The sequence below is a fragment of the Phoenix dactylifera genome, chromosome 13, assembly GCF_051530095.1.
Source record: "Phoenix dactylifera cultivar Ajwa chromosome 13, Ajwa_hap1_PhDact_Kaust_v1.1, whole genome shotgun sequence".
Classification (NCBI taxonomy): domain Eukaryota; kingdom Viridiplantae; phylum Streptophyta; class Magnoliopsida; order Arecales; family Arecaceae; genus Phoenix; species Phoenix dactylifera.
The window spans coordinates 11,353,841-11,425,688 of NC_143202.1; the positions used below are offsets into that span (position 1 = coordinate 11,353,841).

The 71,848-nt window shown below is 38.6% G+C and overlaps 4 protein-coding genes and 1 non-coding gene across 7 annotated transcripts; 1 reads left to right on the plus strand and 4 right to left on the minus strand.

Moving 5' to 3' along the window:
* The first annotated feature begins 8,239 nt into the window (after nt 1–8,239).
* Nucleotides 8,240–14,579, plus strand: LOC103697436 (Sodium Bile acid symporter family). 2 transcript variants are annotated; one of them, XM_088710198.1, is made up of 6 exons: nt 8,240–8,720; nt 10,372–10,467; nt 10,555–10,861; nt 11,949–11,999; nt 12,704–12,951; nt 14,094–14,579. In XM_088710198.1, exons 1-6 carry the CDS (start codon nt 8,353–8,355, stop codon nt 14,311–14,313), a joined length of 1,290 nt encoding a protein of 429 aa, XP_088566324.1. In that variant the 5' UTR covers nt 8,240–8,352; the 3' UTR covers nt 14,314–14,579. The 2 variants fall into 2 exon arrangements, with proteins under 2 accessions (XP_088566324.1, XP_008777510.3); XM_008779288.6 differs by lacking the exon at nt 11,949–11,999 and having other exon boundaries at nt 8,244–8,720.
* An 8,051-nt stretch (nt 14,580–22,630) lies between these two features.
* On the minus strand, nt 22,631–40,789 carry LOC103697435 (Alpha-L RNA-binding motif/Ribosomal protein S4 family protein). Of its 2 annotated transcripts, none has more exons than XM_088710199.2 (5): nt 39,176–40,789; nt 38,207–38,345; nt 37,947–38,054; nt 23,874–23,948; nt 22,631–23,017 (listed from the first exon to the last, which is right to left on the minus strand). In XM_088710199.2, the coding sequence occupies exons 2-5, from the start codon at nt 38,338–38,340 to the stop codon at nt 22,783–22,785; spliced, it is 552 nt and encodes a 183-aa protein (XP_088566325.1). In that variant the 5' UTR covers nt 38,341–38,345; nt 39,176–40,789; the 3' UTR covers nt 22,631–22,782. The 2 variants fall into 2 exon arrangements, with proteins under 2 accessions (XP_088566325.1, XP_038973377.2); XM_039117449.2 differs by having other exon boundaries at nt 40,579–40,744.
* On the minus strand, nt 28,120–28,225 carry LOC120105203 (small nucleolar RNA R71). The gene has a single exon (XR_005507570.1). It is a non-coding gene; the product is annotated as a small nucleolar RNA R71 (small nucleolar RNA).
* Nucleotides 40,790–46,886: 6,097 nt separating the features above from the next.
* On the minus strand, nt 46,887–49,211 carry LOC149751442 (uncharacterized). The gene is made up of 8 exons (XM_089927082.1): nt 49,138–49,211; nt 48,614–48,796; nt 48,276–48,520; nt 47,955–48,158; nt 47,784–47,876; nt 47,582–47,683; nt 47,166–47,495; nt 46,887–47,062 (listed from the first exon to the last, which is right to left on the minus strand). The coding sequence occupies exons 2-8, from the start codon at nt 48,786–48,788 to the stop codon at nt 47,012–47,014; spliced, it is 1,200 nt and encodes a 399-aa protein (XP_089783208.1). The 5' UTR covers nt 48,789–48,796; nt 49,138–49,211; the 3' UTR covers nt 46,887–47,011.
* A 497-nt stretch (nt 49,212–49,708) lies between these two features.
* Nucleotides 49,709–51,436, minus strand: LOC149751443 (uncharacterized). The gene is made up of 2 exons (XM_089927039.1): nt 50,396–51,436; nt 49,709–50,275 (listed from the first exon to the last, which is right to left on the minus strand). The coding sequence occupies exons 1-2, from the start codon at nt 51,434–51,436 to the stop codon at nt 49,709–49,711; spliced, it is 1,608 nt and encodes a 535-aa protein (XP_089783165.1).
* Nucleotides 51,437–71,848: the final 20,412 nt, after the last annotated feature.

Below are 71,848 nucleotides of genomic sequence, written 5' to 3' on the forward strand. Positions count from 1 at the left end.
AGTTTGTTTTTTTACTTCATTACGATATAATTTGAACATTTCAAATGATTCAGATTTATGTCTCATTAAATAGACATAACCATACCTAGAAAGATCGTCTGTAAACGTAATGAAATATGAATACCCACCTCTAGCATCTGTGCTCATTAGCCCACATACATCAGAATGTACAAGGGTCCATAAATCACTGGCTCGTTCACCTTTTCCGGTAAAAGGTGATTTGGTCATTTTACCAAGAAGACATGATTCACAGGTTGTCAATGATTCACAATCATTAACATCAAGGATTCCCTCTTTACTTAACTTGTTCATCCTGTTCTTGTTAATATGACCTAGCCTATGATGCTAAAGGTAGACATCCGTGATATTATCTATTCTAGGACGCTTATTGGATTTATACATTACATGAACAGGCTATGACAAAATGTAAATACCATTACTCAGAATTCCATTCATTACAACAACACCATTCCAAATGACATTGCAATAATCTTTTTTTATTGATATTTCATAACCATTTTTAGCTAAAAGGCCTACAGAAATGATATTCAATAGAAAACTTGGACAATAGTGACAATCACTAAGGACATTTACATAAGAGCTGAATTCAAGTTTAAGAATTCCTAAAGCTAGAACTGGAACTGGTCTTCCATCTCCAACATTCAGGAACCTTTCTCCTTCTTCAAACCTCTTACTGACTTGTAGCCCCAGCAACGAATTGCAAATATTAAAAGGACTACCGGTATCCAATACCTAGGTCGAATTATCACAAATAGAAAAATTGCAAAGTGTTATCATATAAGTACCTTAATTGGCAACTGATTGCCCACTTTTCTTAGGCCGGTTCGGATCGAGGGATGCAATGTAAAGAGGACAGTTCCTCTTCCAATATCCTTACTTCTTGCAGAAGAAGCACTCCGCCTTGCTCTGATCAGCCTTTTTATTCTTTTTCTGACTAGGCTGAGCATGGTGCACCTGTTTCTTTTGGATTTTATTTTTCTTTATTCCTTTCTTAAAGGAGCGACCCTTGGATGAACCTCCCACTAAGTTCACCGTCTTCTTAAGAAGTTGGTGATCATTCTCAAACGTCTGTAGTAATCCCAACAATTGGTGATAATTCACTACAGGTTTCATCAAACGAAAATGAGTGAGAAAAGGACGGTATGATCCAGGCAATGAGTTTAGTATGGCATCCTTCCCCAATTGATCATGAAGGAGAAAGCTAAGAGAGCTTAGACGCTCGATCAACTCAATCATGTACAGTACATGATCAGTTACCGAGGTCCCATCTTTCATTCGGGCGCTGAAGATGGCACAACTAGTTTTGTGCCTCTCAACGTCGTCAGGAACGCCGAATGATTCATTCAATACTTGAATGATATCTTCCGGCTGCGTATTCTCAAAACGCCTACTAAACTCATCACTCATTACTGCCAACATGATGCATCGAATAGTGATCCGGTCACTGAGCCACTTCTGATAAGTGTCTCTGGCCGATCTTGATGCATTAGCAGCGGGCTGCTCAGGTGCTTGATCCGTTATCACATAAAGGATCCTCTCATGCTCTAGCACTATTTTCAGTTTTCTATGCCAATTATTGAAATTTGGACCAGTCAACTTGTCATTGTCCAACAATGAGCGAAGTAACAAATTAGTGGCCATTTCTGCATAAAAAAAAATTTGGCTATTAGTATATGAATTGACTAAACTCAATAGATTTGGACTTTAGTCTAAAGGTATTCCCACTATTTTATACAAATTGGTAGCCTCTACCTCTAATTCGAAAAATTACTCCTAATTCTTTAGTAGGCACTAGAACCCAATAGATCACATATAGGCCCGAGTGTGGCTCGGCCAACCCATATGCACCTATTGGTAGGTTCTTAACCAATTGCTTCACCAAGCAACTTCTAGTGATGATTTTTACCCTAGGCTTTCCGGCAGGCGTGTGGCACCTCCACCGAATACCCTAGTCAGGTCCAACCATTAAATGATAGGGTTAAGTCTAATCAACTAATAGACGACCAAGCCCGAGTGTGGCTCGGCTCACCTGACCGCCTATTGAAAGTACACTTAACTCATCATATATTGAATGACAATTCCAAAGCTTGATAAGTACCAGGCGTGTGGCGCCTCCAATAATTATCAAAATATTGGACCCATTATCACCCAACTTAATGGGAGGCTATGACCTAGTTATCCCCATAACTATTTCATTTTAAGGACCTAATAATTTTAGAGGATTTCATAATTAGGATAGATGAGAAGATCCGGTTAGTCTAATTTCTCCCACTGACTTCACCAAATCAGATTAGACTCAAACCGGTTAAGGAGACACCTAAATCAGTCATACTGATTTTCCTTAAGGCATGGGCTAACTCGAATCATTAAGTGATCCAATTAAAATGTGATTGACCATGTCGGCCAGGTAAGTGAGATCGGTGGAAGGGATATGCCATTAACTCGACAAAGACGAATCAGTGCGAGTAGCTCCCAATTAAAAACCACCAGTCAAAACTGCCAAACTTACCTTAGACACCGACTGGTTAATCAATTTCGATTTGATTACTCAAATGACTCGGGCTACACCTCTGAGCCTAAATCAAGTTCCATCTTGGTCTAATCAAAGACATGGAATTGATCAATCTACAACTATTGTATTTAACCTAGAGTTTCCTTGACCTAATCTAGTTACTACTTAATTAGATTTGATCAATTAACTCTAATTAGACCATGTTTGATTCTAACCTTAGGTCTAACCCAATCCTAAGAACTTGATTCAAGCTAACCCATATGCCCAAAGAATTATGCAATGTCAATTAATTGAGTTACAATTCTATTTCATAACACTTAATTCTCAATTAAGTTTAGACTTATGAAAGTTTTGATCATTGCATATTTTTTTTAATTACATATTAATTACAATCTTTCAGTTCTTAAAACACATTTTCAGATCTGAGTTTTTGTAATTAATCACATGTAATCAGATTTAATTCATGTTTAAGTCATTATGTTTTATGTTCATGCATCACATATACATAACAACATAAATTAATACAAACAACATACATCTTATATATTTGTTTTTTCACTTTTATTTTCAGATCTGATTTGTTCATTAAAATCAGAGATCATATGAATCATAAACTTTATTTAGATCTAATCTAAACAATATTATGATTTCAGATTTATTCATGTTACTAATCCTAGCACAAACATGCATCATATGCATCCAAAATTTCAGATCTACTTAATCATGCATAATCAGCAATTAAATCAATCATAAAAAGCACTTTAGATCTAATCTAAACATGTTAATGATTTCAGATTTAATTGCAAGAATTAAAACATAAAAGTTTAAACATAAACTTGGCTCTGATACCACTGAAAGTTATTCCTAGGTTCTTCAGTGTTTAGCATGCTGAATTTTTTTTTTTTGAAAACCATGGCTGAACCTGATCGGGTTGCCTACGTACCCCTTCACAAGGGGAATCACGCCACACGTAGTTCTTTTAAAGTTTCAAAAATACAGCGGAAAAATGAATCAAACAATTTAATTCATGCATGCTTACAAGATCAAATCTAGAAATCAGCACATTAAGAACACATAGGATTATGCCGAAATCGTTTAAACAATTATGCTAAAACTTTTATGCATGATTAACTATCAGATCTAAAACTTAAGAACTCTATTCCAATTAATCTCCGAATATCCATCGAATGGATTCTGGAGATATCTCCGTGAGGAGCCCCAAAAGAGGGTAAAACCTCGGGAAATCGGACCTAGACCTTGACACCATAATAAATGATTAATGCTAGATTAATACCTTTTATGATGGATGAAAGTTGTGAATCTGATTCTTGACTTCACAGCCACACACACGAATGGCCTCTACGAGAAGTATACGCGAAGTCCTGAAGGATCTTCTTCCGCAACAGTGCTAGCAGCTGCAGAACATTTGAAAGCTGAAATCTGCCCGTCGGGATTCAATCAACTCTTGATCAATCGTCTTGAAGCAGATAGAGATGAGGTTTGTAAGAAAAGTAGAGAACTCAGATCTGATCTTGAATCTTCTAGATATTCACCCTGAAAACCCTATCTAAAATGGAGAAAAAGAGGAGGAGGAGGCGGATGAGGAAGAAGGCTGCAATGGATGTATTTTCGGTGCTCATGTTTGACCCCTTTTAATGGCCTCCAAATTTTCATTCAAAATTCGAAATTTATTTTCAGAAAACCTTCTTTAGTTGGAACATGTAAAGAAATAGGAACAACCCAAATCAGATCTCAACCAAATCTGATTTAAATTCAAATTTTAAACACATGTGCAAGAGGGGAGGAATTTGAAATCCATGCAGCAGAATTTTCCTACCTCTTGTCGCATATATTTCATTTGAATTTCGAATTTAAATGATTCAGAGGTTCACACGCCAGCTAGGAAAGTTATTTGATGTATGAAATCATTTAATATATTGCTTAATGTTTGAATTCAAATTCAAACAACAAACAATGTCGCCATGTGTCAAGCAATGGGTCCATGCGCCATGCAATAATTTTGGTTTATTTAAAATTCATGAAATCCAATTCCATGTCACCACTAATTGCCACATCATCTGAGCCTAATCCTTTTGGGTTGCACCTAATCAAATTTGGTCAAATCCGAATTAAAACAAAGCAATTTGGTTGAACCCAATCTAATCAGGTCAGACCCTGATTGAGCTCAAATTGAATCCAATTCAATTTTTGGCTCATCCAAACTCAATCAAATTGAATTAATTACTTTGTGTTGGACCTAATCCAATTAGGTCAATCCCCAATTAAGAACAAATTAATTTAAAATTAATTTGATCAGCTTAAGTCCTTTTTGGTTCTGACCTAATCCAATCAGGTCAAAACCTAGGTCAAAACCCTGATTGAGCCCAAACTTGAATCCAATTCAATTTGGCTCATCCTTAGCACAATTACTCAATCAAATTGAGTTTATTAGTAATTTAATTACTAATTAATCCTTCAATAATTACTTTAATTATTTTATAAGATAATTTGCCAATCAAATTGATCAAATTACCCCTGAATGATTCTTAATCATTCATCAGCTTTCTTGATCAATCAGGAATCTTCTATGCGTGTGACCTCATAGATTCGAACCTAAACCGCTAGTATAGGAACAATTTCCTACACTAATCGATGTGACCATCTAGCAATGGTACCCGACGTCCGGATAGGCCGAATATATGCGAAGCAAATATTCTGGAACCCTGAACTATGGTTACTGTATAATTCAATCCCTTTGACTCCTAATGCCAGGATGACTTAGAGCTCACTGTCAACCCTATAATTAGTACATCCATTATGTGATTAACTTTAGATATCCCGTGACTCCTCACTAGGATTACCCTGGCCAAAGTTTTGCTAAATTAATCCAAGACATTATCTTCTGTTTTCAGGAGGGGTCAATTCCATCTTGACTCATAACTGACTACGCAAGTACTTGACTGCACCCAGTGACCTTCCGTCACTGAATTAGAAATTCAGGTAGTCCGGTACCAAAGTACAGTGAGTTGCTTGCTAGTCACAGGTTGCGGTCTCAGGTCAGAGGGCCAAACTTATACCCATATCCACTCGGAATATCTCTCGACAGTAGAGCGTTCCGAAATTGGTCACGTTCAGTGAAATGTACTCCTACACTTCACCTGTGTGGCATACCAGTGTCTCCACACTCCTTGGTTAAGAGGACAACCAACGTATATGTCACACAATGACCTAATCTCGATAATGCTGTCGTCCTAGTAACAACATATCATTTGGTCGCGAACAAGTTTAAGGACTTAAAGATAAATCCTCCTTTATCATAACATAAGTCCTAAGGACTTCATCATATAAGAGTTCATTTGAAGATGAAATGATGAATAATGCCAATAACACTTTATTAATTTGTCAATTCATTTACAAAATTCAATCATCAATATGCTGACGATTGACATTTAGGATACAAATCCCAACAGAGACAGCGGGTCAATCTGACTAAGTCAGCTATTACTTTCAGCCCGAAGACCAAAGTGGCGGTGAGGCAGTCTATATTGGAGATCCTGGGGGTGGGAGAGCAGGAGAGCACGATGACATACTTGGGGGTCCCTCTCTTGGGCTAGCGGCTGCGGCGTAGGGACTGTACATACTTGGAGCTCAGTATCAGACGCAGATTAGAGGGGTGGCAGATGCATACACTTTTTATCATGAGTAGGATCGCTCTGGTTCGATCAGTTCTTACCTAGGTCCCTATCTACCTACTTTCCAACACCATCATTCCAGTTACAGTCTTGAGGTCCTTTGAGCAGCTATTCAGGAACTTTATTTAGGGGAGGAGCAGTGACAGAGGTGGAGTCCATTTGCTGGCATGGGATGTTGTGTGCCAGCCGACTAGCTATGGAGGTTAGGGGTGCAGTCCCTAGTGGCGAGGCGGGAGGCCCTAGCGGCTAGACACGCGGTTAGATTTGTGCTCGAGCCCGAGAGTATGTGGTCCTCGCTGATGAGGGACATGTATGGCGCCTTGGCTCCCGGGGTGCGAGCTGGTCGTCACCACTCACCGATCTGGAGGGAGATGTGCACTAGAGCAGTGGTGGTGCTTCCGGAGATCAGATGGATCATAGGTGATGGTCGGTCTGTTGATGTGCTGAAGGATAGCTGGATGACCGAGCTGTCGATCTGTCGCATGCCGACCATGGTGGATTCGACGAGATTAGCAGGCTGCAGAGTTAGCGAGCTGCTAACTTTAGAGGGGGGTTGATGGAGGGAGGAGATGATCCGGGAGGTTTTGGGGGAGCAGCTAGCGGAGTCGGTTCTGTCTCTTCCGGTTCCCTTCGGGGGGGGGGGGGCTGATAGGCTAGTTTGGGTTCCAACGAGACGGTCGTGGGTTCGTGCTAGAGATCTTCATGCCTTGATCAGTAGGGAGCCAGCTCGTCAGATTGAGGGTGGTTGGATATGGAGGTTACGGATTCACTCGCATGTAGCGTTATTCATCTGGAAGGTGGCCTAGGGCTACCTTCCTACGAGGAGCTTGTTAGTCCGGCGTGGCATAGCGGTCTCTCAGTGCTATGAAGAGTGTGCAGATATTGAGGAGACGACCGAGCATGTCCTTCTGCAGTGCCCCAGAGCCCGAGAGATATGGAGGAGGTCACCGTTCCTACTACCCGACTCGGTAGTCTCTGTGCAGAATATGATTCAGATGCTGAGAGCATCCACGCAGAGTCCCCGATCTGCTGAGGCAGGAATTTTGGTGGCATACTTGTCCTACCACATCTGGTTGGACGCCGGCCTATTTGAGGGGAGGAGGTCGCCCCCGAGGATGGTGGTGGACAGAGCGACGCTATATGCGAGGAAGGTTCTTGCGGCTACCGTTGGATTTTCTTCTGGGATAGTCAGGGACATCTGGAGTACTCTCCACGCTGCTTCAGTGCCCCGGTTTGCCCTTGTTTCTTAGGTACCCCCACCCATTGGTTATCTCAAAGTAAATTTCGACGGCAGTCGGTCAGTGGATGGTATGACTGGAGGGTTGGATTTGTGATCAGGGACCACCTTGGTAGGATGATAGCAGCAGGAGGGCGGCGCACATCAGAATTTACAGGGGTCGAGGCAGAGCTGCGGGCAGCTTGGGAGGGTATATCCTATGCGTGGCAGGTACTTGGTGTGGAGTAGGTCTGCCACGAGGGAGACTCATCTGTGGTCATCGACTGGCTCCGAAGGACGGATCAGTTTGGGGATGGTCATTCTCTCATTCGGGAGACCTGTAGGATGGCGCGGTTGATGGATGATGTTCAGATAGGACACGTGTTCAGGAAGGCGAATGGGGCTGCAGACTGGGTCGCCTTCTTTGTTGCTCGGCACTTCGGAGATTTTCTTTGGACGTCTGTATCAGACGATCATTCTCCTTTGCACCTTTTACTTTTCCGCAATTTAGCAGGTTGTACTCATATTAGAGTTATATGAAATGAGTAGCCTTTTTTTAAAAAAAAACAAACAAATGACACCTACTACGTGGCACTCGTTCGAAACCATTAAAAACTGAATTCAAAACGTAATTCTGCCACGACAGCGAAGCATTTGACTTTAAGATGTCTAAAAACTGAATTCAAAACGAAATTCTGCCACGACAGCGAAGCATTTGACTTTAAGATGTCCCTCGGACTACCCAACAGCGAACCATTTTTATGGACCCCTTATCTTTCTCTCGAAGCTCCCTCTTTCGCTGCTTCGGCCTCTTGTTTTATTTTTAGAATTTAAAATTAGATTTTAAACTAAAATATCTAATACATCTTTTTTCCAAAAAAAATCCCAGCCTCTCTTCGGCCATCAGCCGGATGGCCGCGCTTCCACAGACCTGCTCCGCCGCGAGGCTCGCGTCTGCCTGCGCCGGGCTCCGGAAACCGCCCGGAAGGACGCCGCTCGTGTCCCTGGCGGTGACCAGACCGCGTGGGGTCCGTACTCTGAGGACCGCGGGGTGGGGGGCGTCGGCGTGCTCGACCTCGTTCCCAAGCGTGGGGAGGGTGGGGTGGCCGCGGCGGGAGGGCAACGCTTCGCTCCTCTCCTTTGGGGAGGATCCCCCCGGGGGGTACGCCGGCGGCGAGAGGGCTGGCGGCGACCCGTCGCAGGCCATCTCAGCCATGCTTCCCTTTGTCGTCGCGGCCACTGCCGTCGCCGCTCTGGCGAACCCGTCGACCTTCTCCTGGTGCCTTGCTTCTTCTTTCCGAGCTTTTTTCTGGTTTTAATTGAGTTATTTTGACAGTATTTTTTGGGGGGTTTTAATGTTTTAAGTGGAGTATACGAGGAATTGTGGGTCGATGAAGTGAGGATTTCAAAGAAGTTAGTAGCTTGGAATTGCATGGAGTTTGAGTTTTTGTATGATGATATTGAAGTCTAGAGGACTTTGGGCTGTGTTCTAGAAATTGGTGTTGATGAAGATTGAAGGGGAGGTAGAATTTAAAGTGGAATGGGGAGGAGATGAGGAAATTTGGTTTACTCAAGCGAGAAGGGTACAAAAGCTGATAATTTGGAGTTTTGTGCATGGTATGAACATTTGTGTGGCGGAATTGAAGTTCAAAGAACTTTTGGATTGTGAAGTAGAGAACGAGGGAACATGTGGTATATGGGAAATACTTAGAATTTCGGGTCATCAATTAAAGATTGAAGAAAAGAGTTTGTAGCTTGGTCTTGTATGCATTACTTGTGATCTAGAGGCTGAATTGGCTTTTGTCTCTCTTGGGAGTAGATTGGAAATTATGTATCATAAAGCAAATATTCAGGGAAATTTAGTAATATAAAGTTTGATGAATTGCTTGTTTTTTTTTTTATTATTATGTAATCAAAGAAAGAAAGAGTTGCAGGTCATGATGCAAAATCTGAGAGCTATCGTTGTAGTGACTCCAGGTCACAAAGGGTGAAGATTGAACGGAAGTTATTTGAAGTTTTATGGACTGATGGAGCGTTTCTGAGATAACATTGATGTAAATACGGTGTGGGTTCTGAAGCCTGAATTCAATAGAGAATTTTTTGGAGTTGTATGGACTTTTCTTTTGTTTGTGCGATGAATGGGAAATCAAAAGACTGGCTCAGGCTGCATATGTTTTCATATGATGAAATTTAATTAAGGAAGCTACCAGCCATGCAGGAAACATTTCTAATGTAAACCTGCAGGAGTAATATTGTGGGTTGTGCAGTGGAGAGTTTCTGAACTTAGTGTGGTGAAGCTTCATGCAGTGATTAAATGTTTTGCAGTGAAAATTGAAACAAAGAAGTTGCATTGTGGGTCATGAAGTAAAAAAAAAAGATATTCCTATATTTCACATGCATGGAGTTAATTTGAACTGTGATGAATTTTAAGTAATGGAATTATCATTCTGGAAGTAAAGATTAGGAGATTTTAAGTGCATAACTTTCCACTTATTACTGGTTTGGTTTATTATGGCATTTGTTTCTTTAATAAAAAGGACTATAGGTTATGAAATAAATGTAAAAAGAATCTTATTGCTGCAAAGTTTCATATACAGCTTTTGGTTTTTTTTATTTCTATGATGATCTTAGAGTAATGGAAGTATATGAGGTGTTAAGTGCAACCTAAAGAAAGCTCTGTTTTTCAAACTAACTGATGGCATGTTTTTACAATAGAAATAAATATATATATTTGTGGGTCATAAGCTAAAAATACAATCACACCTCTATTTAGAAATGTGCAAAGTAATTTTGTATTTTTGTTTTGGATCTTCAGTAAAACTGTTATGATACATAAGTGAATAAATTATGGTTCTCAAGCAACACTGTGCTTTACAATTATTCAAATATGTGGCTAGGAATTCAAATGTTTTCTTTCTGACTTTTGCTAGGGTTTCAAAAGAATATTATGCTCCTTCCCTTGGAGGGATCATGCTATCAATTGGCATCAGGCTATCCTTTGATGATTTTGCCCTTGCCTTTCGAAGGTTCTTGTCTCTTCCCTTTCTTTGTTACAGACCACCCATTGATCCGAGCTTTTAAATTCCTGTTCTAATATGGCTTATCTGCTGCAGACCTTTACCACTATCTGTTGGATATATTGCACAATATGTGCTTAAGCCACTATTGGGCCTGTTGATTGCAAGGTTATTTAGAATGCCTTCAATGTTCTTCGCTGGTTTTCTTCTTACTTCTTGTGTTGCGGGTGCACAGCTCTCAAGTTATGCTAGTTTCTTGAGCAAAGGAGATGTTGCTTTGAGTATTCTACTAACCAGCTCAACGACAATCTCTTCAGTTCTTGTCACACCTCTACTTACTGGTCTTCTGATTGGCTCAGTGGTCCCTGTCGATGGAGTAGCAATGTCCAAGTCTATTTTGCAGGTGAAGTGATGAAATTGTAAAACATGAGGATAGATTTAATCATTGTGTTTTACCATGTAAGGAGTTGAACTTACAAACCATATGAGATAGTTAGGTTGTGTATTGTCGTTTTCAAAAGAAATTTTTTCAGCATTTCAAAAAGATGAACTTTTAAGAAAGCAATATTGGACCTTTTTGCTCATACTTGAAATCAAACTAAAATTTTTCTTTTGTAATTGTAATTGGCAGATCAGTGAACAAAAAAGGAACTTAGCTAACTTTATAATACATATTTATTTCATTCCCTGATAATTGATGTATATAGTGTTCAAAATGATAACTGAATGGAACAAATTTGACTCACTAGACAAATACTATCAATTTGTTCTATCTTAAAGTCAAAACCATCTTTCATCATTTGCCTTTTCACCTTAGCTGAGTTAATAAGTATTTGGAGTGTTCAAGGAATGAGCAATGGATTGTGGATGCGTCCAACATGAATGGAGGTTCTGGCGAATCTGGATGGAAAAGGACAACATGAATGAGCTTGGAGTGTTAGGTTGATTGGACATGATAGACAGAATTGAAGAACTTATATGTTGCTTAATGTTGTAGGGCGTCTGAAGATATTATAAGACTATCATTCAGCCCAGAAGGTTGGAAGAGAGATATGAAGTAGTTTCTCTGTCCTGGAATTTCATTTTGTGCTTCTGTTGGACAAAAGTGAGTTCAGGAAAGAACTAGAGAAAAATATAAAGCTTATGTTTTGTCTAAATAGTATAAAATCCTGTGTACCTAAGTGCAATTCCCATCAGAATCCCCAAAAGCAGACAATTAAAAGAAAAAAAATCTTATCTTTGTTATTAATTTAAAATCAGTTAAAATCATGGTATATATGGCATTGTGTTGTGAATAAATGCACCCTTAGAAAGCATCTTCATTTATTTGAAATGGTTGTCCCTTTCAGAAGGTCAACTGATCCTGTCAGTTTTCAACTTTATCCATTGATACGGTTTCAATTAGTTGATGTGTTTATTCTTTATACTTTACCATTTATGCCTCCATCATGTAGTAATGCCTTTTTTCTATTCTCCACATTGGATTGAAGGTATATTGGTGCATTTGGAACAAGGAATGCGGAACCGTTCCGAACAGGACGGTAAGAGTTTCGAGCCGTACCGGTACGGTTCCAGCATAGAAAATGGTTCACCGCCGGAGACGGAGAAGAAGAAGAGAAAAAAAGAGCGAGCAGGGGAGGGAGGGAGAAGAAGCAGCGGCGGACACCGGCGGAGGCTGCGGGGGGCGGCAGAAGCCGAGGCGGCCGCGTTTCCTGTTTCAAAAGTTTATGTCTCCCTCCCTCTCCTGCTCGCTCTCTCTTTCTCCTCTCCTTCTCCGGCTCTGGCAGGTTTCCTCTCTCGGTACATGCCCGGCACGGTCTATACCGATTTATGCTGCCAAGCAACTGGTATGGTGCCTGGTACTGGCACAGTAGACCTCGATTTGGAATCTCTAAAACCAATGAACTTGTCTTACTCTTGAGGCATAAACTTTTCCTCTTATTGCATAATTAATCATATCTTTGATCAATTGTGTTCAATAATCCATTTTTTCTCTCTCTTTCTTTGGTTTATTTGATGTTCCCTTTGGTGGTCTTGCTTCTTGTCTTACTGTATTTTGCATGTATTAATTATCTGAGAGATAATGCACAAATAAAAGCTTCTGGCATTGAATTTTAACCTGCATGAAAATGTTGAATTGTAGATCTGTTGTCATCCATTTGATAACCTCTTAAGACCATATATTTTCATTATTAGTCTTGATATATTGCCTTCCTGTTGGATTAATGAATTTAAACTTCGTTAGGTGGTGCTTCTTCCTGTAGCATTGGGTCTTTTTCTCAACACTTACGCAAAAGCTGTGGTGAATGTTGTACAACCAATAATGCCCTTTGTTGCTATGATCTGTACGTCACTGTGTATTGGAAGCCCTCTTGCTATTAACCAGAACCAGATACTATCCTCAGGGGGTCTCCTGTTGCTTTTTCCCATATTAACATTTCATCTTGTTGCCTTCATATTGGGCTACTGGTTTCCCAAATTGCCACTTCTGAGGTAATTCAGAAATATTCAGATATTATCTTGACTCTTTACTTTTTTGCTTTTCATGTTTCTGCACAATAACTCCATATTACTGCTTCTAGCCTTCCCTTCTCACTGTCTCATTGTTTTCCAAGATAACTCTAATTTGACTTTTTTATTAAATTAGTTAGAATTTTGGCATGGTTTAATCCACATAAATATGGTCTTCAGTATCTTTCCACAGAGACCTGGTATTTCCTAACATACAAAATTTCAAATGGTTAAGTTTTCCTTCCTAATACTTATATATCTAAACTGAGAACATGCACAAAGCAAGTTAAGTATAGAGATTTCTTTTTCTGTTTCAGCAACCATCATTAAAATTAGGAGTTCCAAATTCCCCAATATGTTTTTCTTTTAATAACTAGCTTATACTTTTTGTCCACAGTTTTTTTCCCTCTTGTTTAGAAAATCTATTGCAATTTGGTTCATTGTTTTCCATTGTTCTCCAGAAGCCACAGGCAATTCCAAATTGTATTTAGAATTCAAAGATGGTCTTGCTTGGATTGTTGCATGATCCATGCTTGGCAAACCACTGTTCTCTGTCATGTCCTCAATTAGATTGATTTTTTTTTTCTCGTCCGTTCACAAGGCAAATTATTTCTCAGAAAGTAGTTAAAAGCATTCTTATGGAGTTAAGATTGGAGGAGAAGGGATTATCATGTTGTAGTGTTAATCAAGACTGGTACTTAAAAAATAACAACCTTCTTCACAATGCTCTGAACTGCAACCAACAAGAAGTTGATCATACTTTTGGTACCCTCTCATTCTTCTTTGCTTGAATTCTCTCTGGACTTGCTTATTAGATTCATTTGACATATCATAGTACGATGGAACCTTTAGTTGACAAATTGAAAAAAAAAATGATTAATATTTTTGGTGGTTGTCTCATTTTGGGGCGGTTTGTAGCGAGACAACTGCTGGTACATTTAATTGTTGTAATCTTAGCGGGTTCATGTACCTTTTGGAACTTCATTAGTTCATGCAGATTTACCAATTTTTTATCTTCATACTGCCAAGCTAACTACCGGTGTGTTCATGCATTGAGCTTTTCTTCAATGGTCAGTATGTTTGGTTCAACTGTCACCAAGCTAATCTTTTCAGTGTTTTCCCAGGCAAGAGGAGCCAGTTTGTAGGACAATTTCACTTTGCACGGGGATGCAGAGCTCTACCCTAGCTGGGCTTCTAGCTACACAGTTTCTGGGAAGCAGCCAAGCAGTTCCTGCAGCACTATCGGTTGTTGTGATGGCCATTATGGGTTTATGTCTTGCATCCTTCTGGGGTAATGGATCACGGATCAGAGACATTGGCCTAGCCCAACCGGGCTTTAGATAAAATAGAGATTTATATTAAATTATTTGTAAGTAGGGCTACAAACAGGTTGGATCGGAGTTACCAAAAAAAAGAACAGGTTGGGTCAGACCGAGGCATGCTTGACCCTAAACCGACCCGTGTCAAGTTCAGGTTTGGATGTTGGACTTTGATCCAACCCAATAGATGATTGGGTCAGATCAGGTCCAAAAAAATAAAATATATAGACCTACTGGGTCATTCAGGCCGGGTAGGTGTCATGAATGATATCGTCTGAAGGTTTGGGTCTATATTTATTTACTAACAGGAATTCATCATGCTGGCCTTGCACTCATAAGGTTCCACAACATAACATGGCAATTATTTTAAATAATTGTGACTAGTTATTGAAAGAAGGGGCCAGCGGCAGAATGAGAACTCAAGAAGTCATCCCTCGAATCTTGGGCCAGTGCTTCTGGTACCATTTGAATGGTCAGTAACATCGCAAAATTTTCTGAGATGATGATTGGAGAGAGAAACTAAAGAAGGGATTGATAGCATATGTATAAACTGATGCACCATATGTATAAAAAGAATGTCGGAGGACAACATAATAGAATGCAAGTTCCAATATGCACACTAACAGTTTAATGAAATAATTATAAGATCAGAAAGCAAATTCTTATTCTAATACACAACAAATAAGCAACTATCGAAGTAAATGTAACTCCCCATAATCAAAATCCAGGAAAAATCATATGTTGCAAGCTTGCAACCAAATGTAGCTAAAGATTCAGAAACTTCATAAAAAGAAAAAAAAAATTATATTGAGAATAAACATCTAGAATTTTTCCATATTTTATGCATACTAAACTAGTACAACTAAATAAAGTAATGAAGTCATATGCATATCTTGCCAGCAATATGTCAAATATTTACCAACAATTCAGAGAAGAAGAGGAACATACGATTAGAATTAAGATCACATGGAGCAATACCTGAATTATAGAGAAGAGAACAGAGAGGAGGTAGCTATTCTGATAGTAATAACTTATGACATATAACAATGCAGAGAAAATCTGATAGCAATGCTTGATAGACCATTTATTAACATCTGAGATACCAGTGACCATGCTATAGTAGGTGGTCAGGAAAAATGTAACTTTATCCAATGTTTGCATTCATGTCATCCTCCCATGTTTTTTTACTTTTAGGCCATTTACAGTCACAAGATAAATCTCAGTAATAGCAAAACTGATCGGAGTTTAATTTTCAAATAGAACTGGTCAGGAAAAATGTAACTTTATCCAATGTTTGCATTCATGTCATCCTCCCATGTTTTTTACTTTTAGGCCATTTACAGTCACAAGATAAATCTCAGTAATAGCAAAACTGATCAGAGTTTAATTTTCAAATAGAACTACAAATTAACTTTCTTGATCTCAAAGTGATCATCCACTTTAGTGCTTTAACCTTCTGTGCGTCTAGCGGATGGAGGAAAGCATGGAGACAGAGCACCAGCCCTCAATTACTCTTTAGCTCTTGCCCGGAAAACATTAGATTTCTGAACTAGTGACATTCAACCGCAAAATTTATGAAACAAGAGGACAACTATGATTGACAATATTCAGTGAGAAGGGAGTAGATTGATGGGACATCCTTCGTATGACTTGCTGGAAAGAAAAGTAAAAAAGAAATCAGAAGCAGCTTAGTTGTTCTCATGGAAGTTGAAGAGACCACTTGCATGTATCAGATATAAGTCCTGGGGTATGTTGAGAGAAGGCTTCACACCTGGAGTAACATTACAAAGATGCAGATTAGATTTACATAAAACAAAACATCAAGAATATTTCAAAGAAATTACCCATCAATATGCTTCAAAGAGTAAGTGAAATTGACACATGTAGAGAATGCGCTTCACAGCTCACCTGACTTGTAGCATATAACAAAAGTAAATTTTGACATTCTGAATTTTTAACTATAAATTTTGACATTCTGAATTTTTAACTATCTCAAGATGAATTTTTTACTCCATGAGTGGTAACTTATAGCATGTAATATGAAAAATAAAGTAATAGAAGGGAATCTATAGGAATTGTTAAATCATAAGACTATTTTCAATATGCATACCGCGATCTAGATATTGAAACCAATCAAATTAAAGAAAATAGTACCATTTCAAAATTTAAAACAACCTTCAACAAAAGTTAAAGTATTTCAGTCCCTAAATAAACTTTACAGTCTACACTCTACATATCTAGAAGAAGAAAATATCCAAGTATCTCCCTAAATTAGCAAAGTAGCACCACAACCCAATCAGGTCCTCAAAAGAAAATAGCTGTGAAAAAAATTGCTAATTAACTCAAATGGGTAGTTAACTATAAATAAAAATTGTATAGCCGTTAACACATAAACATAACAATGAAGATGATTGTCACCGGCATAAGTTAATCATCAAAATTGTTACAGATAGTTGTTTCGTAATCCTGAACATTGTATTTTGTATGAGAAAATAAGGCTTGTACATACAAGAAACTACATAATTAAAAGTTGTAAAGTTTTGATGCAATTATATGAGCTAAAGTCTATGGATGTTTTAGAAACTGAACTTGAGGCAAAATATCTCGAAGCCAATCTTTTGAGCATATCAGTGCCTCAACTATGTTCATGGATAAGATACTACGAAAATCATCCAAAATGCTACTAGCAGTGCCTAATACTGACTCGGAAGCAATGATGAAGATAGGAATTGCCAAGATATCATGAACCGTCCTAGATAGTATTGGATATTTTGTTTCATAAAATCTCTAGTAGCCTAGAATGCCAAATTTTGATCCCCAAGTGGATGAACCTACTTAAAAAAATGCATCACATCTTTATTAGAAGTACTCAATTATATTTTAATAAAGACTTCTATAAATTTAAAGATCATGAAATAACTTCTTTTCCAAATAGTTATTTAATTCTGACTTGGATGGAAGAGCAACTTCAACTTCTTAAATAAATTCTTCATAATCTTGTACAAAAAGACTTTCATGCCTCTAACTTAAGATGTAAACACCATCTCCTCAACTTGAACTTGATAACCATGCATACCATATACAATTGCATAATCATCACCAAGATTTTGAAGGACATCATGTACTTTCTTGATTTCAATAGATGCATGATCATCATTACCATTTTCTTTTGGAAATAACATTTAATTAGTTTCATCTTATATCTTGGATCAAGAATAACACCTAAAGCAAGAATGTGAGAGCATTTTTTGCAAAGACCATCATCAATACAACTGCAATTGATCTGATTAGAGAAAAGGAGGAATACCTCAATATACTTAACTCGAATCTCTCTCAAAAAAAAAGAAAAGATGGAAAAATTGGTAAAGTAAGGTATACATCCTATTTTTTATTGATGATCCATTGATGAATAATAAACTAAAATACATAGTCTCTATTTATTATAGGGAGGTTCTCCCTTGCACAATTAGGATAAAATTCTTCTCCTAATTCAAACGAGACTAGCTTTCCAAAATAGATATGTTTAGTGGAAAATAAATATAAAAAAGATAAAATTCTACATGAGGTAGATCTAGATTTTTTTTATTAATTTTTTATTTTGTTACTTCCCCTAAATCTTCCTGGATTGGAAGATATGTCTTGTCAAATTCTTACCTGAAAAAAATCGATTTGATCGGCTTATTTGGAGCCCAAATGATGGAATTTGTGCTTGATCGCTAGCTGAGCAGCCTCTTTTAGAGGAGGTGTCATATCGTAGATCTCCAAAAAAAATTCAATTTTAAAAAAACATTGCAATCGGGCATTGGTGGTAACATGAAACCTTTTAATATAGGGGTCTACACTACTTATAGGGTCCCAATGGCTTTACCACGTACTTCAATCCCATGCTAATGATCTAACTTTTCTTCTATTTATTTTATTTTTATTTTTAGTAGTGAAAATTTTAAAACTTATTTTTGAAATTAACTACATATTATTTTTTAAAAGGTTCTGTGATCCCATAGATGACTTACTTTACTTGGAAACCACCACCTCCTAATTTCCTTAAAGTCAACTTTGATAGCAACGTTCAGAATTGTAGAGATTCAAATGGATTAAGTTTTTTCATTAGAAATACGAGTGGTACATTGATTGCAATAGGTGGCATATTGATGCATCTTAGATTCTTTGATACTATTGTTCCTGTGGCGGAATTGCATGCTGCATGAGAAAGCTTGTCATATGCTACAAAAATTCTGAAGACTTCTCACATCATACTTGAGGTAGACTCTATGATGGTTATTAGGTGGCTATCTAACTCACCATCTTTAGAGACTATTGCCCATCCTTTGAGACAAAATTATTGGAGAATGGGGACAACTCTATAGTCTTACGAAGTGACATATGCCTATAAAGATGCTAAAAGTGCTACTGACCGAAGGACATGTGTACCCAATCACACTAGAACTACTTTATTAATGGCTATGACAGATATTCTTTTCGAACTGTTGGTTTTTTATTTCCAATTCCATTGATGTATTTATTATAGACTGGTTCAATAAATATGATTTACCAAAAAACAATTTGCCATATATTGTTATAATACACCTAAAATGATTAAGGGACAACGGGGTGGCGGTTAGGGCTATCATAGTAAATGGAGCAATGAAAGAAGAGGATGTGCTCCATCACATGGTGGGAGTTGATGGAATGTGGTTTTGTGGAGCATTATTACTTTTTGTTATGCAAGAATTAGAACCCTGTTTCATGCATCTGGGCTAGGAGATATGATGATGGACTCTGTTGGTCCCTGATTCGGTTTCAATGGCGAAAGTCCTTCAAGTTTGTGTTATTTTCCCGCATTTGGTTAGGAGATGCTTGTAGGACTCACCTCCTTGCAAGCGATTGATTGTATTGTGTCTATGTAATTCTCTAATTGCACTGCATACAAAATACAGAAGATTGGAGACTTGGGTTTGATCCTTTTGAAGGGACCGACGGCAAGAATGCCTATAAACATGGTTAAGGTTTCCACACAGATGATCAATGAGTGAATTTTACCGAGTCCTGTTATATTTATAAAGTTTCTTGGTGGTTCACAATCTTAAAAGAAAGAAAGCAATTCAAGTCGATGGCATACGATCGCAGTATTGTATCTCATTGCTCTTCCATAGTGATTCTCTTTGGTAATACCGGTCAGTTAGATGAAGCAGAAAATTTCATATGAGGAAAGTGGATATGAATTGAACCATGCCCACCCGTCAGGCTAGTAGAGCATATAGACTTCATTATCATGCAGAGCGTGAGAAGGAACCTGATAATGCTAGAAAATATATCACCGATGAAATGAACTCAGCAGCTACTCCATATAGAGTTCGCTGGTTCAATTCGTAATAAAAGAATAAATATTTATTCCCAACAAAAGAGACACGAGCCCAAAAGGCTAAAGCTTACAGAGAATAGGCTAATAATGTATTCAGACTTAATACTCTCTCAGGTGCAGTGGGCAAGCAAAGTAAAGCTGATCATGGACCGAGATTAGGCACAGAAAATATCAAATTTTACATAGGTCCAGCCAAAGCCTGATTAAAAATGAATAAAGTTTAGATTCGAGGCATGGATTAGCTCTAAAGCGAAGAGACACTAATGATTTAAATGAGTCAAGATAACAATAATAATGCTTACTGTTGGGGGTTGAGGGGGGTCATACCCTTTAGTCCCATATTGCTTGAGTAGTGAAAAGAATTGTGCTTATAAGGATCTTTATCCCCTTTTTCCTCGCAAAGGGCCTTTTGGACAAAGCCGTAAGCTATCCCAAAGCGAACAATACTTTGTGCAGGGACACAATTCCTTTTTCTGCTCTAACAGATAAGGCGCCCCGAAGGTGCGTGGACCTTCTCACCATGATCCCGCACGAATCCTTCCCACTAGGGGAGCTAGCTTTGGGGGTGGAGGGGGGTCATACCCTTTAGTCCTATACTGCTTGAGTAGTGGAAAGGATTGTACTTATAAGGGGTCTCCATCCCCTTTTCCCTCGTGAGATGCCTTTTGGACAAAGCCGTGAAGGGGGCTTGAAACCATCCCAAAGCGGACAATACGTTGCACAGGAACATAACCCCTTTTTCTGCTCTAACACTTACAATGAGTCAAGATAATAATAGGGTTGGTTAAATAAATCAATTACATGGAGGAGTTTCAAACTGATGACCTTCGGAATCTGAGCTCAGACAAAATGCTAACAAACCATGCAAAATGTTAAAATCTTCAAGTCATAGGGAATGGATCAATAATATTTATCAGTCTAAACAGTCATGTAAAGAGATACTAAAAAAAAATAAAAAGATTTACCCCCTTCCCTTGGACTCGATGATACTAGAAAATACTTGTGGGTAGTAGTTACTTATCTCACTTTTTCTTTGCTCTTTTATTATACTTCCATGCATTTTGTCTGGAAATATCGATATGAGAAGTTCGAAACATCTGTCATTATCGGAGGGGGAAATGAAGTCACATTTTGTATACCATAAATCTTTCTTCTTCTTCTTCAGGTTGTGCGTATGAATCTGCATAAAATGTGCACTGCAAATTCAATCCACAAGCAAGATAACATTTGAAACAGATTACATTTATGAAGCTACATACGTTTCTGAACTCAATTGATACGTTTATGAAGCAACACCAATTGCTTGCAGAACTGGGTTTTGGAAGAACCACACAATTTTTAGCTCCTTCAGAACTCTCTGAATTGTGGTCCACTCCCTGCTGCTGCCATTTCCTCCTACACCTATGATGATAACAGGTATCCACCTGTTTAACCTCAAGAACACATAAATCAACCTCATGATCACTCTCAGGGTGCATTAACCGAGCAGCACAAGACGCAAAAGTAGATACTCGAAGAAAAAATTAATCTGCCCGCCGTTGTTTCATAAGGGAAGCACCTTCCAAAGAGAAATTCGGTTAATTTCGAAATAAATATTTGGTTTCTTTCTGCTTATGGATAGTCTGACTGATAGAATTACAAGTTGCATGTGGTTATCCACCTGCTTGCCTCATCATACATCAGTCTTCTAGAGTTATGTACGTGTCTGTTGTCTCCATATTGATGATTGTATATCTTTGCAAGAAGAAAGATGGTTGGTTAGAACATCTCAGTGAAACAAGATTTAGGAATCATGAGTTTGTTAAAACTTCTACCATAAAACTTGGCTGATGGCTGAAGGAATCAGCGTTCATTACTGTAAACTTTAGTTATCTTTAATTCACTAGGGATGTTTCGAATCACATAACTTGCTTTTGATCCATCAACTTGATACTGATGTCATTTCAATATAGCCTCATCGACATTATCTATAATGGTTTGAACAACAAAAGTCAAAATTTACAGAGCATCCACAAGGAACCTAAAGGTAGTTTTTTAACAGAGGTCTATATTTTGCCTAGCCGGGGATGGCATTAGGCTTCCAAGAAGTCATAGATGATCATTAAGGAGAGGTGATATTTTAGGCATTTTGGCTGGTTCCAAATTCGGTTGCAACACTTCCACTAAACAAAAAAATTGTTTTAAGAATCATGTATAATATCCAAGAACATCAATCAAGTTGCAGATATTATTCAACCCAAACTGCCTTGCACAGGCAAATTTTTCGAATTCGAGCTTTTTCCTCATAGCAACCTTGGCCGCTCTACAAGGCAGCCATGGCCAAGCGGAAAAGCAAACTGCCCACCCTCCTTCCGCTATGCGAGGGAAGTGAGTGCAAATCCTGACAGTGCAAATTATACATTAGCCCTTCGAATTGAAGGCATCAGCACTAAAGCATCCTCACAATTAAAATATTACTCTAGCTCAAGGATGTTTTCCATACAGACTCTAGTGTGGACTTCCATTTGAACCCCACATTGCTTAAACCAATGATTTCTCAATTTATAAGCATAGTCATGAACAAAGTATTTAGTGAATAGGACCTTTAGACAAACCCAGACCACCATGAGACAGTTTGGGTCATAGCATCTAAGCCCATGAGTTTCTAATGCAGTCGGGCTACCTCATCACATTCATCAGGAGGTGCCTAGATTTAAATCTATGGTGGAGTTCAGATCATCATCATCACAGTTTTAACACTAGCCCCATCACTTCTGATAGCAAGGGGCAACTCGCAGCAGTCTATAACCAACACCAATTACTTTTTCTTCTGAATTAACAATCTCAATCCATCTGATCTCAAATAAAGCCGAGCCTATCTAGTGGTCAGGCAATCATGAGTCAGGAAAGGAAAATAAGTATGAATCCTACTTATGAATCCTACTTATCATATTGCTCTGCTCCAAGACTCATTATCCATAACAAGAGCAGACAACAGAAATAACTATATCAAAAGATGTTAGAATTCACTACCATGATTCACAACATGATATTGGCAAGTTTACAAGAACCTTGGCTCCACCCACAAAAAGTACAGCTACTTTCATGACTAGCCTCTCAAAAAAGAGAATTTAATTAGAAAAGAACCTTACATTATGCATTCAGTGCATCGTAGTCATCCAATCTCTCATTATACGCCATCACCTTTCTTCTGATCTTCGAAGAATCCACCCAGGTCACAAAGTCTTCCATGTTCCTTGTCACAAGGAATGCAGGATCAGTGATCGTCTCTGGTCCTACCCGTACATGCCCCTGCTCAATGTATGTCACAGCCTCCTTTAGATGCTCAGCAAACTTCAGGTTCACCAGAACAGATGCCAACCTACGTCTGAAACACAGCATCCCAGAGAGAAAGACAGTCAGTTCTTCCCTGGGGCCCTTTTCCTATCTTGATTAGACATAGTAATACAGCAGCAATATCTAACATTGGAAAAATAGATTAGTTCGGATGCGGGTCACAGCTCTTTCAAAAAAGATACAAAAAACTGACAAACAAGACTAGTTAATAATTTGAACTAATAAGTACCAACTGAGGGGGAAATATGGGGCTCTTGCATAACTACGAGTTATGGTTGTTGCTACTTACTAGCTAACAATTAGTTATGGTTGTTACTACTTGCTAACCATCATTAAGTATGTGCGTTATTTGAGCCCAGATTGAAATTAAAAGCTTGCAAAGCAAAAAAGAAGACGAAAGACCGTCTCAATTAGCAAATCTAGTCAGATCAGAAAGACATCAAAGATTATAAATAAGAATTTCAAGAGTGTGTGCCGCTAAAGTAGAAGCATAGGTAACAGAAGTAGAATACAGACAAACATATGCTATAACTAGAGGTACTGGAGAAGTATTATGCCGACTCAATGATTTTGGTCCGTTAGATGCAAGCTGCATTAACAATGGATAGCCAAAGAGGTCAACATTGGATTATTTGCTATGGTTTTTTTCCGATACATCACCTGCTCTGTTGCTGATGTTGCCCATGGACTAGGAAGTCTCTATGATGGTGTCCTATGAAGTATTAAATCAGTAATGAGCAACCACAATAAGTAAACAAAGATATCTCAATCCCTTGTCACAATTGCCTCTCTCTTTATGAATCTAACAGGGACAATTAGGAAAGGAGAATCTGACAGCAGCATGAAAAGTCTCTATTCATTCTCTTTAAGATAAGAAATGTATTTACCTGCAGAATGAACTCACTGATAATTTTTCACACTTTGCCAAGCTCTTTTTTGTTGAGCTCACACCCATATTGTAACTGAAATACATGGAAAGGTATCAGAAGCAAAAAATATCTAATCGTGACTAACATAACATATTGCTCTCCGAGTATTTGAAAAACATGAAGAGTAAAACATTTTTTATAAAGAAGATTCTTGCATAAAAGGAAAACCAACAACCACATTTTTCCAGTTAAATAACTGAAGTTGAAATCAAAGTATAAATATTGATGCTTGAACCTCATAAAAGATCTCTACATCCACAGCTTAATGCTAGTCATTCTTATCATTAGACAACAGAAATATGTCTTAGATACCTCAAATTTCTAAAACGAACAAATAGGGCTACATATATTGTCAGTTCCCTCCTTATGAAAAAAGAGAAATGAGCATCTGTTGACTTTCAAGAGTTGTGCAAAATCATAGCAGGTAGAATGCTTAAATGGAGAAAACATCATGTAGAAACTGTTATGGTATCCCCAAATAATTTAACAACTAAGTATAGATCAATAAAGGGCCTTAGGAAGCCCAGTCACCATGAAGGATGGGAAAAAAGAAATGCACTAAGAAAAAATAAGAAGTCAAATATGTAAACCATCTTTTCACTCTATGGAGTTTTATTTTTTTTGTCCGTTCACACAACATGAGTGGGCACAGGAGTTGTAAAACATGATAAGTTGATAAGTGCTAAATAATGTATAAATTTATCTATTTTACATAGCACTTATTATTATTGTTATTCACATATTTTAAATTTAAACATAAGAAAATGTGTTTCCCCTCTTCATTGCATTTTAATAAATTATTAGAGGTAATTCAAGTTTGGTTTAATTTTCTATATTGATTTAGTTTAATGTGTGTGCAGGTCGAGTCATCCCATTCACGAACTAGTCCCAATCTGTTTCATGTGTGGACTACTTTCTCCCCCATGTGCATGAAGCTATCCATTCCTTTGTCCATGTCATATTTCCCCGTCTACACCAAGCTTCCCAACCTAGCAAAATAGAGGCCTCTCCCATTTTCTCCACGTGTCCAAACTTCCTTTATTTTAGATTCAGAACAAAACCCTTCCAACCTACCCGAGTGGACCCCAACCACTTTTCTAAAAAAAGAAGAAATATAAATAATAAAAAAATTCACATATCCTCCCTCATTCCCGTATTCATCTTCCACATTATTTTATTTTATTTTTTTCTCTTCCCCTGTTTCAGAACAAGCCGCATGATCCTCCGCATCCTCCCCCGCTTCCGCGTTCAAAGAACTCCTCCCAGCCGATTCTGAATCTCAACATCTTCATCTCCTTCCCCGAATAAATCCCAGCTCACGACTTAAAAACCACATGTTTTCCCCCTGCTCCAAAACAGAGCCCATCTCCCAGCTCAGCCGTATCCATTCCTTCTGCTTCCTCCCGTTCGCATTCAATCGCATCTAAGCCTTCTCCGCGTCCCTCCCGCGATGCAATCCTCCCAAAATCGGCAAATCATCAATCTTCCAGTCCTCCCCAGCATCCCGCGATCTGCCCAGCAAGTCTTCCGCATCAGCCCGCGTCCCCGCCTCCTCACGGCTGCCTACTTTCCCAGCAAAACAGAGCAAGAAAAAGAACGTTCTTCCCCTCCAATCCAGCGCCCGAAGCAGGGAATTTCTCTTCCCAAAAATCGGCAGATCATCCAACCCAATCCTCCACTCCTTCCGCGCCAAAAGGTTTCCTCCCAGCTGATTCACAAATCCAACGCCATTCCCTCCAGATCACGGCCAAAAAAATCCCCTGTTTCAAGATCAGATCGCATCCCAGCACGTCCGCAGCCTTCTTCTCGTCCGCATCCTCTGTGCATCTCAGCGTGATCGATCATTATTCACCTTCCACCAAATCCAGATCATCTTCCGCGTTGAAGAAGCATCGGATCACGCCCACTGCCCGCAAGGATCCAGCCTTCGCTTCCAACTCTTCTCCGCGATCAACACTTCAGCTTCCGGATTCCTCCCCTCCGCAAAGCCAAGATCCAGCTTTTCCCCATATGAATTAACTTCAAATCCCCCGGATCCAGTCATCCAGCTGGAGCAAATCAGCTCTGCGGAGAATTGAATTTAAATTTTGAATGAAACCGTGAGAAGAAGGGGGGGCTATAAAAGAGGAGATTACTCTGCGAACAGGGGGGGAGGACCGGGAAGGATAGAGGAGTTTTGAAGGGACGCTGGGATGCCAGGGAAGAGTTTTTTTTATTTTATTATGAAGATGGGAGGACGTCCGGAAGCCATGCTCGGCTAAACGTCCAATCTAGGGCTGGATGAAGCCCTAGCAATGTATCAGGGCAATTGTAGTTCTTACTTTTTTATTATTTTAGAGCTTGTTTAAATTCTTATTTTCAATGAAATATTCCTTTATGATATTTAAACTTTGAGCATGCTAGTTACTAATCATGTTTGCTAAAGTAGTCTAAGATGATCCATGCCTAGGAAGATGAAGCGCGCTCCATCCTAGATTAGCATACTTAGGTAGACACTTCATGCTATACCGAAGATGGATCTTCCTAAAACTCTTTATGTTTTTATTTTAAAAGGCTTGTAGCCAATTTGCATGCCTCTCCAAAAGATAAAAATTAAGAACACAGTCCCTAATGCAATGCTACGCGGTGAATTCCAAACCCTAGATCCATCTACTTTGATAAATTTCAATTCGTACTCATAGATTAATTCAGTATAATTAAGTTAGCAAACTCTTCTTTTTGATTTATTATTAAAGAAAAATAACTTGTCTCCAATCCCTATGGACCGACACCCGTAATCACTATCCTACAGGATACGTGCTATTGCGTGGTTTACTTTTGAAATTAAAAGAACCGATCAATTTTTGGCGCCGTTGCCGGGGATTGCTAGCATAGTTATTTTCCTATCATTAAAAAAAAATTACAAAAAAAAAACTTTTTTTAAAAATATATATATCTAAAATAAAAATATTTTCTATTGTTGTTACTTTTCTTATCTTTTTTTTCTCTCTTACTAATTTTTAATTTTTTTTTTATATTATTTGTTCAGGAATCGAGCAAAAAAATCTGGGAAGATCAAAAAGAGAATTGCTGGAAAAGGAATGCTGTAGAGGTTTGCCTAAAAAAAATTTTAAATTGCTGGGGAAATTCCCTTTGGTAACCTCTAAACCTTTCTTATTTAAATTAATTATTAGCTTGAAATTTTGTAGTGATTGTTTGATTTTAATTTCAGCAAAAGTGTGAATGCATGCTTGATACACATACACAAATTAATCCGCACATAGTAAGGGCAATCACCCCAACAAGATAAGAGCCGGATTTCATCACCGGATTCTTGCCCAACTTAGGTGAACTCAATCTCACATAGTGTCACTTTAATTAAAATCAATTAGACGTTGGCTCCTAGGGACATTCGAGCTCAATAGGACGAAGATCACCGAAAGTTGCACCAATTTCGCTCTGTGGCTTAGTTGATGTCTAGGCAAACTTTGTCCCTATAAGGGAGACAGTTCATCTGTTCGAGGCAAGTGGGTTTTAAGTGGGACCTTTGCGAACGCATCGTGACCCCTCCACTTACCTGGAAGCTTACCTGGTCAACTCGGTTCATTAGACCGGATTGAAGGCTTAGGTGCCCTCTTCAAACCAGTTAGGAGCTGTCTAGTGATTTTAGGACAAATACAAGGATTGATGTGTTTATCTTTTATTGAATGCTTGACTGATCAAGTACTAGTGTATGCAAGGGAGTCGTTTAGAGTACGTGACCTATTACCTTTTGACCCTGAAATAGAACGGACCCTTAGGAATATTTAAGCTGAGATCAGAACATTAGAATCATCCCCACCTCCTGAGATGGCTGAAGAACAACCCAAACTCCTGAGGGAGTACTTTACTCCCACCATTTACAGTTCCCCATCTTGCATTCGATTACCTGAAGTAGCAGCTGTACAATATGAAATAAAGTCTAGTGTGATCCAAATGCTCCCATCTTTTTATGGGCTCACCAACGAAGACCCATATAAACACTTAGATGAATTTCTTGAGATTTGCACTACTGTCAAGATTCAGAATTTCACTGATGATGCTTTGAAACTTAGATTATTCCCCTTCTCCCTTAAAGATAGAGCCAAACAATGGCTGAATTCTTTAGAAGCCAACTCGATTCGTTCTTGGGATCAAATGCAACAAGAATTCCTAAAAAAATACTTTTCCATAGGAAGAACGAACCAGTTTAGACGTGCCATTACAAGCTTCTCCCAAACTGAGGGAGAAGAATTTCATGAAACTTGGGAGAGATTTCGGGACCTAATCCGTAAATGCCCTCATCATCAAATACCTAAGTGGCAGCTAATGCAATGTTTCTATGACGGATTGACTGAACGAAACCGTCAGATGATCGATGCTGCATGCGGGGGGGACATTCATGCTTCAAAATGAGCATGAAGCATGGCAATTATTTGAAAATCTAAATGAAAACTCCCTCCACTATGCTTCCTGTTCTCGTCAAGCACCCCTGAGTTCTCAAAGAAAAGGGACCATTTATGAAATAAGTCATTCTATGGACCTGTCTAGCAAGGTAGATGCATTGTTCCATAAGATTGACCAACTGATGATAGGTGGGCATTACATGAACTCTTTCCAAGCACAAGTGTGTACTATCTGTTCTAGCCCATCCCACCCTATTCATGAGTGCCCTTCAGCGCCCCAATTTTTCGAACTCGTGCAAGAACACATCAATGCTGCTCAAACACAGCCTAGACCGGGTAATGACCCATTTTCCAATACATATAACCCGGGATGGCGAAATCATCCAAACTTTTCTTGGAAGCAGCAAGCTTCGAATACAGCCCAACCCTATTCCCAAAATTTTCAAAATCCTCATAATTTTCAAACCCCACAAAATATTCATCCCTACCGTCCCTCGATTCAATTTCAACACACTCCTCCATCCCAAAGAAACACAGCCTTTGAGGAGAAAGTGTTGAACGCCCTTCAAGGTTTGGAAACCATTACACAATTGGTGCACTCTCACACGCAATCCATCGCCAAGCTAGAATCCCAAATGGGGCAACTAGCTAATGCACTGAACAAGCGAGAGGAAGAAAAGCTTCCAAGCCAACCATTAAGTAATCCTAGGGGACAATACATGGCTCAAGAAAATCAACTAAATGCAATTCATCATGAACAAGCCAATGCTTTAACTACCCTAAGGAGTGGACATGTAGTAGACAATAAGATTGAGGAAGATAACAATAAGGAAGATAAAGAAGAGGATAGACATGTGTCAAATAAAAATCTAAAACCTTCTTCTTCTTCAGCTAGTCCACCTTCTGCCAAAACTCACATCCCAAAGGCCCCATTTCCTGAAGCTCTTAATTCACCCTCTCCCTTTGACAGAAAGGGAACTTCACTAGAGGAAATAATGGAGGATTTCAAACAAGTGAAAATCAACCTTCCGCTTCTTGATGCTATTAAACAAGTTTCCTCCTATGCTAAATTTCTCAAAGACCTTTGTACCCAAAAGCGAAAATCTAAGACATATGCCTAGAAAGGTCTTCCTAACTAAGCAAGTGTGTTCTATTCTCCAACACAACACCCCTCCGAAATTCAAAGATCCTGGTGCTCCCACCATCTCCTGTGTCTTAGGAAATAATTTCATTGATCGAGCACTCTTAGATCTAGGGGCAAGTGTCAACCTTTTACCTTATTCAGTTTATGAGAAACTTGGGTTAGGTGAGTTAAAACCAACCTCGGTATCCCTTCAATTGGCTGATCGATCTGTAAAAACACCACGTGGGATAATTGAAGATGTTCTTGTCAAGGTAGACAAATTCTATTTTCCAGTAGATTTCGTTGTCCTTGATATGGAACATGAACCTAATCCTAAGAAACAAATCCCCGTGATCCTTGGGCGGCCCTTTTTAGCAACAGCCAATGCATGCATCAATTGTAGAACAGGGATAATGAACATATCATTTGGGAACATGAAGGTAAAATTAAATGTGTTCAATGCGGACGACCAACCCGCGAGGAAAGTTGAGTGTTTTATGATAAACAAAATAGATGAACTCATAGAAAGAGATGCAAAAACTACCTCACTATGTCTGGCTGAAGACAATAAACTTAGCGCTTGTTGGGAGGCAACCCAATTCTCTTAGATTTTTTTTAACATTGAGGATAATGTTAGGTTTAGGTTTGGGGGTATTCATCTTGATTTTCATCCCAAAAAAAAATAAGAAAAAAATGTGTGTTCATTTCATTTTTTATAAAATAATAATAAATAATAAAAAAATTAAATTAAAAAAAGTTTTTGTTTTTAAAAACCTAATTTCTATACATGAATGCGAGAATGATAAATACACAAGGTATATAAAATCTAAAAAGCCCAATGACTAGTCGGAAGTAATATAAATTTAAGTTCTTTTTATTAAGTCTCTCTTAGGGAGTTGTAAGCTAATTAATACTTTGGAATTTCACTACACACTGGCCGACCCTTCTAAAGTCTAGGCTCGACAATATGTTGATAGTATAGTAGCAACCTTGGACCCTGATGAATCATACTTATCTAATTCAAAAAAAAAAATCATCAATAAAAATGGATTTAGTCAGAAACATCGAAAAGGGCTACCTATTGTCAAAGGTCAAGTGGGCTTGTGATGAGAACTCCGAGCATAAGTCCGTAGGGGAGTTTTGATGCCCGACACCTTATGCCAACTGGTGTGAGAGTTATCGACTGACTGCTCGTTACACGGAGAAATCACCACAAGAGTAAAAGTGCACAATTTATATATCTTTTATAAAAAATAATTAAAAAAACAAAAAAAAAACTCTGTATTGACCTTGAAAAAGACAATAGTGTGAAAGCCGTCGTTGTAAAAATTTGAGTAAACTGGAATATTACAGATAAAGCCCGTGAGGTACTAAAGTAAACATCCACAACTCTCGAAATCCTGCAGATAAGATGATTTTGAATCAGTGAGCAGGTCCTTTCGACCAATCCTTGGAAACTACTAGTATTAGCAATATTTTGGAGATCCGAACTCTTAGCTTGTGTGCGGTCCAGATTTCACCGAGCACTCCAGTATAAATAAGTCTTACAACTCCCTAAACGGAAACTTAATGACTTTAACTTAGATTGCATACTAACCTAGAATTTGGGCTGATTTAGTAAATAAAACCGTGTGTGCTTTGAAATTCTTATCATTTATGTATCTTAAATTAGATTTTAATTTAAAAAAAGGAGTTTTTGAAATTCTTAGCTAGTACGCATTTGGAATTTGATTTTCACTTCATAGATCAATCGATAAAAAAAATAAAATAAAATAAAATAAAATAAAATAAAATAAAATAATCATAACAATAAATGATTTATTTTAATATTGAAGTTTGTGGGTATCATCACTGGAAACCCTCACGAGACAAAACTCGTCCACTAGGGCCACCTAGGGGTTTAAAGCCTTATTGCATACGGTAAATGCAATCGCGATTCCTGCGAAAGTGAGTTAATTTCTTTTCTATTTTGCTCGAGGACTAGCAAAATGTAGGTTTGGGGTGTGATAAGTGCTAAATAATGTATAAATTTATCTATTTTACATAGCACTTATTATTATTGTTATTCACATATTTTAAATTTAAACATAAGAAAATGTGTTTCCCCTCTTCATTGCATTTTAATAAATTATTAGAGGTAATTCAAGTTTGGTTTAATTTTCTATATTGATTTAGTTTAATGTGTGTGCAGGTCGAGTCATCCCATTCACGAACTAGTCCCAATCTGTTTTATGTGTGGACTACTTTCTCCCACATGTGCATGAAGCTATCCATTCCTTTGTCCATGTCATATTTCCCCGTCTACACCAAGCTTCCCAACCTAGCAAAATAGAGGCCTCTCCCATTTTCTCCACGTGTCCAAACTTCCTTTATTTTAGATTCAGAACAAAACCCTTCCAACCTACCCGAGTGGACCCCAACCACTTTTCTAAAAAAAAGAAATATAAATAATAAAAAAATTCACATATCTCCCTCATTCCCGTATTCATCTTCCACATTATTTTATTTTATTTTTTTCTCTTCCCCTGTTTCAGAACAAGCCGCATGATCCTCCGCATCCTCCCCCGCTTCCGCGTTCAAAGAACTCCCAGCCGATTCTGAATCTCAGCATCTTCATCTCCTTCCCCGAATAAATCCCAGCTCACGACTTAAAAACCACATGTTTTCCCCCTTCTCCAAAACAGAGCCCATCTCCCAGCTCAGCCGTATCCATTCCTTCCGCTTCCTCCCGTTCGCATTCAATCGCATCTGAGCCTTCTCCGCGTCCCTCCCGCGATGCAATCCTCCCAAAATCGGCAAATCATCAATCTTCCAGTCCTCCCCAGCATCCCGCGATCTGCCCAGCAAGTCTTCCGCATCAGCCCGCGTCCCCGCCTCCTCACGGCTGCCTACTTTCCCAGCAAAACAGAGCAAGAAAAAGAACGTTCTTCCCCTCCAATCCAGCGCCCGAAGCAGGGAATTTCTCTTCCCAAAAATCGGCAGATCATCCAACCCAATCCTCCACTCCTTCCGCGCCCAAAGGTTTCCTCCCAGCTGATTCACAAATCCAACGCCATTCCCTCCGGATCAAGGCCAAAAAAATCCCCTGTTTCAAGATCAGATCGCATCCCAGCACGTCCACAGCCTTCTTCTCGTCCACATCCTCTGTGCATCTCAGCGTGATCGATCGTTATTCACCTTCCACCAAATCCAGATCATCTTCCGCGTTGAAGAAGCATCGGATCACGCCCACTGCCCGCAAGGATCCAGCCTTCGCTTCCAACTCTTCTCCGCGATCAACACTTCAGCTTCCGGATTCCTCCCCTCCGCAAAGCCAAGATCCAGCTTTTCCCCATATGAATTAACTTCAACTCCCCCGGATCCAGTCATCCAGCTGGAGCAAATCAGCTCTGCGGAGAATTGAATTTAAATTTTGAATGAAACCGTGAGAAGAAGGGGGGGCTATAAAAGAGGAGATTACTCTGCGAACAAGAGGGAGGACCGGGAAGGATAGAGGAGTTTTGAAGGGACGCTGGGATGCCAGGGAAGAGTTTTTTTAATTTTATTATGAAGATGGGAGGACGTCCGGAAGCCATGCGCGGCTAAACGTCCAATCTAGGGCTGGATGAAGCCTTAGCAATGTATCAGGGTAATTGTAGTTCTTACTTTTTTATTATTTTGGAGCTTGTTTAAATTCTTATTTTTAATGAAATATTCCTTTATGATATTTAAACTTTGAGCATGCTAGTTACTAATCATGTTTGCTAAAGTAGTCTAAGATGATCCATGCCTAGGAAGATGAAGTGTGCTGCATCCTAGATTAGCATACTTAGGTAGACACTTCATGCTATACCGAAGATGGATCTTCCTAGAACTCTTTATGTTTTTATTTTAAAAGGCTTGTAGCCAATTTGCATGTCTCTCCAAAAGATAAAAATTAAGAACACAGTCCCTAATGCAATGCTACGCAGTGGATTCCAAACCCTAGATCCATCTACTTTGATAAATTTCAATTCGTACTCATAGATTAATTCAGTATAATTAAGTTAGCAAACTCTTCTTTTTGATTTATTATTAAAGAAAAATAACTTGTCTCCAATCCCTGTGGACCGACACCCGTAATCACTATCCTACAGGATACATGCTATTGCGTGGTTTACTTTTGAAATTGAAAGAACCGATCATAAGTTTATAAGTAATCCTCTAATTTTTAATCCAATAATAAAATTTACATCCACATATATAATGATATCTAACTAGAAATGATTCTAGAACTTCCTGAATTGAACCTATAATCAACCTAAAATGCACCAGAAAAATTCTTACTAACATGCTGCTTTTCTATAAAAAGAAAAGTGACATATACCTGTCTTGATTTCTTTCACAATAAAGTCTAGATCTAAATGCTTGTTTGGATCTAGATTTTCAATAATTTCAGATTATATGGATAATTCTGATTGGCAATTGAATTCATGAACTTGAAGAGAGAGAGAGAGAGAGCAATGTTTCTTTTATATAGAATTGATAAAACTAAAAGGAAAATTAAAGGGAAACACTGAATTTTATCTTACAGCCGAAAATCATGACTATCATGAGTTGAGATTGAGTTTTTGGATAAGAGAGATTTTCTCAAATTTAATCAACAGAGCTGATGCCCCAAATGGATAGCCACCTCTTGTCATTCCTATATTTCCTTATTTCTCATTCATACTACTTCCTCTCCTCTTTTTTCCTCATAAGGTTAGCCTATCAATTGCCCTATTCTATTGTCATTATATACACACTTTCATGCGGCCAAATAAATTTTTGACAACTTAAGAAGCGGCAGAGCCTTTCTCATTGCCCATAACATATATAACCGTCTCATTAACAAGCGGTTCATTTAACCCAATCTCTACATTAAGTCCATAATTTTCTCTAATCAATTAGAAAATACAACCTAAATTAGCAAAGGATTCCTTAGGCTTCGTTTGGCAGAGCTTTTGGAGGGCCAGAAAGCATTTTCTATTCCTATAAAAGCACTTTTAGGCCTCGTCGGAAAGTTATTTTAAGTTATACAAATTTTTCTTTTTGGATCAAAATACCTATAATAAAATATAATAATTACAAAAAATAATAATGATAATATATAATTATAATAATTATAATATTTTATACCTTTATTATTGTATTATACTATAAATATAATATTATATTACATTATATCATAATACATTGATATATTATGTTATATAATATCAAATTATGTTATATTATTATGCGATAGTATACAATATTATATTACTATTTATAATAATATTATATTACATTATAGTAATATTATGCTATATTATATATTTATGTATTAATATATATTATATTTTATTATAATCAGTTGTATAATACCATGCAATGTCTTTTATAGTCATTTTGTTATACCAAAAGTACTTTCTTAGTTTGTTTACCAAACACATATTAAAGTCTCTCAGCACTTTAGAAATGTAGTTATCAGCAAATAGCTTTTTATAAAAACTCTATTTCAAAAAACTCTACTTCCGAAAGCTCTACTACCAACAACCCTACCAACCGACGCCTTAATCTCTTAAAAATGGCTCCCAAGACACAACCCCTTCCAAACAATAAAAGGCGACAACCAAAGTAATGTAAAAACCCTCCTACATCTATACAATGTAACAAGTTCAAACTAAACCCCCTGTACAACCAACTCTTTTCCATTTCGCCATAGCCCTCTAATCCTCCATGATTACATTAGAAAAGATTTCAAACTAAAAACTAGTATTTCTATTTGTGGGGTTCTATACCCCTGAAAACCTTTCTAATTTTCAATTTTCATCCCATGATTCATTCTAAGAAATCGCTTTGCTTAGCTGTCAAGTGTAGAAACTTCACTTTGGGACAAATGTTTTTTTAATCTCATTAAAATAACATATTTTCAAATTTCTTGCATCAGTTAAATCTTCATCACATAGAGTGTGTCATGAATAGCAACTTTTTTCCAACTACTCAAATTTCCATAAATACCAAATTGATGTAAAACGAATTTAATCATGGGGTTAAGGTAAATCTGGAAAAATAATAAAAGACTAAATAAAAAAGAATAAAGAGAAGAAGATTGAGCTAATGGAAGGGGAAGGAATAATTAAGAAAAGAATGAAAGAAGGGCTAGGTTTTCAAGAAAGAGAAGTGAGAGAAAGGGGGGGAGAGTTTAGATGATAGACAGATAGAAGAGGAAAAAAAAGGGGAGAAGAAATCAAAAGAAAGCAAAGGATCAGAAACAAATATATGGGTGGCACTAATTAAGCTAAACAAGGGAGGGAGGGAGAGAAAGGGGAAGGACGGGGCAGAATAAATGGTACAAGAATAAGGTAAGAGAGGGGGGAAAAGATGGAGAGATAGGTTATGACCGATAGTTCTTAAGCTAACTAATCAATATCCAGTTGCCACTTTTATAGCTCTGAATAACAATATAAGATACACACTCCTATAGCAAGAAAAATATCATCACTATAGCAATTCCTCAAAGTAACTTATAACTAACTACTGATCCTAATCAAACTGTGATGCTTTGTGACATCAAAACCTCTATTTTCCCAAACAAGGCTATTTTTGACCTACTAGAAAGTAAAGAAGCTAAATTAAGGAGTATTACACCAAGTAGAAACTCTCCATAGACATAAAAAAATGATATGCCAGCATGCTTCCATCACCCTACTTTTTCCCAAAAATAACACTTGCATGACCCTAAGGCTGCAATAATATTAAGGCAGCATTTGGTTCAGGGAAGAAAAGGGCACTCAACCCTTTTATTTTGCCAAACAACCTAAACTTAACGCTTTTAACCTAGCATAAACTAGGCTCATAAATTTCCTCTGAACGACCCAGATTAAACTTCTTTACTAGGAGAGACACAGAAGTTTATTCCATAATTTTAACACGGAGCCCATACCAAAAATACCCCATCAGCTCTCTTTTCTCTCTCCTCTCCCATGCAAAACCTTTGTTTTTACTCCTCTCTCATGCCCCATGTGGCAATGCCATCTTCCCATCATCATCTCTCACCTTCCCCACACCTAGTGTAAGTAATTGATGGCCGATCAGCACCCTAGGCCAATAGATCAGTCAATCTTGCATAATTCCGCTCCCCTTCTCATAAAACCTTGACAAACTCAATTTTTCTACCTTTCTGCCCCCTCCCCCTCTTCTCTCCCAACAGTTGTCCTTTTGATGGATCAATGTGTGTCACAATGGTCAAGGCCGTTAGAGATATCTTGATACGTCAAGGATCGATTAGAAAACATTTGATACATAATTTGTGCGATTGAAGCCACAATCTTTTTCGCTTTTCTTTTTAATTCTAGTCATTCTTTGTTATATTGCAGGATTGCAGCATATATAGTATAGGTACACATCCATATGGCTGCAAATGGCTCAATTTAACTAGCTGTACTTGAGCCTCCAAGGTCCATAGTTTCAGAGTTTTAACCCACTCTGGTTAATGAAATACATGCTCCAGTTTTTTGCTGCTAGCATGCTGATATTGTGTGGTCAGTGATAAGAGCAAATATTGAAAACCTTTTTTAGATGTAAAGTTTCATAGTTTTCCTGCCTGACACCATCTATTCATTTACATGCAATCCAGAAATTGGTATATTGGTAAAGAATATCACCTAAATTCTTGGTTCATAAATGGATGGCTTTACTACAATGCAAAGTTGCAAACTAAATGTTTAGATAATGGAGTCCATTGAAATGTAATGTGAAAGAAAACTGACATTTGCAAACAGATGGTTCCATTACAATGAAGTAATATGATTGGGGTGAAAATTCCAAGAAATTGGTTTGGACATGTAATCATGAAAAATTCTATGTATGCATGTATCTATGATGGACATGGTTAATTCAAAAGGATAACACTTTGATGATAGCTGCAATCCAATCAAAAACAAAGATATCGAGACCATAATAGATTATTGAATGAATTAATTTTTTATGTTTAATATTGAAAATAATATTACCATTACCATAGCACAAAGAACAATATAATAACAAAGAAAAACAAAGAAAGAAAACCAAAACGATGTTACACTTGGCCTCCTTAATCTCATTCTTACAACGAAACAGCATTCAAACTGCACTACACCTGAAGAATAACAGATTTTGAACCAAACATAATTCAGGATTGTTTTGTTTAATCTCTGAAATAACCTAATTAAAGAAATTTAGGAACAGATTATACCAACAATATCATTCCATAGCCAAACACCACCTAAGAGATATAGTCGAACTCAAAAGTAATACACATCTAGTAACAAGCAATCAAAATGATCATTCAGAGCATCATGCCAAAGGAATAATGTATCAAGACATAATAGTAGAGGAATCCAAAGCGCAATGAATGGAAAGCCTCTGTGAAAGATGATAAGGGAAAGACCCATATACAGAGCTAAGAACAATTAGTAGTAAAATAGCATGCATTTATAAAAAGAAAAGAAAGACAAGAAAATTTACTAATGATCAACAGCTTACAGCTTTTCTAGAAGCATATCTGTCATCTCAATGCGATAAGGGTCTCTTGGATCCATTTGCTTCAGGAGGACCACTAGCTTTTGTACCATGCGACATATACTCGAATACCTAAGATGAAAAAAGAAAGAATATATAGATACCCAAGAATAAAATAACATTTTGCCTATATTTCGAAAGGCACAATCTCACACTGTTTCCACAATTCAAATAGCACTCACTTTACCAATTAAACTAGTAACAGTAGGAACAAAGAATATTACTTCTTGTAATCATCCCTTTCTGTGAGGTGGTATCGGCGTGTGACGAGTGCTTCACGGTGACCCCTTTCTCTTTTATACTCAATAAAGTTCACCTTCTTCAGGAGCTTCTTCTCATGAAATTTTAACTTCCTCATGCTTGCTGTCACAACCCAAGAAAGAAAAATCAGAATCAGGAAAGATAAGGAATCAATTCCAAGGCCTGTGTGTTAATATCCTTCAATTTTATCGACCAGTTAAAAGTTTAAGTGCAAACTGGGGGGGTGTAGATCATGCTCCGATTAAAACTAGTTTCCAGCATAGTATTTGAGTGTAACGTGCCCACGTTACATGGTTGTGCTTGCATGGGTGTGTTCGTGTTCCACATTTCTCTTTCAATAAAAGATGTACGTGTCTAGGTGTTTGAAAGAGTCCTAGGGGTAGAAGAGTCCTAGGGGTAGTTTTTTTTTTGGAGAAGAGTTGTTGTAACAACCTCCTTTTATCAGGGGAGGTGAAGTAGTGTTTGAAGTGGCCTTTGTACGTGTCTTGTAACTCCTTCATTCTTTTTAGGAGAAGGAGATCTATTTAAATTTAGGAATGAATTCATTGCAGGGGATAACAACCAAAAAGTACTTGCAACAACAGGAGGTTGGAGCTTCCTCGAAAAGCTCTGCATTTAGTCTCTTACTCCCCCATCTCTGCCTTTCACACACACTTCTTACTTGCCTTTCTTAATTCGCCGCCTAACGCTCAAATCACCCAAACAGCTGCGGGGCACGTTGTATCGAGAGCAAGCTCTATCTATTTAGCACCATGTCGAGCCTATTTTCGGATCTCGCATCTAGATAAAATCAATTCAATCTTTTTTGAATAAGATCTGAAATCAAGCTTTGGTTCCGGCATGAATTAACACGTATAGAGGACAATCAAAATAGCGACTAACGAACAATTCTGCGGCATTATATAAATACAAGGGAAAGAGCGGAGACCGACCTTCTTTGGTGGCGGCCCTTTGCAGTGGTAGCCAGTGGGAGGTGGAAAAGAGAGCCAGAGGTGGCGGTGGCGGTTGTGACTGGTGACCAGTGGTGGTGGCGGCCGCCTTTTTAAATGATAGTGGTGGCCGATTGGGGGGTGGAGAAGAGGACTGGAGGTGGCGCTGGTGGCCGGTGGCGATTGCTGCCGAGGTCGTAGCCTCGTGGTGGTGGCCGGAGAGGAGGCCTTGGTGGTAGGGGTTAGGGTTCAAGAAAAGAGCGGGTTAGCACGGAGAAAGAACAAAGAGGAAATGGCAAGAGATTAGGGATCGCTGGTGTCCCGTACTTCGTTTATATGGTGAATGGCCTCAAACCCGGAGTTGCAAACTATACCAATCATTGGATGTTGATCCACCGATTCCGAGTACACCATTACAATAAAACCAAAATCGGCTCGAGGTAAAGAAGGTTAGTAGCTCCCCCAAAATAAAAATCAGTAGGGTACTATTTCGAAAATCGAATTTTGCACAAAAATCGGATCAGTTATAGAGCTGATCAAAACTCAGGCCGGGCCGGGCTCTACAATAGAAATTAGGCCCGATGGCTATGCCCAGGCCCGGCCCGGCCCGACTGTCGAGCTTAAATTTTTATTCAAGCCCGATCTAATTTTATAAATCTAGTCCCAGGCCTGACGTGACAGGCCCGATTTTTTCTTTGTTTGGATCAGAAGTCCATCTCAGGAGTGAAGAAACCGAGAGGAAAAAATTAAAAGAATCTCCACCCTCCAAGAAGTCCATCTCCAATCCCCCGATCTTTCTTCCTGATGGCTCAGCTGGATCAGGAGTAATGTGAGGGAAGGAAAACCAAGACCAAAACCAAAAAAGAGAAGGGATGAAAGATACGGGTGGCTTCAGACTCGTAGCCAACCAAATCCCTCCTCTCTCTTTCTCTCCGGTCTCCACTCAAAACAAAACTACCATCCCCAACTTCCCAAATTTCTCTCCAAGCTTGGGGAAATGATCAGAGTCTGCAGGCCAGGAAACTCTCCACCTCCCTTCCATCAAGGGGGAAGACTCGTAGCCAGCCCCTGTTTCCGTTTTATACGGGGCTTTGCTTCCTTTTGGTCACGGTCAGCCACAGAAAACGGGTAAGGAACCTCCCTCTCCCCCCACCACCCCCCCCCCCCACCCCCACCTCTCTCTCTCTCTCTCTCTCTCTCTCTCTCTCTCTCTCTCTCTTCCATCCTGGCTCGAAGCTCCGGGCTTTACTTCCGAGCTCTCCCCCCCCCCCCCCACCACCTCTCTCTCTCTCTCTCTTTCATCCGGGCTCGAAGCTATATGGGGCTTTACTTCCGACTTCCGAGCTCGGGCGAAATCCATCCGGGACCGAGCTCGAAGAGGAGGAGGAGGACGAGAAAAATCTTACCGGTGACTGTGAGTCGGTGACCGGAGCCGCGGAGGTTGCCGTCCGGTGGAGAAGGACGCGAAGAGCCGCCGGTCGGTCGTTGAAGAGGCGACGGCACCCAGAGGAGGCGGCGGCTACAGGGAAACCGGCGGAAACTCGGAAATGGGAGCGGCTGGGGGGGGGGGTGGCGCGGGGGGGGGCGTGTGGGGTTTAGGGTTTCTTAAAAGTTTATAATATATTATATCATATAATAGGTGTTTTATAGCCGGGTCCGGCCCGGCCGGGCTATTTTTAAAAGTTTACAGCCCGGCCTAATTTTTTTTATCGGGCTGCTTTTCCTGCCCAGGTCCGACCCATGGGCCCTTTTTTAATGCCCAAGCTCAAAAAATTTTGGACCAGGCTGGACGAGCTAGAAGGCCCGTGATCAGCTCTAATCGAAAGGAATTGGGTTGATATAGGCTTCACTTAGACAAACTGTGTAATCCATTATTAGAGCTGGAAATGAGCTCGAGCTAGCTTGAGACCCATTGGGTCGGATTTTAAGCTAGGTTTGAAAGAATTCAGATTGGATTTGGGCTTAAATAGAGAGCTCATTTATTTTTCAAGTCGGGCTCTGATATGTCATTGGCCCATTCTAGACCCAAATCAATTTGTTTTTGTACGTTGTTATTTATAAAAAAAAATAAGAAAGTAAAGAACAAATTAAAATTGGTTTAATTAAGAATAATATAGCATATATCATTTACTGAAGAGAGTCTAATTTTTAACTAGCTTATTTATTTGTGAAACAATACTATGAGATATTAAACTTTATTTGGGTTTGGGTAGTACCTATTTTTGGCCTAAACGGATAATTCGGTCTAGCCCAATCAGATTCGGGCCGGGCTGAAGCTTGGAGGAGAATATGGTACAGTGGTATGGTATAAAGCATACCATATTAAACAGACCCCATTCTATTATACTATCTAGAGGGAAGAGAGCAGGCTAGCCCGGCCCGAAGTCCCAAAAAAAAAAAAAAAAAGATCGAGTTTGGGTAGGGACATGGCTCAGCCCAGCCTACTTCTAACTCTATTCATGATTCAATAGGAAATCCAATCCAATCCTGTTAGATATTCTATATAGACTCTAGTCGAAAATCCCCCCAAAAAATAGCTCAGATAATATTAGCATCAATAAATACTAAGGGTAAAATATAGGAAACAAAAGGCTATTTTTTAAGTACTTATTTATTTACTAGTTCTAATGAACATGTAACCATTAAGTGTTCATGAGACAGAATAATCCAACTAAAGTCTAAAATTAATAAAATTAATTCGATAAATTACTGATTTGTGACCGTTTCATCGGACAAATTCATTCTAATGATTTTAGATAAGGTATAGTCTAAGCACAATCTAAATTTAATAGATTCAAAAATTATCATAGCCTTTTTTTTTTGAGAACCCAAATAAGAATAACATATCAAAGGAAGATAAAGAAGCTAAAGCTAACTCAACAAGTCAACTTTTATCTCTAATAGGAACAACCATATTACATATAAGAAGGACTAACTTTTTATGGTATAAAAACTTTCAACGGTCAATAAAGCATCTTGTCAACACATAATAAAATTTTCATAAAAATATTCATACAAGCGTAATTTTCAAAACATTAATGCATCTAATCAAGGAAAGATATTCGAATAAAATAGATAAAATGCATTTGTATTACGTAGCCTATGCAACTACGACCATGATCAGTCCAATGATAAGGTCTAAAAGAGACTAGCTCCTAAACATAAATCTTGCCTACAATTAATATATGCTAGTTATTAGATCCGACTGGCTGGGCCTAAAAGAAAACTAGCTCTAAGTCACATGAAAAATATGCGCACCATAACATGTACCAACTATTAGCTCCACCTGGCTAGGACAAAAAAAATAGCTCCTAGATTGTCGTCTAGCCAACGATCAGCCCCATTGGCTAGGCTCGAATTATAATTGGACTAGAGAGTGATTTATACAATATCCATAGTCTAGTAACATAATCAATCCAAAAATCATAGTTTTTGCAAACAATAAATAATCAACCATTGTTTACAATATAAGTTGCATAAAAACATATCAAGATGAATTTTGATGCAGCATAATTCAGTGTCAAATTCAAGGAGGCATTTTTATGCTTTATCCATAACTTTTAAAATTAATTTTCATGAATAAAATTTACAATAATTATTTCAAATATAAATATAATTATGAATAAATAATTTTCACAATTTTTCATTTCAAATAACTTAAACTCATTATCCAAAGGTATGCCTAAACTAACAAATATTTTCACAATTCTTCTAAAAATATTAATAACAAATATTATAATTTATTTTTACGCAAATCATATTTTTATATATATTATAATGCATGCATAATAAAATTCTAGAGGTAAAGGTGCTTATAGCTTAACTTGCAAATATAGGAATCTCTCGACCCAGGCTACATACGACTTGGACAAAACAAATTAATTATTAGGTACACCCTAAAGCAACTTAGTTATTATTTTAAAATTCTTGGATGTACTAGTGGTCTCTAGATTTGTAGGACTCACTCAGGACTCCACAATCCAAGATCCCCCTAAGGTAGGGTTTGTGATCCCGCAGCCAGTGGCCAAGATCTGGGTGCTTGTCCCTCCAATCCTACTTAGCCCCCATAGCACTCTCTATCTCCTAACCTAAAAATAGATTAGGCTTGCAATTACCTGAGATGTGGACTGCACTCCTCGAGTCAAGTGTGCCTGTGATCTCTCCTTGATCTAAAAATAATAATCAGATCAATTTACAAGAGATAGGATTGAAGAGGAAGGATGAGAGAGGAAACGGAGAGGAGATATTGGCTGAACCCCTCTCTTGTGGCCTATGGCATGGTCGCAATGAAGGCAGTGAACCTATCTTGCCGGCCTTGCATCCACCCTTGGGAGGTGAAAGAGGATCGTTGGCCATGAGGAGGCGATAGAGATGACAACAACGGAGGAAAGAAGAATAAGGAGGGACTGCAATATGGTTTAGGTGTTTTTCAATTGAGAAAGCAAGGCATCTAAAACTATAGCTTGGCTCAAATCAATTTTCTGACCGAGTTACCACGTCTGGCCACCATGTTAGAGAGATGAGCGATGGCCAAAGTGGTAGAAACCATAAAAAAAGAGGGTCTTGAAGCTCAGTTTCGTCGTGACAGGTGTGGCCCTATCTTGAAACAGGGCCACCCTTGGCTAAGCTTGGGACCAACCATCAACCAAGCAGCGGGGTCAGGTGAGCATGCCAACCTCACGAGCAACCCTAGGGGAAGAACATGGGGGTGGAGAGGGAGGTAAAGGGATGCGATTTGGTGAGAAAATAGGGTAGTTTCCAATGCCCTTACCACGGTTAAAATAGGAGGTCCAATCCCTTGGTGCTAATAGAACCACCAACAATAGGCTCTAGCGACTAGTTCAAGGCTCCAGAGGCTAGAACCGGAGGACATTCGATAAATTTGGAAGGCGATAGTGGAGATTCAAGAGAGAGAGGTGGGAGAAGAAGAAGAAAAAAATGGGGGAGAAGAGGGGTCTCACGCATTACCACTTGCTCTCACTAGTTGCCACACATGCATGACCGACCAACCCTGAGGGTCTCGTGCCTGTTATAAGTGCAGCAAGGCCTCGGCCTTCCCCAGCATTTCGAGTCAGGGTCTCACCTGGTTGGGCTTCTGTCACTAGCTGGTGAGTCTGCCACTAGGTCGACTCAGTCAACTAGCTACGTCAAGGCCGAGTTCAACACTGAATTGACTTGGTCGGCTTAGCCAAGTTGAGATCCAGTCCAAGAAAAATGGTGGGGTGGGGTTATTACAAATGCCTTTAGATTCAATCACAAGAAAGGAGTTCCACATACATTGCACACATAGTGCTCATTTGGAAAGAGCCTGTGCACATCCACTTTTGCCAGGTTGATCAAGAAACCTCTCCAATTTGGTTAGGCATTGACATTATCTGCTAATTTTTAAACATTCTTATCAACTATTTTGAGAGAGAGAGAGAGAGAGAAAGGTTTTATAGTGGGATTGCCTATCTATGGTCAACTTTTGAAGGGCTTTTCTTTCTTGACAAATGCAGTGTACATGTATTCAAATTTTGCTCCCTTCCTTTAATAGAAAAAGCAAACAATGCACCAATAGTGCATAAAAAGCTAAATATAATTTGATGATAATGACGATTTTAGCAACACTCATAGGGCAATGAGCATTGTAAACTAAGTCCACTAATAGGAATTGTAACATGCAGGTTAGGCCTTTCAATTTGTAATATAACATAGTATGCCTATATTATAACTGATATTGTTAAATTGATTAAAAAAAATGATTACTCTTAACATTCAATGTGAGGTTTTTTTGAATTTTGTATGCTTGGTCACAGAACTAGTCAAATTAAGGTGATACGACATTCTCAATATTCTCATCTCTGAAGCATCGAAGATGGAGGATTGAGGAGAAAATTTATTCACAACCATGATTGAATTAACTATGAAGTTGATTAATTAGAAACTTCATATAGTGAAACTGGGATCACTACAAGAATAATGGTCATTAGCGACGCATTTTTTGGCCTTTAACGACGCTTTTAAGCGTCGCTAAAAACCATCCCGACGCTTTCGTAAGCGTCGGCAAAGCGTCGCCTATGCTACAGTGGAGAAAATTTTTTTCGACGCATTGAAAAGCGTCGAAGGATTTCCCGACGCTTTTTAGCGTCGGCAATTTCAAACTTAGCGACGCTATAAAGCGTCGCTAGCTGTAATGTAACGACGCTTTAAAGCGTCGGTAGCTAGCGACGCTTTAAAGCGTCGCTAATTGATTTCTAGTCGACATTTTAGCGACGCTTTAAAGCGTCGCTAATTGATTTCTGGTCGACAATTTAGCGACGCTTTAAAGCGTCGCTAATTGAAAATAATTTTTTTTAAAAATAATTTTTGAAATTTCTAAACCCTGTTTAAAAATACTACACATTACAGTTTTTTTAACCAAATGAAAAAAGCCGGCCTTTCAAAGAGTACAAACTAAGCCAATCTACTGGTTCAGCGCGTAGCATCAGTGTTTCAATTGCAGTTCTATTCTGGTTAGCTAGGGAGAAACAGAAAGCAGTAAACATCCATATCCTGAGTGTCTTCATTTGTAGTAGGTTCTTGTCAGTGACTAGTAACTGATACAACAACAGAAGCAACAAATGCCTGCATTTCTCACCCTGGAACGAACCAAATACCTGAATTTATTGCTGCAGAATCTAGCAGACAGCCATGATAAAGCTTTGGAACACGATTTGTGATTCTTTCTTCTGATAATGATCTAATCAGGCTGATGATTTATGTCAATGCTCTTATAATCAGGTAATCTGATAAAGTTATTTGCAGTATTTGCAGATCTGAAAGCTTCTATATAGATGTACCTTAAAAAAGAAGCTTCTATAGAAGCAGGTTTATAAGTTTGAGCATATGACCATCAAGTTATTCATCAGCCAACTTCTTGAGATGTTGGAATTTTTATCACTATTTGGTTGAATAGTGAAAGTTCATCTTCCTTTATTCTCCTTCGTCGTAAGGAAAGTAGCCATTAGTTTCCAAGTTTCATAACGAGTAAAACGAAGTGGACATAAACCAAACCTCCAAAGAACGTGAGCTGGTTTGTTTCTGTTTAACATATATCAGAAAATCAAAGCGTCATATGAAGAACTTTTAATATACCATGAGTTTAGTTTGAAGGTGGGAGCCAACAGTAATCCATTTCCCACTAAGTTTCATTTACAGATTATAGTGACAGAATGTTAAGAGGAAATTTTACCTGTCATAGAATAAAAAAAACAGTATCATCATTTACACTTGAAAAAACAAATTTTATCAGCAAAATAATTTCTTAAAGATTCAAGACAGCACAACCCTTTAGATCCAATCTACTATTTAACAGATTAAATAGTAAAGAAATCCACAAAAACATGGGAGACTGTCTTTTGATTTCAGACAGCCATCACAAAGATCATTTCAAAGATGAAAAACATCATGCACGCACGTAAGATTTGGTTTCAAGCAGTCCTAAGCCTGTCTAAAGAAATTAACTGTTCCAGAATGTTCAAAGCATAAGAAGATTAAAAAAAAAGAAAAAGGCGTACCCTCAATTTTTGTTTCTCAAATTCTGATACAATAAAGCTTGAAATATCAGAAGACACAACATAGCCAGGACCATTTGCATATGGTGGATAATCTTCTTCAGGCCATTCCTAAAAAGGGAGGCACCAAATTTCTAAACCCTGTTTACAAAATCAAAGCCACACAACTAAGCGAGATATACACAAAATCAAACATATTTATCTAAACATTCATATTGTCAAATTACATTCATACTATCAATTTACGTTTACAATGTACTTCAAAAAGCATAAAAAAATACATATAAACTCCAAAATAAATGCTTCAGGGGTCGCTAGCATCACCATCTCTACGTGCAGATGAACTATCAGGAACCTGTAATAAAAAAACTAAAGCAGTTAAGAATACGAAAATTATTAAACTCTTTAAGAAAAATATGATACTTATGCAAAATGTTCAAGTAGATGTAGTAATTTACCTGAGGAGGGACAAACTGATGCAACAAAGATGTAATCTGATTAATCTGAGCCCTCAAAGATTGCATCTCTGTCTGGTGGCTCTGCTTCAACTCTTTTATCTCTGCCTTCAGATCATTAACCTCTGCAGTGCTACTACTCTGTCTAACATCTTGAGTATATCTACCCACTGCAGACAACTGAGTGGGGGTAACTCCAACGCCATAACCCCTCACTCGACCATAACGCTCCGAGCCCATCAACTCGGTAAACACCTGAGCTTCGACACCTCTGGTGTTGCCGATTGAAGATGACTCTCCGATACGCTCTGAAATAAGGGATGTAGCTCTGTCCTATATCTCTCAAAAACAATCAAATTAATTTTTGAAAAATTAAAATATATAAAAAATCATTGCAGAAATTATTAATAAATACATACAACTATATCTCTCGACTCCTCTCGGACAAAGCTGCCATCTCGGTGGGTGTGAGTCATCTTATAGAACTCCACCTCACCAGGTTTCCTCCCATGGTCTTCCATCTACAACAAAAAGTATATTGGAAGAGTTTTATCTTATAGAACTATATCATGATACATGCTATATGATACAAGAGTTTCAAAAAGTTTCAAAAAAACTTACGAATTCAGCTCTGAGCCTCGCATAACTCTTCGAGCCTGAAGTGTGAGGAATTGTCTGAGATGCTCGTGCGGCTCGACCAATGTCAGAATATGTCTACCACGAAAAAATTAAACATTGTAATATATTAAATATATTAAACATTATATAAGGTATTGAGAGAGAATACACAACCTGTCCTCTCTCGGAAAACCAATAGTAAACAAGCTCCCTCCACTGATGATGGTATACATCAGGAGGACAAACACGAGCAACCTCCTCCTCTGTCATACCCTCGCGCTTCCAGTCGGCCTTCAACTTCGACTTATATTCTTTCCATTTGCGGTTGAGGGACTTTAGCACCCAATCATGGCTCTCTGGAGGGAGCACAAACTTTTTCTACACCAAAACAAAAGAATGTTATAATAATATTAAATCAAAAAATTAAATTTATAATAGTAAGCAAATTAACATACAGTAGCTATCAAATTAACAATATTAAATTCAATTCTTTACCTGTACAAATTTAAGAAGCTCAACTTTATAAGAAGGAAGCATATCATTCCACTTATGATAGTTGAGCGGACACAACTGACCCCTACGCGCAACTGATCCTAAGAAACTTGATAAAAGGCATCCAGCCCTCTTGATGGGCTGCCCTAGTTCGTTGCATTCGACGACCATCTTCTCATCCTCACGAAGCTGCCACACATCCCGTGATCGAGAGGAACCCCGTGTCAACCTCACTCTCACTTGTTCATCTATAAAAAATAATAATTAAAACATGGGAGGCAAATTAATTAAAATAATTAGATTGTAAATGAACTTAATATATGCACTTTAAATCAAATTACCTTGGATATGCAAGTCATCCATAACCTCCTGGCCTGGATGTTGCTGAGACTGGAACTCATGCTGAGACTCGGACTCGTGCTGCTGGGGCTGCTGGGATCGCATGGACTGAGCAGAAGAAGATCCCACCTGAGACTGCTGGAACTCCACATCTCTGAATCGTTTTCCTCGGTGCATTTTGTTACCTAAGCAAGTACTTAAGCAATTGAAATCTGTTTAAAAATGCAAGAGTAACTAATTTATTTCTGCAAGTAATTTATTTGGCATCAATATTTAAAAATGCAAGAGTAACTAATTATTTCTAATTATTTTCCAGGTAATAAAAATGCAAGTAAAAATGCTTGGGGCCATGAGTGTCAAATGAAGGAAAGAGAACAAGATTTCTAGGTCTGCATCAATATTTCTGTGTATTATGGCATGCCTTCAAGAGTACGTTAACAGCATAATCATCCCATATCTCTCACTGCAAACTAAAACTATCTGAGAAAGAAGAAGCCATTATTATTAATGGAGAAAGAAACGATACCTGTGGCGAAGATAATAGGATAATGTTCTTGAAATTCTCTAATGTCTTCTGCTGAAAAAGGATAAACAAAATGTATCAGCATATTTTAATTTGCTGAAAAAGGATAAACAAAATTCTCTAATGTCTTCTGCAAAAAGCAGAACTTTAACCTTATTTCTGAGATCCATTAGCATGAATTTTACGTCGATTACAGTTATTGGTTTCAGGTACTCATCAGTTTATCCCTCATCCTGAATGTTCAATGCATTTAATCAGCTGTAATGATTTACAGTTATTTGATGCATACCCATCAGGAACCTTCATATTTTTCAGAACCATTAGGAAAAGATCCTTATTTTGAGTAGACATTGTGTAACATGCAGGAGGTATAAAAAATTTATCATTATCAAGCTCTTTCGGATGAAGCTCTTGTCGTATGCCCATATCTTTCAAATCAAGATGCGATTTCAAGTTGTCTTTGGTCTTTCCATCAAGATTTAACAATGTTCCAATCAAGTTATCACAAACATTCTTTTCTATGTGCATGACATCAAGATTATGTCGAAGAAGATTATACTCCCAATAAGGTAAATCAAAAAAATACTCCTTTTTTCCATAACTGTTTCTGTGTAGAAGCAACCAATGTGTCATCATCATTTTTCTGTCCATATGCATTGTCATCATTCTCAAAAAAGTTAGCATCCTCTAAAATCTCTGATATTAACCCTTCATTTAATGAGCTACCAACATCCTCCCTTCCCCTCTTCTTTAAACATTTGGAGACCTTACCAGGTATGTAATTTGTGCCATGCATTTGTCTAAGAACTTCGGTACCAGTTGGTGGAATAGGGGCAGAACGCAACTCTGTGGTACTATCAAACAGATCATTCTGAAATCGAAATGGATGGTTTGGTTCTAACCATCGATGATGGCCCATATAACAGAACTTTCCTCCATTTTTTAACCAATATGAATGGGTTGAATCTCCACAAGAAGGATATGCAATACGCCCCTTAGTGCTCCAACCGGATAAATTAGCATATGCAGAAAAATCATTAATAGTCCATATAAGAGCTGCACGCAATTTGAATGTTTGACCAGTAAAAGCATCAAATGCATCAATACCCTCCCATAACTGTTTCAATTCCTCTATTAAAGGCTGCAAAAAAACATCAATATCATTACCTGGGCCCTTATCACCTGGAATAACCATTGACAAAATGAGTGAAGACTGTTTCATACACATCCATGGAGGTAAATTATATGGAACCAAAACAACCGGCCAAGTGCTGTATGTAGAACTCATAGTTCGAAAGGGATTAAACCCATCAGTAGCCAAACCCAGTCTGACACTGCGAGCATCAGAAGCAAATTCGTGATGCCTATCATCAAATGCTTTCCATGCTAAACTATCTGCTGGGTGTCGTAACATTCCATCTTTTGTACGGCCTTCGTCATGCCATCTCATAGAGGAAGCCGTCTTCGATGATGCATACATTCTTTTCAATCTAGGTATGAGAGAAAAATATCTCAACACTTTAGCTGGTCTTTTCTTAGTCTGTGCAGCATCCACTTCATTCAAAAAATCATGCTCATCTTTAGATTTCTCCCATCGTGAAGATCCACATATTTGGCACGACTCTTCGTTAATATTTCCACCACGGAATAAAATACGGTCATTCGGACAACTGTGTATCTTCTCGTATCCAAGATCCAATTCTTTTACTAATTTTTTGGCTTCATAAGAAGATGATGACAAAGTAACGCCTTCCGGAAATGCATCATTTAATAATTGGAGAAGCATAGTAAAAGACTTGCTAGACCACCCATTCAAATACTTCAAATGGAATAAATGCACAAGAAAAGAAATCTTTGTAAAATTCTTACAACCCGGATATAGTTCTTCATCACAAGATTTCAGCAAGTTATGATACCGAGCTGTGTCATCATCAGAGTGTATATGTTCTTCAACATGCATAAAATCAGTTGCTGTACGCTCATCACCTATTTCAGTTGCTTCTTGTCCTCCACTAATATCTGTTAAATTTCTAATACTATGTCCAAGAGCATCTCTGAGTAAGCCCCTTATATCATCTTCTCCTACAGGTTTTTTTTCTGTATTACTGGATGCAAAACTAGAGGTGTCTTCTATATACGAGGGTTGGTTACATGGAGATGACAATATCAACTCTCCATGAAATACCCATTCAGTATAACCTCTTGTAAAACCATTCCACACTAAATGTTCTTCAACAGTTTTTGGAGCAAGAGAAGAAGCATTTACACATTTTCGACATGGACATAAAATCTTCCCATTCATATTAGATTTCTGAAAAGCAAATTTAATGAAATTCTGAACTCCATTCAAATATTCGTCACTGTATCTCGGCTTATTCATCCAACTTTTGTCCATTCTAAGAAAAAACAAGGTAAATGATACAGTCAAAAATATGCATGCGTACACTGACTCGAGCAAAATTAAGTTAAACAAATAGCACTTAATCAATTAATTCAATGATTGTATAGCCTACATTTAAGAGCTATATATATGTATTACAATATGTCATCCGTATTAGATACCGGTATTGAATCGGTATGGTACGGTACGCTCCAACCTTACTTATAAGCCTTATCTTGGATTTGTAGCCTTATCTTGGATGATCACTATTATTGTGATTTTCTTACCATATAAGCCTAATGCATCTGTTTCTCAACCTTACTTACCATGAGAATGTATTGACTTATTGTGAAACCTGTTAATGACAATGGATTTGTTGCTGGTGTTTAAATTGTAATCATGTTCTTCCTATATTGTAATTAGACTGATGTCTATTTATAAAGTCAGCTTGTTACAAAGCCAATTTATTACAAAGCCAGTCTGTTACAAAGCCAATTTATTGCAAAGCCAGTCTGTTACAAAGCCAATCTATTTACAAGTCAACTATAACACAAAGCATATAAATCCATGTTGAGACAATCTGTTACAAAGGACAAAAACAACAATCCATGTTGAGGCTAAAAGGGCATATAAACACCCTTTCATTGTTGGATTGATGCTTAAAAGGCAATCTGTTAACTGAATATCTATCATTACAAGCCACAGCTGATTAAAAACAGCTTTCAAGACCTACTAATTAGTTCAAGGCATTACAGTTTGCTGATTGTAAATAGCTTGCTGTTCAATCTAGCTACCATTACTCAGTTCCATACATGAAAATCAATCCAGCTAACGGCTGCATATAAGAATCACTTTACACATCTACTAATAGAACCAATATGCTTTTATTTCTGCTTTCACTAAACAAATTCAGTTCCATGGATGAACAGACTCATATCTGTTAGCCTAAACAAATACAGTTCCAATACAATCAATTCAATGCACATATTCTTTGTTTATCACAAAATAAAGTGACGCCTATTACATTGTGTATCACATTTACAGTCATATGACACTGTATCCATTTAAAAAAGAGAAAGAGGGAAACGAGTTCTCAAGTACCTGATAAGAGAGCAAGTCTTCCTTTGATAACTTTCCCAAATTTCTAAGCCAACGAAGAGATCTGAAAAGCAGTAGATCTAGATCTGAAAAGCAGTAGATCTCAAGTACCTAATACAGTAATGAATGAACATTCCTAAAATAAGGAGACAGAAAGAGAAAGATATATAAATATCTCCAGACAGAGCTCTCTCCTTCTGAAAGAGAAGAAGATAAATATATCACAATAGAGTGGTCTTCAGTTCTGATAGTCTAGGCAACTGGGCTTCTTATAACTAGCACTTGTAGAAACTATTTGGACCTTCTGAACAGGCAAATCAGAACCAAATTAACATCTTACACAGCCCAAATTTAACACCCGAACAAAAAAAAGTACATAATAATTGAAGCCCAAACAGAACATGCAATAAATTTATAAGTCCAAAACCTACAAGCCCATTTGCCAAATCCAGCCATTCAAAAATTAAGGTTTTTATTTATTTATTTGATTAGACAAATGGATCATATATATTTAGTATGAATAAATCTAATAAAATCAAAAAAATAAAATATTGTGCAATGCAATCGGGACGGCTAACAAGTCAGTTCAAAGCACGTCTCCAAAATGTTCCACTACAAAAGAGGCAACTCGCATCCGAAAACTAAATTCAGCCACCCTATAGCTGCAGCAATTATGGCATTTCATCAAATAAATACTACGCATTAATAATGTCAAAAAAAAAAGTAGCCGGTGAAGAAGTTGTGTAGTCAATGCTTTTAATAAAATAAATATGTTTCTTGTCTAACCATAACATCAGCAGAGAGGGAGAGTAAAAATCTGAAGTTTTTTTTTTCACTCATGTAATTGAAAAGAAATACCATATCCAAATATCGCTTTCTTGATTCATTTATAAACCATAAATATGAAATTGAAATTAGTTGGTTTTCCTCCAACACAATTGATTAATAAAACCATACATATAAGAAAAGTAACCATTCACAATAACTCAGTTCTTTTAGTATTTGTTACCCAGACTTACAATATCATGATCAAATAAAAATTCATTAAAAACGTATTATGATGTGCAATATTGTGGAAAACCAGAATTTCCAGAATTTATGGAAAACGTATTAAAAATTCATTTATATTTCCAGAATTTTCTCTCCTTTGCTTTTCTTCTTCCCACATCCCAAAATCACCACCATTAGCCGAGAATTTATGTTCTTTTTAATAAATAGCTATCAAGATGAGAGAGCAAAATTAACAAGCAGTATGCATAAAATAGTGCCTAATAAAAGTTAATAAATAGTTACAAAATAGCAAAACAAATGCATAATCTAATCGGACAAACTCAGTGAAATAAAAGTAAGAGAGCAAACGAAACCATATATTTCCAAGACTACCACCTCAAAACTTAGAAAATAAGCTAACAAAGTAAAGGAAACGCCAGAATCTGTACATTTACAGAGAATTCTAAAGCATAAACCGGAGATTAAAAAAGGGAAAGAGGGAAATGAGTTCTCAAGTACCTGATAAGAGAGCAAGACTTCCTTTGATAACTTTCCCAAATTTCTAAGCCAACGAAGAGATCTGAAGAGCAGTAGATCTAGATCTGAAGAGCAGTAGATCTCAAGTACCTAATACAGTAATGAATGAACATTCCTAAAATAAGGAGACAGAAAGAGAAAGATATATAAATATCTCCAGGCAGAGCTCTCTCCTTCTGAAAGAGAAGAAGATAATCCTATGATCCTATGATCGAAGCAAGAGAAGAAGATAATCCTTGCCGGCTCCAAACATCAAATGCCGTGTGAGTGCTCTGCGGCGGAGGAGGAGGAAGTCATCCACGAAGAGGAGGCCAACGGAGAGGGGAGGAGGGGAAGGAGATGCGGCGGAGATCGGTGAAAAGGGCTGAGGACGGAAGGGGTCGGTCGCCGGAAGGGGACGGAAGGGCTGAGGATTTAGGGCTGTGGCCTGTGGGGGGAGGGGATCGATTAGGTCTTGTGGTGGGAGGAGTGAAGTCCGACGACGCTTATAAGCGTCGTCGTATTTTTTCTATGCCGACGCTTATAAGCGTCGGTAATGGTTTTTTTTCCCGACTCTCTTTACAAGCGTCGGCGGTTACCGTCGGGAAAAAAAAATTGCCGATGCTTTCATTTAGCGTCGGCAATATAGAGTCGCGACAGCCCTTAATTGTTGTAGTGTATAAAGTTCCAGTCATTATTGAAATAAATTCTGCTAGCCAAGGCTAGAACAAGGTAGAAGTTATTGCTAAGGTTTTGGGATTTGATTAGAGCCTTGTTGAATGCTTTTTGGCAACATAGTTGTGAATAGATCATGGAAGATACAAAAGTTGTAACTTATCTATTAAGTCCAAGGTTCATATCATTTCAGTCTGCCAATCAATAAATCTCCCTATTAAATATAATAACGGTTCTAACAATCATATTTCCCTGACCATAGTCAAACATAACGGGTCTAAAATCTATTTCATGTCCAAGGGACTTCACTTGTGGTTGGTTTGTTATTTTAAATTATGTTGCTATGCTCTTAGGAGCTCGTGTTCATAAGAGAGTACAAACAGCACATAGAGCAGATATCAAAAATGAATAAAAGGAAAAAGATAAAAAACAATGTAACATTATAAAGCAAAGGCATGGATAGAATTCAAAAATTCTACAGAAATAGAAACATTAATAGTTAACTTTAGTAATCAAATATAAGAATCTGAGGGTAACTGTGGGTTTTAAAAAATCAGATAATCTATCACAAGAAGCTTTCATCCATGGTTTTTACATTGTAGTTCCTTTTCATACAACGTATTCTCTTTACAAGGATATAGTCAACAATATAAACTCAATTATCTTTACAACCTAAACCCATACGTAATACCACGATAGAGAAAGCCTCTTGAGCTGATTTGATATAGGACAAGTTTCTTCTGTGGAACAGGGCCGTGGAATAGAGGTACTGTTCGTGGACACTGTAGCTATGAAGACTTGAGTCTTCTCCTTTCATGGGGCGCTTGGATCAATCCCATGCTAAAGAGAGTTGAATCAATTTCCGTCTGCTTCTGAATTCTGGTTTAGTCAAGTCAAGAGTCTTTCTTATGTTATGTTTCGAATTTAGTCATGTTTTGGTTCTGAATTTAGTCGGGATTAGAAGTCCTTGTTGTTGAGAAACGCCCCATTCGATGCGATGTTCGCAGCAAAATTCGAACGGAAAGTCATTCATTGTATGAACGCATCTCGGATCGTAGAATTCAAAAAATTTTCTGGATCCAAATCCAAAAGATCTTTGAACTCTGTTGCCCAGATAGACAACCCAAGAGGGGGGGGGGGTGAATTGGGTTTTTAAATAATTATTGCAATTAAACGCTTTGTGAGTAACTAATTAAATCTTTTTTCGAGTAGATTAATTAGATGCTATATGCAGTGGATGAAGGAAAAGTAAGAGACAATAAAGCAATCACGAACACAAGCAAATTTATAGTGGTTCGGAGCTAACCCTTGCTCCTACGTCCACTCCCCAAGCCTCACTTGGGAATTCACTATAACCCCTCGGATTACAGCCGGTTGTTTTACAAGTTCACAACCCAACTTGTTGTTTTACGAGATCACAACGAACTCGGTCGGTTTTTCCAGGCTCACCGACTAGAACCACCCGATTGTTTTTCCGGGATCACAATCAAACCCTTACACCGTTGGTTTCAACCTAGGCTCACCAACAAACCTTAACACCCTTGATTCAATCCCCTGATTGAATCAAGTAAGAAACAAATGGTTTGAAAAACAAACAGAAAAAGAAAGCTTCTTAACAAGCAGATATTCAGTGATTAATAACAAGAGAGAAGTTAAGAGCCCTCAAACAGATTTATGAAGATGTAGAGGAGGGCTTCTCGAACTCGGGGTCTCCTCTTGAATGTCTCGAAGACTTGATGACTGACGGAGACTTCTTGAATGCTGGGAAGAGTTGGTTGGATGGAGTTTAATGCCTCTCTTCCTTCTTTCACGTGTATTCCCTTTGAAATCCTTTGGTAGGTGGAGAATACTTGTTTTCTTTGAATGGAATGTCACTTCTCTACCTTGCTACAGTTCTCTGTGGCTATTTAAGCCATTCCCCACAAAAACTAGCCGTTAGACCCAATATTCTAGCCGTTCTGCACATTCTGCAACTCCTGACAATGTTTCCGTTGGGATCGGAGTCGACTCGTGCGATCTGAAGTCGACTCGCCTATTGCAGGAGTCGACTCATGCTTTTCAGGAGACGGCTCGGCAACTGTTCTGGATTTGAATTAAAGTACTGTCTCGACTGGGAGTCGACTCCCTAATGTCTGGAGCTGACCTGGCACTTTTGGAGACGACTCGTTCCAAGGAATCCAGGGATCTCTCTTTCAAGTTTGCTCACTCGAGTCGACTCGGATATTCTGAGAGTCGACTCGCCAATCAGAGCCCGAAATTCCGATCTTCTGTCTGTTGACTTGTGCCGTCTCGAAGTCGACTCGAACTGTCTCGGAGTCAACTCGGCTCTCAGTATCCGAAAAACAGTCTTCTGTCTTTTGGGGTTGCGCTGCCTTGGAGTCGACTCGAACTGTCTTGGAGTCGACTCACCTCTCAGAGACAAAAATACCGTCTTCTGTCTTTGGGGTTGCGCTGTCTTGGAGTCGACTCGGACTTTGCGGGAGTCGACTCGGCTCTCAGTGTCTGAAATTTGCTCTCTGACTTTTGCCTTGTATTACTCTGGGAGTCGACTCTTGCTTCCTTAGGAGTCGACCTGCCAACCATTGGAGTCGACTCGAGTTCTTTGGGAGTCGGCTCGGCTCTCAGGGTCCAAAATAGCTTCTCTGTCTTTCTGTCTGTTACTCCCTGGGGTCGACTCGTACTACTCTGGAGTCGACTCGGCAAGCATCGGAGTCGACTCGCGCTCTTCAGGAGTCGACTCGTTGACAGGTTCTGAGATGAATCTTTCTGTCCGGCTAAATGTTCTCAGTCGGAGTCGACTCGTAATTTACAGGAGTCGACTCGAGCCTGTGCCAGTGCTTCTGATACGCTTGGAGTCGACTCGTAATCTCCCGGAGTCGACTCGAGACTCAGACTTTGGTTCAAATTGAATTCTTTACTTATCCAAAATGTATTGAACCAAATCTTGAGACACTTAACTATAAATTTACAAGTATTTGACTGAAACACTAGATTGAATTCATTAGTATAATATAAGATATACTCAAATGCTTTGAGCTCATCAAAATCAAATAGGGTTATAATCAATCACTCTACAATCTCCCCCTTTTTGATGATGACAAAACATTGAGTATTTGTAAAGTGAATTGCTCAACCAAAAAGAAAATTTATAGTAAAATTTTAAAATGAATTCAAGTGTCTAGTTATTTAATTTATCCAAAACTGAAAGGTGTGAAACAGTAAATTTTGAAGTTAAAGCTCCCCCTTTCATTTGGAATTATATAAGCCTTCATGTCATGCAATCAATTGTTTGGCTTATATATATTTAATGAGTTTGCTTTCTTAAAATTTCAGATTCTCCCCCTCAACACATGCATTCAACTTTGTTTAGATTCTCTGAATTTTCTTTTAGTGTGTTGAAGCTTTTGAACTTAAATTTTTGGTTATAGAGGGAAGTCTGCCAATTTGTTCTTGAGTATGATTCAACTAATCTCCGAATATCCCTTGAATAGATTCTGGAGATTACTCCTTTAGGAGCCCCAACAGAGAGATAATGAGCCTCGAGGTATCGAATCCACTTGAACAAATTAATTTGTGTTTTAAAGGTTTTCTTTTTATTGATTCCCTTTACATGTCTATTCAATATATTTTCTCCCCCTTTTTGTCATCATAGCAAAAAGGCAGAAAGCACATCATACAAGCAGTTAGAGTTCAAATTTGCATAATTTGGAAGAGAAATATCTACTCATTGTATTGATGTAAGTTTAAGTACAATTGTAGATACATCCAAAAGTAGAGAAGTAAGTACATATCAAAAAGAAAAAAGCAAGCTACACTAGGATTTCTTTGTGATGGAGGATGTGGCTCCCTTGCTCAGTCTAGATTGTTGCATAATTAAACTGATCCCATCTGTAATGTTTCCTAGCTGCTTTATGATCTCCGAGGTGGCCCTACTCTGGATCGAGGTAAGCTCAGTCAGATTCTCCTGTAGGGTATCCAACTTGAAGATCAATACATTGGCTAGACGCTCGGCCCCCTGACTCTGGCTGCCTAGGTCCTGTCGAATGTCATCTCGCATCTTTCTTGTGTTACTCGTGACATCGCTCATATTTGAAAATTGGGCTTGAATTAGGCTTCTTACATTGTAGATTTCTTTCCTCAGATGAGCCGTCATCTCGGTCACGGCTGCCAATGATGGAACCAACGCAGTAGAGGAAGCAGTCGCTGGACCTCGGAGCTCCCTCAGTAGGTCGTCCCGAAGATCCCTCACGATCTCCTTTCGCAACTCCCGAAGCTGCTCAGGTGATATCCGGACCTCTAGTGGCTGAGTAGGTGGTGCAGTGGAGGGTCCGGCTGAAGTAGATGGTGCTGAAGTGGAGGGATAGGTGGGAAAATCAGAGTCATGATCAGGGCTGGGGGAGTGTCGAGTAGTAGGGTCAGAAGGTGTGGAAGATAATGGTTTCCGGACCCAGACTCCCTCAACCTTATGGAAACCCATCCTGTGTAGAGTCCCCTCACCCATGGGATCGGTGTATCGCAGTGAGCGAGAGGGTTCCCCCTCAGAAATGGGGACCTCTAACTCCCTAAAGATCAAAGTATAGAGCATGCCATAGGGAAGAGTAAGCCTTGGTTTGTCTAGAGGCTCACATAGGTATTTATAGATGAGTTTTGGGAAGTTGATTGGAGTATCCTGAAGAATGTAGAACATTAGGGCTAGGTCCCTCTCAGATACAAAATCAAAACGCCCTGTCTTGGGGAAGAGGGTCCTAGATATGATGCTCAAGAGGAGCCGCATTTCAGCTGATAGCTGATTTGCAGACACCTCTTCTAGGGGGGACTGAGGTGGACTCCCTAGTATGGCCATAAGGGCCTCAGTCCTATCTGCTGGGTGAGAGGGAAACACTCCTACTTGGGGAAGATGGAGGACTTGAGCAATGAAGTCCTCCAAAATAAATATTGGGACACCCGCTACGGTTTCTTGTATCCCACCATTACCCCTAGCTACTGTACCGTAGAATTCCCTAACTAACCCCAGGTAAGTAGGGAGATCTAGGGAACAAAACCTTTCTAGTCCTTGAGCCCTTAACCTATGCCCTAGGATAAAGCCTTCTCGGGAGAGGAAGTCGAAGTTGACATATCTCTCGGTAGAGACCGCCTTTCCGGCGCACGGACGCGAGGGAACCGGCCTCGGTGGGGAAGGAACCGGAGGTTGTGGCCTCACGGGATCATTCCGAGCCTTTGACCGTCGCTCGGTACCGCTCGCGGGTTGGGGCCTTTTCCGGCTCGGGACAACAACTTTTCGAGGCATCCTAGACCTACGGAGGAGGAAAGGACACGAGGGACGGAGGAAAACTCGACGGAAATGCCCTAATGGAGGTCGGAGACAAGGTTGGAGACGACTCTAGGTTTCTTGAACAGTGGCGGCGGTGAATAGAAGTGTCGATTGAACGCTTCGATTAGGGTTAAAACATCGGATTCCCGACCTCGAGTCGACTCCAGTAAGTCGCGAGTCGACTCGACCTCGAGTCGACTCCAAAATATGCGCGAGTCGACTCCCCCTATGCTGCCATCGACCTCGAGTCGACTCCTATCTATGTGCGAGTCGACTCCTCCATGAGCCGACTCTAAAATGTATCCGAGTCGACTCGAACTCTGGCACGCACCCAAAAATCATGTTATTTTCGTGCCAAACAAGGGATAATTAAAAAGTTTGTGATCTGAATTGATGATCATAGATGAGAAACTCTATATTTAACACAAGCTAATCATCAAAATCAATAAATTAGAAGAGAATATCACTAGGATGGATCAATCACTCCTAATCCTCTCCTAAGTACACAGAATCGCTCTTCACTCAAGGGTTTTGTGAAGATATCAGCTAATTGATCATCAGTGCAAACAAATTGAAGTGTCACATCACCATTCAGTACATGATCTCTTATGAAGTGATGTTTTATCTCAATATGTTTAGTTCTTGAGTGCTGAATTGGATTTTTAGTTAGATTAATGGCACTTGTATTATCACAATTAATGGGAATTTTATCTTGTTTAATGCCATAATCTTCAAGTTGTTGTTTAATCCACAAGATTTGAGCACAACAACTCCCGGCAGCAACATATTCGGCTTCAGCTGTAGATAATGCAACCGAGTTTTGTTTCTTGCTAAACCAAGAGATTAAATTTTCTCCTAAGAATTGACATGACCCGCTGGTGCTTTTTCTATCAAGTTTACAACCAGCAAAATCTGAATCTGTATACCCTATTAAGTTTAGGCTAGATTCTTTAGAATACCATAAACCTATATTTTTTGTTCCTATTAGGTATTTAAAGATTCTCTTAACTGCAATTAAATGTGATTCCTTAGGATTAGATTGATATCTAGCACACATGCATACACTAAACATGATATCAGGTCTACTTGCAGTGAGATATAATAAAGATCCTATCATACCTCTATACATCTTTTGATCTACTGATTTACCTGATTCATCTTGGTCTAGTTTGCATGATGAGCTCATGGGTGTGCTGATTGACTTGTTTCCTTCCATATCAAACTTCTTAAGCATCTCCTTAATGTATTTAGCTTGATTGATGAAGATCCCTTCTTCAGATTGTTTGATTTGGAGTCCGAGGAAATAGTTCAGCTCTCCCATCATGCTCATTTCAAATTCACTCTGCATCAAGTCAGCAAATTTTTTTCGCAGAGGCGATTGTTAGTAGCACCGAAAATAATATCATCAACATAAATCTGCACTACTAACATTTCTTTGTTTTTCTTCTTTAAAAACAATGTTGTATCTACATTTCTCTAGAGAACTTATGATCTAGTAGAAATTTGCTAAGTCTTTCATACCAAGCTCTAGGTGCTTGTTTCAAACCATAAAGTGTTTTGTTTAGTTTATACACATGATTGGGGTATTGATGATTTTCAAAACCAGGAGGTTGTTCTACATACACCTCCTCATTAATATACCCATTCAAAAATGCACTTTTTAGATCCATTTAAAATAATTTGAAATCTTTAGAGCATGCAAATACTAGTAACAATCTAATTGCCTCAAGTCTAGCTACAGGAGCAAAGGTTTCATCAAAGTCTATACCTTCTTCTTGATTATAGCCCTTTGCTACTAGTCTAGCCTTGTTCCTAATTACAATTCCATTTTCATCAAGTTTATTTTTATATATCCATTTGGTACCTATTATTGAATATTCAGAGGGTCGTTCAACTAGGTTCCATACCTTGTTTCTAGTAAATTGGTTTAGTTCTTCTTGCATTGCATTTATCCAATTTACATCCTTTTCAGCTTCTTCTATGTGTTTAGGTTCAAAATGAGAGACAAATGCTAGATGATTATTTAGGTTCCTAAGAGATGCTCTAGTCCTAACAGGTTGAGATGGATCATCTAAAATTAATTCCTTAGGATGTCCATGAGCATACCTCCAAGCCTTAGTCAGCCCATGATCCATAATTGCCTCTTAGCTTGATGATGCATTTCCAATTAATTTTTGTTTATCTTCTTGTAATGTCATCTCATCAATCTTTTCTTCAAGAATTTCAGCATCATCATCAAGAACAACTCTCTTGCTAGAAGAGATATCACTAGTATCATCAAAAACAACATGTATAGACTCTTCAATAACAAGGGTTCTTTTATTAAAAACTCTATAGACTTTACTTGTTGTAGAATACCCTAAAAATATACCCTCATCAGATTTAGAATCAAATTTACCTAAGTTATCCTTCCCATTATTATGAATGAAACACCTACATCCAAATACATGAAAATAGTTTACTTTGGGCTTTCTATTTTTCCAAAGTTCATAAGGTGTTTTCTTAATAATGGGTCTCAATAAAACTCTATTTAATATATGACATGATGTATTAATGGCTTCTCCCCAAAAATACTTAGGAAGGTTACTTTCACATAGCATGGTTCTAGCCATTTCTTCTAGGGTTCTATTCTTCCTTTCTACAACTCTATTTTGTTGTGGTGTCCTAGGTGCAGAAAAATTATGGGTTATCCCCTTTTTACTACAAAATTCATCAAATAGATGATTTTTAAATTCTGTTCCATGGTCACTTCTAATAGCTATGACTGAAGCATTTCTAGCGTTAGTTACTTCCTTATGAAATTTCTTAAATACTGAAAATGCTTGATCTTTATGAGCTAAAAACATGACCCAAGTATATCTAGAAAAATCATCTACAATAACAAGACCATATTTGTTTCCACCTAGACTTGTGGTTCTAGTTGGTCCAAATAGATCCATGTGTAGTAGTTCAAGAGGTCTAGAGGTAGAGACACAATTTATGGATTTAAAGGAGTTCCTTGATTGTTTGCCATATTGACAAGCTTCACAGATTTTATTTTTCTCAAATTTTAGTTTTGGCAAACCTATCACGGAATCTCTTTTAACTAGTTTTGATAATGTATTCATACTTGCATGGCCTAACTTACGGTGCCATAACCAACTTGCGTTATTATCCTTAGTATCATTAACAACTAAACAGGGGTTATGTTTGGCAAGATCCTCAAGATCTACTACGTACACATTGCCACGTCTTATTCCTTTAAATACGAAACTGTTGTCAATTGAGTTGGTTATGATGCATAAAAATGGTTTGAACAGAACATCAAAACCTCTATCACACAATTGACTAATGCTAAGTAGGTTATGCTTAAGACCATCAACATATCGAACATTATCAATAAAGGTTGAAGGGGTGATTTGTACTTTACCTATACCAATGATGTGACCTTGGTTATTGTCTCCAAATGTCACAGCACCTCTCTTCTTAGGCTCAAGGGTGAAGAATTAGTCTTTGTCACCCGTCATGTGTCTTGAGCAGCCACTATCCAAGTACCAACAGTTTTTGTCGACCTTGGCTGCAAGACATTCCTACACAAGGAAATCATACAATTTTAGGTACCCAAGTTTTCTTGGGTCCTTCATGGTTAGTAATGTTGGTTCCTTTTGGAACCCAAACCCTTTTAATTTTTCCTTTAGTTTTTTCTTTTCTATGATCACACACATTAGCTTTATGTCCTATTGTTCCACAGCAAAAACAGGTTATTTTCTTAGTTTTGCTTTCCCCTGCTTTTACAAAGAAATTACTAAGGAGCTTTTGCTTATTTTTAGGTTTATACCCTAAACCAGCTCTATTGAACACAGCTCGTTGACTATTAAGTATCATTTCCAATTTTTTAGAGCTATATGTAAACTTTTCTACAAAAGGTTTGTACTTTTCAAGTTCTAGTGCCAACTTTTGTTTTTCTGTTTTTAGTGCATTTAAGTCTTTTGTGAAATTATCTCTAAAAGTTTGTTTATCCTTTTTAAGTTCAGAAATTTCCTTGGTTAGTTTTTCGTTATCTTTAGTTAAGGTATTAGTTTTTTGAATTAACATTTGCTTGCTTGTTTTAAGTTCTAAATTTTCTTTAGTGATAAAATTCTTATCCTTAACTAATTTATCGTATTTATGGAGGTGAGATTGATTGGTTAGTTTTAGCTCTTTATTCTTAAGGCTTATTGACTTATATTCATCCATTAATTCATTAAACGCATCATATAATTCATCAAAGGTAAAATCTAAATGCGTTTCAGATATTACCTCATTTTCGTTTGCCATAAAACATAGGTTGGCCTTTTTTTCTTGTTCCTCATCCGATGATGATGATGATGTATCGGAGTCCGATAGGGTGGAGACGAGGACCTTCTTTTTCTTGTACTTGCTGGCCTTCTTGAGCAAAGGACATTCTGCTCTGAAGTGTCCCGGCTTCTTACATTCGTAGCATCCGATTCCCTCATTTTTCCTTTTCTTACCTTTATCCTTGTGATAGGAACTTGAGGGGCCTCTCCTTTGATGAAAGGACTTCTTTCGGTTGATGAATCTATGAAATTTTCTTACAAGAAGAGCCTCATCATCCTCTCCCTCATTGTCTTCCTCTTCACTGCTGCTGCTGCAAGATAAATCTTTGTTAGTAGAAACAGATTTGAGGGCTATTACCTTTTTCTTGTGAGAGGACTCTTCTTCAATGTGTTGTTTCATTGTTAGCTCATGCGTCATGAGGGATCCAAGTAGCTCCTCGAGTGGCAGCTTGTTTAAGTCCTTGGCTTCTTGGATTGCCGTTACCTTGGCTTCCCATGACCTTGGCAAACAACGAAGAATCTTCCTAACAAGGTCACTGTTAGTATAATTTTTGCCAAGGCTTTTTAGGCCATTGACAATGTCAGTAAATCTAGTAAACATGCAAGTGATTGTTTCATTGGAATCCATCTTAAATAATTCATACTTATGAACTAATATATTTATTTTAGACTCTTTTACTTGATTTATGCTCTCGTGGGTCACTTCAAGTCTATCCCAAATCTCTTTTGCAGAATTGCAAGTAGAGACTCTATTGAATTCATTTCTATCTAAAGCACAATAAAGCACATTCATTGCTTTGGCATTTAGTTGTGCTTTCCTTATATCATTGTCATCCCAATCCTTTTCAAGTTTGGGTATAGTAACACCCTCTACAAAAATTGATGGGATGTATGGTTCATTAAGTATGGTGGTCCACATCTCATAGTCTTGTGCTTGGATAAATATTCTCATCCTAGCCTTCCAATATGAGTAGTCGGATCAATTAAAGAATGGAGGTCTATGGGTGGACTAGCCCTCAATATGAGAAGATCCAAATGGGGTTGTCATTTTGATCTTTTACTCTTTTGGTAAAAGAGTTCCGGCTCTGATACCACTTGTTGCCCAGATAGACAACCCAAGAGGGGGGGTGAATTGGGTTTTTAAATAATTATTGCAATTAAACGCTTTGTGAGTAACTAGTTAAATCTTTTTTCGAGTAGATTAATTAGATGCTATATGCAGTGGATGAAGGGAAAGTAAGAGACAATAAAGCAATCACGAACACAAGTAAATTTATAGTGGTTCGGAGATAACCCTTGCTTTTACGTCCACTCCCCAAGCCTCACTTGGGAATTCACTATAACCCCTCGGATTACAGTCGGTTGTTTTACAAGTTCACAACCCAACTTGTTGTTTTATGAGATCACAACGAACTCGATCGGTTTTCCCAGGCTCACCGACTAGAACCACCCGATTGTTTTTCCGGGATCACAATCAAACTCTTACACCGTTGGTTTCAACCTAGGCTCACCAACAAACCTTAACACCCTTGATTCAATCCCCTGATTGAATCAAGTAAGAAACAAATGGTTTGAAAAGCAAACAGAAAAAGGAAGCTTCTTAACAAGCAGATATTCAGTGATTAATAACAAGAGAGAAGTTAAGAGCCCTCAAACAGATTTATGAAGATGTAGAGGAGGGCTTCTCGAACTCGGGGTCTCCTCTTGAATGTCTCGAAGACTTGATGACTGACGGAGACTTCTTGAATGCTGGGAAGAGTTGGTTGGATGGAGTTTAATGCCTCTCTTCCTTCTTTCATGTGTATTCCCTTTGAAATCCTTTGGTAGGTGGAGAATACTAATTTTCTTTGAATGGAATGTCACTTCTCTACCTTGCTACAGTTCTCTGTGGCTATTTAAGCCATTCCCCACGAAAACTAGCCGTTAGACCCAATATTCTAGCCGTTTTGCACATTCTGCAACTCCTGACAATGTTTCCGTTGGGATCGGAGTCGACTCGCGCGATCTGGAGTCGACTCGCCTGTTGCAGGAGTCGACTCATGCTTTTCAGGAGACGGCTCGGTAACTGTTCTGGATTTAAATTAAAGTGCTGTCTCGACTGGGAGTTGACTCTCCAATGTCTGGAGCTGACCTGGCACTTTTGGAGACGACTCATTCCAAGGAATCCAGGGATCTCTCTTTCAAGTTTGCTCACTCGAGTCGACTCGGATATTCTGGGAGTCGACTCGCCAATCAGAGCCCGAAATCCCGATCTTCTGTCTGTTGACTTGTGCCGTCTCGGAGTCGACTCGGCTCTTAGTATCCGAAAAACAGTCTTCTGTCTTTTGGGGTTGCGCTGCCTTGGAGTCGACTCGAACTGTCTTGGAGTCGACTCGCCTCTCAGAGATGAAAATACCGTCTTCTGTCTTTGGGGTTGTGCTGTCTTGGAGTCGACTCGGACTTTGCGGGAGTCGACTCGGCTCTCAGTGTCCGAAATTTGCTCTCTGACTTTTGCCTTGTATTACTCTGGGAGTCGACTCTCGCTTCCTTAGGAGTCGACCTACCAACCATTAGAGTCGACTCGAGTTCTTCGGGAGTCGACTCGGCTCTCAGGGTCCAAAATAGCTTCTCTGTCTTTCTGTCTGTTACTCCCTGGGGTCGACTCGTACTACTCTGGAGTTGACTCGGCAAGCATCGGAGTCGATTTGCGCTCTTCAGGAGTCAACTCGTTGACAGGTTCTGAGATGAATCTTTCTGTCCGGCTAAATGTTCTCAGTCGGAGTCGACTCGTAATTTACAGGAGTCGACTCGAGCCTGTGCCAGTGCTTCTGATACGCTTGGAGTCGACTCGTAATCTTTCGGAGTCGACTCGAGACTCAGACTTTGGTTTAAATTGAATTCTTTACTTATCCAAAATGTATTGAACCAAATCTTGAGACACTTAACCATAAATTTACAAGTATTTGACTGAAACACTAGATTGAATTCATTAGTATAACATAAGATATACTCAAATGCTTTGAGCTCATCAAAATCAAATAGGGTTATAATCAATCACTCCACAAACTCATTAGGGAGGGGAGATTAGGATCTAAGGAGGGTTGATTAAGATTCATAAAACTGAAATAAAATCAGAAGTTATAAATTTGAAGATCTCATCTTCAAAAATTCTGCAGGTGTAGAATACCGCAGCCTGATGATCTTTCTAAGTTTCTGGTTAAGCCGCACACGTGTCCGGCCTCTATAGGTATCCACACGAGGATCTAATCATTTGAGATAAGGTCTTACCGGAGTGCTAGCTCTTTGCAAAGACCTCTCATGACTATCATAAGATTGGAAGAAAAATCAGCAATATACCTCTTTAAAAAAGAACCCTTTCTTCTTCAACTTTGCTCGCGATGGAGGAAGACGAAGGATGATGCTTTCACCATGGATCTTCTTTTCCTTGCACCCGTGGAAGAAGAGGAAGGAGAAGGCCTCTTGCTGCCATGGAGAAGGAAGGAAGAAGAGGGCTAGGCATGGAGGAAGAACTCCTTCCTTGGGTGTGTTGATCTCTCTTCCTTTGGCTTCTTCTTCTTCAACCTTTCAATGCTTTGGAAAATGGAAGAAGAGGATCACCCTTGCTGCCATGGGAGGAAGAGGAGGAGTCCTCTTGCTGCTATGGGAAGGGAGAAGAGAGGGGAGAGGAGGCGTGGGGATGATTGAATGAAGACTATGCACATGCCACACCCCTTTAAATAGATGGGTCTAGGGTTTTCAAAAAAGTTTATCTAGACTAAGAGATAAACTCTACATAACCATGCATTCTTTGGATAAATGCCAAGTGTCCAATCCATGTGCCCATGGTGCCATCAAATCAATGCATGACAAGTGTCCATGGATCTAGATTAAGCCTAATCTGATTAGGCTTGAACCTTATGGCACCATGTGGACTTTAAAGTCCGCATAGTATGAACACGACTTAAGTTATATTCATCCTACGATGACATGTGGACTTTAAAGTCCGCATATGACTTATGGCATTTATATCCTATGATGTCATGTGGTCTTTAAAGTCCGCATAGTGTGAATACAACTTAAGTCATATTCATCCTACGACGACATGTGGATTTTAAAATCCGCACAAACCTTGGTTTAATCAAATAGACCCAATCATGAATCCAAATCAATTTGGATCGAACCCAATTTGATTTGGCTCATTAAATCAGCCCAATTGCAATCCATTAATTCACTAACACTTAGTAGGTTAATTCAATCACCAATCAAATTGATAATTAACATCTATAGTGATTCTAAATCATAATTATGATAGTTTGACTAATTAAATCCTCTATGTGTGTGACTTCGTAGGTTCTATTCTGACTGGTAGTAAGATATATTGAGATCTCTATCTCAATATCACTGAAAATCTTTTCAGTGGACTAAAACAATTTCAGTTCTACTCTTAGGGTTCACTGATTACCAAGTGAATGCCTTCAAGTCTCACAATATATTAGTGACACTTAGTAGTATATGGTGGCAACCCAGCAAAATGGAATATCTGAACATCTATGTGCAGTTAGCGTATGATACAGTTCCTTTATCATGGATCCTGACGTGACGAAGGTTATGGATAACTCGTCAAACCCCATCGTCTATCATATGTTTAATTTATTCAACTTCTAGTTCAAGATATGGAAAACTCTTTTTCCAAAATATCTGGCCAGAAATTTATCGAACTCAGTCTCATAAATCACATAGGATCACTCCTAATCTATCAAGGTCGATAGATCCCATCTAGATGCAACCCTATTCCAAAATGAACCTACTGCAGGCAATCCGCACTACAAGGACCCGAATGGCTAGGGCCTAAGTTCACATGCTCGTCAAACTACAGCAACCTCATAGTGAATAGCTGAGGCATCGTAGGTCAAAGGACCAGTCATACTGCAGCATAAGTAGTCACTGACGAGTGGATAAACATCCATGTGACTACTTTCTTCTTTAACAAGCACCTGCACTATTACTTCAGTGTCGCCACACCGTGGACTCGAGTCTCGTCCATCTACAAGAAAAGCAATGTGTGCACTGATCTCATCAGATCGATCACCGTCCTCGTGATGATCCATTGATCAGAAGCATTCAGAAATTAATCACCAATGATGCATGGATCAAATTCTTAACTCTTAAGAATATGCATCATAATCTTATTAATTCTTGGACGATTCATAGACACATAAACAATATGAATGAAAAAGATGCCTTTTATTTATTCAATAATAAATAGTCAAGTACAAAATTATATCCTAGAATTAATAATGTGTCAGCCAGATTGGCTTTTAGGACATACATCTAACAATCTCCTGCTTGCACTAAAGTCAATCAGTCATATATCTAAGTTCCATCTTCTCAAGATGGGCTTCAATCTTTTGCTGACTCAGCTGCTTAGTGAACGGGTCCACCACGTTGTCCGCGGAGTCTATTCTCTGCACCTCGACATACTTCTTCTCAATATAGTCGCGTATGAGGTGGAAGCGCCGCTCTATATGTTTGGACTTCTGATGAGACCTTGGCTCCTTAGCAAGAGCTATGGCGCCATTATTATATAGTACAGTGTTTTGGGATCTAATGACATTACATCCAATTCCGCAATGAATTTCTTGAACCAGAAGCCTTCCTTAGCAGCTTCAAAGGCGGCGATATATTCAGCTTCCATAGTAGAATCAACAATGATCGGTTGTTTAGAACTTTTCCAATTCACCGTACCACCATTGCATAAGAACACATATCCAGATGTAGACTTTCTATCATCAATATCAGTCATGAAGTCTGAATCTGTGTACCCTTCTACCTTTAACTCTGATGTTCCTCCATAGACCAAGAATAAATCTTTAGTTCTTCTTAAGTACTTAAGAATATTCTTCACAGCTGTCCAGTGCTCTTCACCTGGATTCGACTGATATCTGCTAGTGACACTCACAGCAAGGGCTATATCAGGTCGTGTACACAGCATGGCATACATGAGGCTCCCTATTGCCGATGCATAAGGAATCTTGCTCATGCGTTGAATCTCTTTAGATGTGTTGGGGCACATCTTCTTGGAGAGATGAATTCCATGCCTAAGGGATAAGAGACCCCTTTTGGAGTTTTCCATCCTGAACCTTTTCAGCACTTCCTCTATGTACATCTTCTGTGATAGGCCAAGCATCCTTTTAGATCTATCTCTATAGACCTTTATCCCCAAAATATAGGATGCTTCCCTAAGGTCTTTTATGGAGAATTTTTTTGACAACCAGACCTTGACCGAGGTTAGCATGGGAATATCATTCCCTATCAGGAGGATGTCGTCCACGTACAGTACGAGAAACATGACAGCACTCCCACTAACCTTCTTGTAAACACACGGTTCCTCTTCATTTTTGATGAAATCAAACATTTTGATTGCATAATTGAAACGAGTGTTCCAACTCCGAGATGCTTGTTTTAGTCCAAAAATGGACCTTTGCAGTTTGCAGACCTTGTGATCTCCATCACTGGAAGTGAAACCCAAAGGCTGCTCCATATAGATATCTTCATCAAGATATCTATTTAGAAAAGCAATTTTCACATTCATCTGTCAAATTTTATAATCATGAAATATTGCAATGGCAAGCAATGTTCGGATGGATTTTAGCGTGGCTACAGGTGAAAAGGTCTCCTGATAGTCAATACCTTCGCGTTGACTATTCCCTTTCGCCACTAGCCTTGCCTTATAGGTCTCTACCTTTCCATCGGAACCTATCTTCCTTTTGTAGATCCATTTGCATCCAATAGGTACAATACCTTCTGGTGGATCTACTAAAGTCCAGACTTGGTTGGAATGCATGGAGTCTAATTCTGACTTCATAGCTTCCAGCCATTTCTCGGAATCGATATCTGATATCGCCTCGTCGTAGGTTTTGGGATTCTGTATGTGTTCCCCATCTCCCATGAGGAACATTTCCTTAGTATCCTCTTCAAGTATACCTAAGTATCTATCAGGAGGATGGAAGACCCTATTAGATTTGCGAGGTAGAGGAACAATGTGTACTGGCTCTGTATGAATGGGTTCTATAGGATCCATGACTCGTTGCTTTTCATAGACTTTCTCTTCAAGCTCAATTTTTCTCCCACTGCCTCTATCAAGGATAAACTGTTTTTCCAAGAAGATGGCATGTCGGCTGACAAACACATTGTGATTCTCTGAGACGTAAAAATTATATCCTAATGACTTTTTAGGATATCCTATGAAACAAGCACTTATGGTCCTAGCCTCTAGCTTGTCCGCCTGTAGTCGCTTGATGTGGGCTGGACATCCCCAAATCTTGAGATGACCAAGACTTGATTTCTTACCATGCCATATCTCATACGGTGTGGTAGGAACATATTTAGAGGGAATTCTATTCAGTAGATAAATTGCGGTAAGTAAGGCATCTCCCCAAAGAAACATAG

Bases quoted from the DNA above. Each gene is read 5' to 3' on its own strand.
- LOC103697436 (XM_088710198.1), top strand. From the start codon at position 8,353: ATGGCCGCGCTTCCACAGACCTGCTCCGCCGCGAGGCTCGCGTCTGCC. The intron at 10,468-10,554 runs GTTCTTGTCTCT...TATCTGCTGCAG, and splicing joins TTTGCCCTTGCCTTTCGAAG to ACCTTTACCACTATCTGTTG. The intron at 10,862-11,948 runs GTGAAGTGATGA...ATTGGATTGAAG, and splicing joins TGTCCAAGTCTATTTTGCAG to GTATATTGGTGCATTTGGAA.
- LOC103697435 (XM_088710199.2), bottom strand. From the start codon at position 38,340: ATGAGGAAGTTAAAATTTCATGAGAAGAAGCTCCTGAAGAAGGTGAAC. The intron at 38,055-38,206 runs GTAATATTCTTT...TTTTCATCTTAG, and splicing joins GAAAGGGATGATTACAAGAA to GTATTCGAGTATATGTCGCA. The intron at 23,018-23,873 runs GTAAATACATTT...GCTGTGTTTCAG, and splicing joins TCAGTGAGTTCATTCTGCAG to ACGTAGGTTGGCATCTGTTC.
- LOC149751442 (XM_089927082.1), bottom strand. From the start codon at position 48,788: ATGCACCGAGGAAAACGATTCAGAGATGTGGAGTTCCAGCAGTCTCAG. The intron at 48,521-48,613 runs GTAATTTGATTT...TATTTTTTATAG, and splicing joins GGATGACTTGCATATCCAAG to ATGAACAAGTGAGAGTGAGG. The intron at 47,496-47,581 runs GTATGTATTTAT...TGAGAGATATAG, and splicing joins AGGAGTCGAGAGATATAGTT to GACAGAGCTACATCCCTTAT.
- LOC149751443 (XM_089927039.1), bottom strand. From the start codon at position 51,436: ATGAATGGGAAGATTTTATGTCCATGTCGAAAATGTGTAAATGCTTCT. The intron at 50,276-50,395 runs GTTGTTTTGGTT...GTTTTTTTGCAG, and splicing joins CTACATACAGCACTTGGCCG to CCTTTAATAGAGGAATTGAA.